Below are 71,310 nucleotides of genomic sequence, written 5' to 3' on the forward strand. Positions count from 1 at the left end.
TTATCTACTGTCATGAAGTTCGCTAAATATTTTCATAAAGAAACTGAGAAAACACACAGGTGCTAAATCAAGGTGACTTACAAAGATGAGGACCAAGAGCAAGAGAGGGAGTGCTGTGATGTAATGTCCACAACTAAAGAATCATTGTGGAATCTGAAGAGACATGTATCCCGAAAGCATGATGATGTACTTACTACGAGCACATGCTAAAAGAAAGGAACGAGGTGGGTAGATAACTAAGTGTGTCATTGTGGCAAAGTATTTATAAACTAAAAATTAGATCTCTTAAACGTTTCGTTCATTTTTGTTCTATTATCTATACAACAGGCCATCATTGATTTTGGTCCAATAGGCCTGGCATATTCCAACATTAAAGGACCTTTCCGTTTTGATTGTGTTATTTTGCCTAAAAACCTTTAGGCCTGCCTATAGAAATATAAAAAAACAACTCTGCATCTCTGCCCAGCCTGGCAAGAGTGGCCAAAAGGGTGTTTAGCATCCCCAGTGGCTCTGCAAACACGGAGAGGATATTCTCGGCTGCTGGCCTGCTCTCCATGCACCATCGCATGAGCCTGAAGCCACAGACTGGCCAAACTCTTGTTTCTAAAAATTCAAAGACAATAAGTCATTTTTTGTTTAATTTGTATTTAATTCTAAGTAAGTCACAACCTACAGTCGTGGTCAAAAGTTTTGAGAATTACACAAATACTAATTTTCACAAAGTCTGCTGCCGCAGTTTTGATGTTGTCAATTTGCATATACTCCAGAATGTCATGAAGAGTGAGCAGATGAATTGCAATTAATTGCAAAGTCCCTCTTTGCCATGAAAATGAACTTAATCCCCAAAAAATGTTTCCACTGCATTTCAGCCCTGCCACAAAAGGACCAGCTGCCATCATGTAAGTGATTCTCTCGTTAACACAGGTGAGAGTGTTGACGAGGACAAGGCTGGAGATCACTCTGTGATGCTGATTGAGTTAGAATAACAGACTGGAAGCTTTAAAAGGAGGGTGGTGCTTGAAATCATTGTTCTTCCTCTGTTAACCATGGTTACCTGCAAGGAAACATGTGCCGTCATCATTGCTTTGCACAAAAAGGGCTTCACAGGCAAGGATATTGCTGCTAGTAAGATTGCACCTAAATCAACCATTTATCGGATCATCAAGAACTTCAAGGAAAGACGTTCAATTGTTGTGAAGAAGGTATCAGGGCGCCCAAGAAAATCCAGCAAGTGCCAGGACCGTCTCCTAAAGTTGATTCAGCTGCGGGATCGGGGCACCACCAGTGCAGAGCTTGCTCAGGAATGGCAGCAGGCAGGTGTGAGTGCATCTGCACGCACAGTGAGGCAAATACTTTTGGAGGATGGCCTGGTGTCAAGAAGGGCAGCAAAGAAGCCACTTCTCTCCAGGAAAAACATCAGGGACAGACTGATATTCTGCAAAAGGTACAGGGATTGGACTGCTGAGGACTGGGGTAAAGTCATTTTCTCTGATGAATCCCCTTTCCGATTGTTTGGGGCATCCGGAAAACACCTTGTCCGGAGAAGACAAGGTGAGCGCTACCATCAGTCCTGTGTCATGCCAACAGTAAAGCATCCTGAGACCATTCATGTGAGGGGTTGCTTCTCAGCCAAGGGAGTGGGCTCACTCACATTTTTGCCTAAGAACACAGCCATGAATAAAGAATGGTACCAACACATCCTCAGAGAGCAACTTCTCCCAACCATCCAAGAACAGTTTGGTGACGACCAATGCCTTTTCCAGCATGATGGAGCACCTTGCCATAAGGCAAAAGTGATAACTAAGTGGCTTGGGGAACAAAACATCAACATTTTGGGTCGATGGCCAGGAAACTCCCCAGACCTTAATCCCATTGAGAACTTGTGGTCGATCCTCAAGAGGCAGGTGGACAAACAAAAACCCACAAATTCTGACAAACTCCAAGCATTGATTATGCAAGAATGGGCTGCCATCAGTCAGGATGTGGCCCAGAAGTTAATTGACAGCATGCCAGGGCGGATTGCAGAGGTCTTGAAAAAGAAGGGACAACACTACAAATATTGATTCTTTGCATAAACTTAATGTAATTGTCAATAAAAGCCTTTGACACTTATGGAGTCCTTGTAATTATACTTCAGTATACCATAGTTACATCTGACAAAAATATCTCATAACACTGAAGCAGCGAACTTTGTGAAGACCAATACTTGTGTCATTCTCAAAACGTTTGATCACAACTGTATATGCGCAATTTATAGAATATAATGATTTAATACAACGAAATGTGGTTTAAATACTGAGCCCTTTATGTCCCTACCAGACTACTGTGTCGCACTGCAAATGCTTCACTATGTATTTCTGTCACGCCCTGGCTCTGGGACTCTGTTATGTTGAGCCAGGGTGTGTGGTTTCTATGTGTTTTGTGTGCTAGGGTGATGATCTAGTTCATTTGTTTCTATGTTGGCCGGTGTGGTTCTCAATCAGAGGCAACGTGTATCAGCTGTTGCTTGTTGTCTCTGATTGGGAACTATACTTAGGCAGCCTGTTTTCCACAGTGTGTTGTTGGATCTTGTTCCGTTTGGTTTGTGTAACCGTAGGACTTCACGTTTCGTATCGTTTGTTGTTTTGTTCGTGTGATCATAAAAAATAAAAAATATGTTCGCATTCCACGCTGCGCCTTGGTCCTCTCAGTTCGACGATCGTGACAATTTCTTTGTAGGCTGTAGCCTTGAAATAATTGAAATAATATAGCCTAAATAATGAATTATCTTTCCTTCCTTCTTAGGCTCCCTGTCTGGCTCCTGACCTATTTAAAGTGTTTATATGCTGTTTAATATGACGTGTAGCCTATTTGAAATGATGTGTGCTTCTTACATTCACATTTTCATGTTTATTCAAATACTTTTCATTTAAATCCATATGGTTTGGTTTCAATACTTCAAAACCAATTGGTAGGTCCAGGTAGTCACAAAAATAGATGGGTGTTGGTTAAATTGTGATTTTAATGAATCAAGCGAATTTGGAGCTGCAGTTCTTTTTTCCTGTGAGTGCAGAGCGGTTGGAAAGGGCATGGAGTGCAGGAGCTTGCGCACCGCTCCATGAGCGATGAGTGGGATTTCCAACCACTCAACGCTCACATGCTCTGTACAGAATGTGGAGGTTATGGTTTAGAGTAGGCCATGTGCCCTAACTGTTATTGAGCTGGGCCATTAACGTCTGTGTTTTTATGGGACAAGTTCAGGTACAGCAGCACCTCCCTGTTCCAGTTTAAAAATGGTTTTCTCCCTACTGAACATGACCCAGGTGTTGGTGTTACTTATGGTGATGGTGTTGATGTATTACGGTACTGATCGAGACGATGGTGTTGATGTATTACGGTACTGACCCAGGCGATGGTGTTACGGTACTGACCGAGGTGATGGTGTTGAGGGCTGTGTCAGCTCCGATGCTGAAGTCTGAACCGGGGACGTTGTTGGAGACAGTGGCGGGGATGACCACCATGGGAATGCACAGCTCTTCATACTTATCTCTGCCCTGCACCAGCTCCAGACCACCCATATACGCCTGGGAGAGGGGAGGGAAGGAAAGGTGAGAGGAGGGGGAGAGCAGCAGGGGTTACACTACTGAGGTACTGGGGTTATGTGTCTTTTGTAGTTACATGTGAGGTTCCACATAGACATTACATTTACACTTTAGTCATTTATCAAATTCTCTTATCCAGGATGACTTACAATCACAAGTCAATGTTCTAAAAGTAGGTAAGACAACCACATATTAAAGAAGACATGCATGTGATGAGATAATCTTCTGACTCTTACCTCAAACCCTCCAATGATCACCAGAGAGTGGATATTGAACTTAGCGATAGTCAAGCTGATTTCCTCAATGTACTTAGAAGGAAGGACTCTTCAAATAATGAAAGATTTAGTTAGTTGAGTGAAACATCAGTGATATACCGTATCACTGCCCCCAAAATAATTTTACATGTCAAAATGAGTTTTGTGTTCCCCCAGTTCCACCCCTGCTGACAATACAAACTATAATCATTCTGAGTAGTAAAATAGGTCTATTGTAGTACCTCTTGGTGCCCAACTCAGAGCCCCCCTTCCCAGTCCAGCCTGAAACTCCAGTCCAGGTGATAGGCTCGATCTGTGGAAGACAACAAAGTCAAGGGGTCAAAGGAGTGAGGTTTCCATGTTCAGACAAGAGTTACTGTACCAGGCAGAGGAGGCTGCTGGGAGGAGCTATAGGAGGACGGGTTCATTGTAATGGCTGGAATGGAACCATTGGAACAGAGTCAAACGTGGTTTCCATATGTTCGATACCGTCCTCCCATAGCTCCTCCTACCAGCCTCTTCTGGTACCAGGCCACACTTGTTCTATATTTAGATTATAGATGACCTGGATCTTTACTCACAAAGTATCCAAGAGTGCTGATCTAGGATCAGTTGAGCCTTTTAGATGTTGCATGGACAAAAGGGACCTGATCCCTAGATCAGCACTCCTACTCTGAGACGCTTTATGAATACTGGCCATGCTAAAAAGAGGAGTTTTGGCTGAGAGGAATGGGCTTTGCCTAGTACGCAATGCATAGTGCGTAGGGTGTATATACCTTTCCTTGAGCGAGACCCTCGAACCCATCATGAACGGCCAACATGTTGTGTCCCTGAATGATGCCGATCCTCACCGCAGAACGCACTGCAGCATTCATACCAGCACATGGAGCACCAATGTTTACTATAGCCACGTTAATGTTGCTCTGGAGAGGACGAGAGGAGGAGAGGTGGAGAGGAGAAGTGAGGAGGAGATGTGGAGAGGAGAGGTGGAGAGAAGAGGAGGAGAGGAGAGGTAGAGAGGAGAGGTGACAAGAAGAGAATGGTGACACATTTCTGTCAGAGCTAGAGTCTTAACTAATTTAACAAAACGTGTGTTCATTGTGTAGCTGTTGTTCCCCACCTTGGTATCTGGAGGGTTGATGTGTGCCAGCATCTTGTATGTGTTCCAGTTGTTTTCAAAGCTCCTGGACAGGGCCGACAAAACAGTGATGTGTTAGTAGACTGTGATAAAGTTAATATGTGACATCCGAGTGAGTAATTTCAGTAATAGTGAAGCCATTGTAAGAGTGGCAAAAGTAGGGTAGTGTTCTTACTTTCCTCTGAGCTTGATAGCGTCCTCCCATCTCTTCTCAGCCATGGCAGTAGTCACATCCTTAGTCTGAGGGGGGAGGGGGGAGGGGGGAGGGGTAGGGGGAGAGAGAGAGCGAGAGCGAGAGCGAGAGATCATTAATGCAAATTTAAATAGAAGTTGAATCATCTGTCATCTCAGTCCATGTCATTGTTTTTCTCTGCCATATAATAATCAAAACCCTTTAGTAGTCAATTAAATTATTGTTGAATTGATAGCACAAGTGCTCAGATCTATGATGAACCCATTTGAATGGCACAAATACAACAGTGACTGATACTGACCACTTGGACACACTCCATGAGGGGCAGCCTGACGGCCTGGTTACCGGACAGACTGACCACACAGGCTGGGGTCTCTGGAGTGGCCTCCAACAGGGCCATCACAGCCTCCACACCCATCCTGCTGCCCTAGAGGATAACACACACCAGGGTTAGATACACACATCACGGTCAAACATAATCACGACACACTGTAGTTAGAGACACACAAAGACACACCAACAGAGCCATGACCACCTCCACACCCATCCTGCTGCCATGGGGAGGGGGGAGAACACACACACACACACACATCACACATTTAGACATGCTCATACGCACAGACAGAGAGAGACCTACTAGGATTCTGTCGAAGGCTGAGGGAGTGCCGCCTCTCTGCACGTGTCCCAGAACAGTGGTACGGGTGTCAAAGCCCAAATTCTTCTCCACCAGCTACAAATGTAAGAAGCACACACAGAGAGCTGTTAGCAACTGACAGTTTAACCGTATTCAACCCTGGTAGACAATGTAGTAGAATGTTAGCCCTTTAACTCTGCGGTAATATTTGGGAAATCGTCCCTATTGTGGGCTAAAAGATGCTGACACATAGTTTGTTTTGAAAGCCATCTTGTTGTGTGTGTGCGTTACCTTTACGGACATATTCAACCTCTCCCTATCCCAGTCTGTTGTCCCCACTTGCTTCAAGATGTCCACCATTGTTCCTGTACCCAAGCAAGCTAAGGTAACTTAACTAAATGACTATCACCCCGTAGCACTCACCTCTCTCATTACGAAGTGCTTTGAGAGTCTAGTCAAGGACCATATCACCTCCACCTTACCCGACAACCTAGACCCACTACAATTTGCATACCGCCCCAAGAGATCCGCGGACGATGCAATCGCCGTTGCACAGCACATGGCCCTATCCCACCTGGACAAGAGGAATACCTATGTGAGAATGCTGTTTGACTACAGCACTGCTTCAACACCATAGTATCCTCCAAGCTCATCACTAAGCTCAGGGCCCTGGGTCTGAATCCCGCCCTGTGCAACAGGGTCCTAGACTTCCTGACGGGCCGACCCCACGTGTTGATGTTATGCAACAACACCTCCGCCACGCTGGTCCTCAACACGGGGGCCCCACAGGGGTGCATGCTTATCCCCCTCCTATACTCCCTGTTCACCCATGACTGCGTGGCTACGCATGACTCCAACTCAATCATCAAGTTTTCTGACGACACAACAGTGGTAGGCCAGATTACCAACAACAACGAGAAAAATAACCTCTCACTCAACATTAAAAAAAAACCGAAGGAGCTGATCGTGGACTACAGGAGACAGAAGAGGCAGCACGCCGCCATCCACATTGACAGGGCCGCAGTGGAGAGGGTCAAAAGCTTCAAGTTCCTTGGCGTGCACATCACTGAGGACCTGAATGCTCTTAGTTGTTGTGGAAATTGACTGACTATGCTGTTTATTTTCTGCATCTACGTAAAACATGTAATAAAAACATTGTTTTACGGTTTGGAATTTTTCTTAACGTTAAGGATCCCAATTTCGTTCAAATGTTTTAACAGTCACACCCCTAGCCCCTCACAAACTTATACATATGCACCATTGAGAGCATTCTGTCGGGCTGAATCACCGCCTGGTACGGCAACTGCACCACCTTCAACCGCATGGCTCTCCAGAGGGTGGTGCGGTCAGCCAAACACATCAACGGGGGCACGCTGCCTGCCCTCCAGGACATTTAAAGGAAGGCCAAGAAGATCATTAAGGACCTCAGCCACCCGAGCCACGGTCTGTTCACTCTGCTACCATCTAGCAGACAGAGACGGTACAGGTGCATCAGAGCCGGGACCGAGAAACAGCTTCTATCACCAGGCCATCACACTGTTGAACAGCCATCACTAGCCGGCTACCTGCCAGATACTCAGCCCTGCACCTTAAGACTAATGCCCCATGTATAGAGTCAGTGAACGCTGGTCACCACATACATAATGTTGTTTAGTCACTGTGTATGTACAGTCCATTCGGAAAGTATTCAGAACCCTTCACTTTTTCCACATTTCGTTACGTTACAGCCTTATTCTAAAATTGATTAAATAAAACATTTTCTTAATTAATCTACACACAATACCCCATAAAGTCAAAGTGAAAACTGATTTTTAGATTTTTTGCAAATGTATTCATTTGCCGTTGCAAACGCCATGCTCTACCAACTGAGCTACATCCCTGCCGGCCATTCCCTCCCCTACCCTGGACGACGCTGGGCCAATTGTGCGCTGCCCCATGGGTCTCCCGGTCACGGCCGGCTACGACAGAGCCTGGATAGGAACCAGGATCTCTAGTGGCACAGCTAGCACTGCCTTAGACCACTGCACCACTCGCCACTCCTTGAGATGTTTCTACAACTTGATTGGAGTCCACCTGTGGTAAATTAAATTGATTGGACATGATTTGGAAAGTCACACACCTGTCTATATAAGGTCCCACAGTTGACAGTGCATGTCACAGCAAAAACCAAGCCATGAGGTCGAAGGAATTGTCCGTAGAGCTCCGAGACAGGTTTGTGTTGAGGCACAGACTGGGGAAGGGTACCAAAAAATGTCTGCAGCATTGAAGGTCCCCAAGAACACAGTGGCCTCCAACATTCTTAAATGGAAGAAGTTTGGAACCATCAAGACTCCTCCTAGAGCTGGCCGCCCGGCCAAACTGAGCAATCGAGGGAGAAGGGCCTTGGTCAGGGAGGTGACCAAGAACCCGATTGTCACTCTGACAGAGCTCCAGAGTTCCTCTGTGGAGATGGGAAAACCTTCCAGAAGGACAACCATCTCTGCAGCACTCCACCAATCAGGCCTTTATGGTAGAGTGGCCAGACGGAAGCAACTCCTCAGTAAAAGGTACATGACAGCCCGCTTGGAGTTTGCCAAAAGGCACCTAAAGGACTCTCAGACCATTAGAAACAAGATTCTCAGGTCTGATGAAACCAAGATTGAACTCTTTGGCCTGAATGCCAAGCGTCACATCTGGAGGAAACCTGGCACAATCCCTACGGTGAAGCATGGTGGTGGCCGCATCATGCTGTGGGGATGTTTTTCAGTTGCAGGGACTGGGAGACTAGTCAAGATCAAGGGAAAGATGAATGGAGCTAAGTACAGAGAGATCCTTGATGAAAACCTGCTCCAGAGCACTTAGGACCTCAGACTGTGGCGAAGGTTCACCTTCCAACAAGACAATGACCCTAAGCACACAGCCAAGACAACGCAGGAGTGGCTTCGGGACAAGTCTCTGAATGTCCTTGAGTGGCCCAGCCAGAGCCCAGGCTTGAACCCGATCTAACATCTCTGGAGAGACCTGAAAATAGCTGTGCAGCGACGCTCCCCATCCAACCTGACAGAGCTTGAGAGGATCTGCAGAGAAGAATGGGAGAAACTCCCCAAATATAGTGCATTGCAAAAGTATTCATCCCCCTTGGCGTTTTTCCTATTTTGTTGCATTACAACCTGTAATTTAAATGGATTTTTATTTGGATTTCATGTAATGGACATACACAAAATAGCCAAATTGGTGAAGTGAAATTAAAAAAATAACTTGTTAAAAAAAAAATCAAAATCAAAATATATAAATAAGATCTGGTGCAACCAATTACCTTCAGAAGTCACATAATTAGTTAAATAAAGTCCACCTGTGTGCAATCTAAGTGTCACATGATCTCAGCATATATACACCTGTTCTGAAAGGCCCCAGAGTCTGCAACACAACTAAGCAAGGGGCACCACCAAGCAAGTGGCACCATGAAGACCAAGGAGCTCTCCAAACAGGTCAGGGACAAAGTTGTGGAGAAGTACAGATCAGGGTTGGGTTATAAAAAAATATCAGAAACTTTGAACATCCCACGAATCCATTATTAAAAAATGGAAAGAATATGGCACCACGACAAACCTGCCAAAAGAGGGCCGCCCACCAAAACTCACAGACCAGGCAAGGAGGGCATTAATCAGAGAGGCAACAAAGAGACCAAAGATAACACTGAAGGAACTACAAAGCTCCACAGCGGAGATTGGTGTATCTGTCCATAGGACCACAGTACACTCCACAGAGCTGGGCTTTATGGAAGAGTGGCCAGAAAAAAGCCATTGCTTAAAGAAAAAAATAAGCAAACACGTTTGGTGTTCGCCAAAAGGCAAGTGGGCGACTCCCCAAACATATGGAAGAAGGTACTCTGGTCAGATGAGACAAAAATTTAGCTTTTTGGCCGTCAAGGAAAACGCTATGTCTGGCGCAAACCCAACACCTCTCATCACCCCGAGAACACTATCCCCACAGTGAAGCATGGTGGTGGCAGCATCATGCTGTGGGGATGTTTTTCATCGGCAGGGACTGGGAAACTGGTCAGAATTAAAGGAATGATGGATGGCGCTAAATACAGGAAAATTCTTGAGGGAAACCTGTTTCAGTCTTCCAGAGATTTGAGACTGGGACGGAGGTTCACCTTCCAGCAGGACAATGGCCCTAAGCATACTGCTAAAGCAACACTCAAGTGGTTCAAGGGGAAACATTTAAATGTCTTGGAATGGTCTAGTCAAAGCCCAGACCTCATTCCAATTGAGAATCTGTGGTATGACTTAAAGATTGCTGCACACCAGTGGAACCCATCCAACTTGAAGGAGCTGGATAAGTTTTGCCTTGAAGAATGGGCAAAACTCCCAGTGGCTAGATGTGCCAAGCTTATAGAGACATACCCCAAGAGACTTGCAGCTATAATTGCTGCAAAAGGTGGCTCTACAAAGTATTGACTTTGGGGGGGGTGAATAGTTATGCATTTTTTTGGTCTTATTTCTTGTTTTTTTTTCACAATAAAAAATATTCTGCATCTTCAAAGTGGTAGGCATGTTGTGTAAATCAAATTATATAAACCCCCCAAAAATCAATTTTAATTCCAGGTTGTAAGGCAACAAAATAGGAAAAATGCCAAGGGGGGTGAATACCTTTGCAAGCCACTGTACAGGTGTGCCAAGCTTGTAGTGTCATACCCAAGAAGTCTCGAGGCTGTAATCGCTGGCAAAGGTGCTTTAACAAAGTACTGAGTAAAGGGTCTGAATACTTATGTAAATGTGACAGTTTTTTATTTTCTAAAAACCCATTTTTGCTTTGTCGTTATGGGGTATTGTGTGTAGATTGATGAGGGGAAAAAAAACAATTCAATCAATTTTAGAATAAGGCTGTAACGTAACAAAATGTGGAAAAAGTGAAGGGGTCTGAATAGTTCCCGAATGCACTGTATATATTGTATTCTCATCCTAATACTATTACTGTACATACCATTTCCTTTTCCAAATTAAATACCGCCTATACACATCACGTATTTATATTCTGGATTCCCACACATGCTCACTCTAATATACAGTTGAAGTCGGAAGTTTACATACACTTAGGTTGGCCCACGGGGGGCCAGTATGAAAAATGTATGCACTCACTAATTGGAAGTCGCTCTGGATAAGAGCGTCTGCTAAATGACTAAAATGTAAATTGGATCACAAAAATATATATTTTTTTATTAAAACTAGTTTTTCAACCACTCCACAAATTTCTTGTTAACAAACTATAGTTTTGGCAAGTCGGTTAGGACATCTACTTTGTGCATAACACAAGTAATTTTTCCAACAATTGTTTACAGACAGAGTATTTCACTTATAATTCACTGTATCACAATTCCAGTGGGTCAGAAGTTTATATACACTAAGTTGACTGTGCCTTTAAACAGCTTGGAAAATTCCAGAAAAGGATGTCATGGCTTTAGAAGCTTCTGATAGGCTAATTGACATAATTTGAGTCAATTGGAGGTGTACCTGTGGATGTTTTTCAAGGCCTACCTTCAAACTAAGTGCCTCTTTGCTTGACATCATGGGAAAATCAAAATAAATAAATAGCAAATGTAGACCTCCACAAGTCTGGTTCATCGTTGGGAGCAATTTCCAAATGCCTGAAGGTACCATGTTCATCTGTACAAACAATAGTACGCTAGTATAAACAACATGGGACCACGCAGCCGTCATACCGCTCAGGAAGGAGACACGTTCTGTCTCCTAGAGATGAACGTACTTTTGTGCGAATAGTGCAAATCAATCCTAGAACAACAGCAAAGGACCTTGTGAAGATGCTGGAGGAAACAGGTACTAAAGTATCTATATCCACAGTAAAACGAGTCCTATATCGACATAACCTGAAAGGCCGCTCAGCAAGGAAGAAGCCACTGCCCCAAAACCGCCATAAAAAAGCCAGACTACGGTTTTCAACTGCACATGGGGACAAGATCGTACTTTTTTGAGAAATGTCCTCTGGTCTGATGAAACAAAAATAGAACTGTTTGGCCATAATGACCATTGTTATGTTTGGAGGAAAAAGGGGGTTGTTTGCAAGCCGAAGAACACCATCCCAACCGTGAAGCACTGGGGTGGCAGCATCATGCTGTGGGGGTGCTTTGCTGCAGGAGGGACTGGTGCACTTCACAAAATAGATGGCATCATGAGGAAGGAAAATTATGTGGATATATTGAAGCAACATCTCAAGACATCAGTCAGGAAGTTAAAGCTTGGTCGCAAATGGGTCTTCCAAATGGACAATGACCCCAAGCATACTTTCAATGTTGTGGCAAAATGGCTTAAGGAAATCAAAGTCAAGGTATTGGAGTGGCCATCACAAAGCCCTGACCTCAATCCTATAGAAGATTTGTGGGCAGAACTGAAAAAGCTTGTGCGAGCAAGGAGGCCTACAATCCTGACTCAGTTACACCAGCTCTGTCAGGAGGAATGGGCCCAAATTCACCCAACTTATTGTGGGAAGCTTGTGGAAGGCTACCCGAAACGTTTGACCCAAGTTAAACAATTTAAAGGCAATGCTACCAAATACTAATTGAGTGTATGTAAACTTCTGACCCACTGGGAATGTTGAAGCTCGCATCTGCTACAAGACCATGGTGCTTGCCTACGGAGCTGTGAGGGGAACGGCACCTCCGTACCTTCAGGCTCTGATCAGTCCCTACACCCAAACGAGGGCATTGCGTTCATCCACCTCTGGCCTGCTGGCCCCCCTACCTCTGCGGAAGCACAGTTCCCGCTCAGCCCAGTCAAAACTGTTTGCTGCTCTGACACCCCAATGGTGGAACAAGCTCCCTCATGACGCCAGGACAGCGGAGTCACTCACCACCTTCCGGAGACACTTGAAACCCCACCTCTTTAAGGAATACCTGGGATAGGATAAAGTAATCCTTCTACCCCCCCTTACCCCACCCCCAAAAATAAATAAAAATAAAAAATACATATTGTAAAGTGGTTATCCCACTGGCTATAAGGTGAATGCACCAATTTGTAAGTCGCTCTGGATAAGAGCGTCTGCTAAATGACGTAAATGTAAAATGTAAATGTGATGAAAGAAATAAAAGCTGAAATAAATAATTCTCTCTACTATTATTCTGACATTTCACATTCTTTAAATAAAGTGGTGATCCTAACTGACCTAAGACAGGGAATTTTTACTAGGATTAAATGTCAGGAATTGTGAAAAACTGAGTTGAAATGTATTTTGGCTAAGGTGTATGTAAACTTACGACTTCAACTGTATCTACTTGGATTGTTATTTCTTGATTTCTTGCTTAGATTTGTTTTGTTTTGGGGGAATTGTATTGTATTTGCAAGACATTCTACTGCACTTTTGGAGCTGGTAACATAAGCATTTCGCTGCAGCTGTTATAACACCTGCAAATCTGTGTACACGACCAATAAACTTTGATTTGAAGTAACCTCGTCCCCAGAGAGTGATCCGGTTGGTGGTCAAGGCAACGCTAAAAGAGGTCCTAAAAAACAAGCAAACAAAGTAATTTGAACTGCGAGGTACAGTAATTTGAGGAGAGCTTGCTGACCTTCTTGATGTCTTCAGAGCCAATGGGGTTTCCATCTCTGCCCATAGCTCCCTCAGCCACAATAATCACATTCAGACGAGATCCTCTGGCTCTTTGCTGTCAGAGACCAAAGACACAAGATGTCAGCTTGATGATTAGGTATCAACAATGGAAACCGATAACTGGGATTAAAGATTATGTTGTAATGTGGTGTGTTTAAAAAGTCATTAATTATGGATAAGAGAAAATAGGAGAGGAAAGGAGAGAAGAGATGAGAATCCTTCAGGTCAGAGGTCAGTCTATCTGTGCATGTAAACCTACATCAGCCAGTCTTCTGCACAGATGCCCCTCCCATCCCTCATCTGGGGGCATCTCTGGGATGAACACCCAGTCAGCACCGCAGGCTAGAGCAGTCACCAGGGCCAGATAGCCACAGTGTCTACCCATCACCTCCAGGATGAAGGTCCTCTGGTGACTGAGGAGAACAACAGAATAACCATCTTTGTTATAAACCAGGTTCAGAAGAGAAAACAGAAACAGGGTGTGTGAGCGATTTAGTACTGAGCGATTAACCAAATGGTATTTATTTTTTGTTAATAAACAACTAACTGATCGACATAGGTTCAAGTACTTGAATTCCATTTAGTTCTGTTTTTTTGTGAGCCCAACAGTGCCATTTGCTCTAAAGATAAATCAAATAATTCACTAGAGAAATTAAGTCAAGAACTATGTGAGACGCTGGGCTGAAGGGAGTTGTAGTTTTCAATAAGCAAATATTCAACCTAGTTCAGTGCACAAACGTGTTAATTAACTACAATGACCATAATCCATTGCGCCTGTTCTTTCCAGCTCGGACAGAGACGGATACACTTTTACGCCTGCTAAGTTAGGTTAGATACAGACATACCGCATGAGAGAGGAATGTACACAACAGAACAATGAGAGGGAAGAACTAGTAAAAGTATGAAAATGTATGCACTCACTAACTGTAAGTCGCTCTGGATAAGAGCGTCTGCCAAATGACTAAAATGTAAATGTAAATGTAAAATGATTTAGTCAGACAGCTCTGCAGCATACATAGGCAGGCTAGCCTAGCTAAATAGAATGACTAAAGACAGTACAGAGATGGTTGTCTGGCTGGCTGGCTGCTACTGCCTGAGCAGAGATGAGATGATGACTTTAAGGAATACAACAAATGAAGTCATCAAATAAAAACGAAGTAATATACACAACTGAAATATTTCATTATTTCATAGTAATTTCCTATTTTTCTATTAATGCATACCCAATGGACCCGACAGAGACAATGGAATATTTCCAATGTTTTGGCAATTGAAAAAGCTTGAAAACCATTTTAATGTAATTATTTCAATGACTTTAGTGTTGAAAAAAATGATCGAAACCGAAATCGGAAACCATGATAATTTTTTTATAATCTAACTGAAACCAAACCAACCTTTAAAAAGCACTAATCGCTCAGCACTAGACGGTGCATGTGTGTGTCAGGCTGCCGTTTATGGAGTGTGTCCAATTAGCTAGTTAAAGTAATTAAGCCCATCAACCGTGTGTGTGTGTGTCTGTTTGTGTTGTGTGCACAGCTGCAAATCAAATTTGCATGTGACAGCGATGACCTCTCCTCACCTCTGTGCGGTAGTGGTGATGGCATCCACCACCTCTATGATGCGGTGCAGAGCAGAGTCAGTCCCGATGGTCATGTCTGTCCCACAGAAGTCATTGTCGATGGAACCCACCATGCCTACGATGTTCAGGTGGGACGATCTCCGGGCCTCGTCATCAGTGATTTTACCTGGAGAGCAACCATGGTAACATAGTAGTCAGTCATACACTGTCAGTCATATTCAGCAGCCATTCCACCAATGTACCAGACCTGGGCTTAAATAGTATATGTTTTCTTTAAAATACTTTCATTGTGCTTGATTGAGTTTTCCTGGCACCATGGAACCAATGGAATAGCCTCAAAAGTGCAAACTTGCCCATCTGGCACTCCAGGCAGACTCAATCAAACGCTCAAATACTATTTGAACCCACGTCTGCAATACACTCAGTTCTTAGGGTTTTCCTATGGTTCCCGGGGTTCGGGGGCTCAGTCTTACCGGCTTTGACCAGGTCAACCAGCAGAGTGGACCACTCCGTCCTGAACTGGTTAGCTCCGGTCAAGCTACCGTCACCCCCAATCACACACAGGTTGGTGATGCCCAGCTTGACCAGGTTCAGGGCAGCCTTCATGCGGCCCTCCCTGGCTCTGAAGTCCATGCAGCGGGCACTGCCGATGACCGTGCCACCCTGGTAGAGAGAGACTCATAGAATTAGAAGAAATAATGGACAAAGTTGTGGACTGCAATTTGGTGGAGCCTGTTAAAAATCATTGAAGGCCTAGATGGCCATTTGTAACTTTTCTAAACGTGAAACATGATCTTTAGTGATGCATGTGAATCTTGCATCTCATCTGCAGCTCAACTCTAGGTCAGTTTGAGTACTGAGAATACGTAATGCTATCAGTACAGAGAGGCAGCTCTGTAGTCACACCCTGCTGGGATCTTTCCATGGTGCCTGGCCACTTCCCAACTCAACTTAAACACCCTGTGTACGTGGAGGTCAGCTTGTACTACTGGATCCCATCCCTGCTCTCTCTTAGTTACAGTAGGCATCATCTATCTATCTATCTATCTATCTATCTATCTATCTATCTATCTATCTATCTATCTATCTATCTATCTATCTATCTATCTATCTATGAACACTTTTGGTTGTGTGTTTGTATCAGTCTCTAATATTAAAATAAACCAGTCCTCTTGGTTTCTTGTCATTCATTTACTGTAATACCCTCTCTAGAAAATGACAACGTATGACAGTTGTGTACTGCATTGGCATCAGTGCTTGTGAGTGTCTGATAACAGGACTCACCAGTTGCAGCATCATGGACACACTCTCCCAGGTGGCCAGTTTGATGTTGTCTCCTCCATCCACCAGACCCTGGTAACCCTGCACACATCATCAACACAAATACAAACTCCATTATCTTCAATGTGGTTTCACTCACATATGAGGAACACTGCCTTCGGGAATGGGAGACAACAGCATGCTACTGCAGCCACACAACTCTTCTCTCAATGTGGGTTGTGATAGAATCCATTTTTGGGGGTATTTCTTAAAACTTCAGTTAGATAAATTACAATGGTAATCAGGATAGAGTGGATAGTAGCGGACTCTATGGGTGATCAGCAATGATAGACAACACATTATCAAGTGAATAAACTTGGATCACAGAACTGTGATTGTGATTCTAGGATTCTACTGTATGACTTTACCTCATGAACAAAGTAGACCTTGGCTCCGGTGTAGATACCAACTCTGACTGTGGCCCTCACGGCCGCGTTCATACCTGATAGTCACAGATAGACAGACAAACATGGGTTTACAGGATTGACTGAAGGCTTATACATGCTTATAACAAGTTATAAAGCCTTATACCTGCAGGCTTTCAGTAAAGTGCATTGCACAATAACGAGCAGCTTGTCAAAGCCAAACCGTGACATACACAGGGCCACAGCTCACAGTGGCAGTGCAGTAGTTATGGTGTAAAACAACCCGTTTCACGAATGCTAACATTAAGACTAAATCAAGTTTACATTTGGGTTTCAGCGTTGTCATCATCAAACACATTAATATGACTTTTATAGCCCCTAAGTGGCTTGATACCCATATATCGATGCTTAATACCCATACATCGATGCTTGATACCTATATATCGATGCTTGATACCCATATATCGATGCTTGATACCCATATATCGATGCTTAATACCCATATATCGATGCTTGATACCCATATATCGATGCTTGATACCCATATATCGATGCTTAATACCCATATATCGATGCTTGATACCCATATATCGATGCTTAATACCCATATATCGATGCTTGATACCCATATATCGATGCTTAATACCCATATATCGATGCTTAATACCCATATATCGATGCTTGATACACAAGCATTGACATATGGGTATCAAGTCACTTGACATTTGTGTTTTGGGCTCAGAGTGTTTTGGCTACAACATCCGGCTGACACATTCAAAATGGCTCCTAAACTTATTTTCAGAGTGGGAATAGAAAGGTGTCATGTCTGTAAACAGATCTGTAGAACACTGTAAAGGCCAAGATGTGTGTGTGTTTGTGTGGGTGCGTGTTGTGGTTGGTACGGGACGGTCTCTTGTTACAGTAGAGCAGCTGAGAGAAGAGCAATAGCATCCATACCATGACGTTCCACAAAAAGGTCAGTGGGTCTAAAATTAACCCAGAATTAGAGGGGGAGAAGGACGGGGAATAGGCGGGAGATAACTGTGGCTTAGATAAAAAGGTTATGGGACACATTTGGAATCATCTATCTAGCAATGATACAATCGCTAGATAAACATCAGTCATAATATATATTGTTTTATAGCCACTACACCCTAGTGGCTATAAAAAGTATTTGATCCCCTGCAGATTTTGTACGTTTGCCCACTGACAAAGAAATTATCAGTCTATAATTTTAATGGTAGGTTTATTTGAACAGTGAGAGACAGAATAACAACAACAAAATCCAGAAAAACGCATGTCAAAAAAGTTATAAATTGATTTGCATTTTAATGAGGGAAATAAGTATTTGACCCCCTCTCAATCAGAAAGATTTCTGGCTCCCAGGTGTCTCTTAAAGGGAGTGCTCCTAATCTCAGCTTGTTACCTGTATAAAAGACACCTGTCCACAGAAGCAATCAATCAATCAGATTCCAAAATCTCCACCATGGCCAAGACCAAAGAGCTCTCCAAGGATGTCAGGGACAAGATTGTAGACCTACACAAGGCTGGAATGGGCTACAAGACCATCGCCAAGCAGCTTGGTGAGAAGGTGACAACAGTTGGTGCGATTATTCACAAATGGAAGAAACACAAAATACCTGTCAATCTCCCTCAGCCTGGGGCTCCATGCAAGATCTCACCTCATGGAGTTGCAATGATCATGAGAACGGTGAGGAATCAGCCCAGAACTACACGGGAGGATCTTGTCAATGATCTCAAGGCAGCTGGGACCATAGTCACCAAGAAAACAATTGGTAACACACTACGCCGTGAAGGACTGAAATCCTGCAGCGGCTGCAAGGTCCCCCTGCTCAAGAAAGCACATATACAGGCCCATTTGAAGTTTGCCAATGAACATCTGAATGATTCAGAGGAGAACTGGGTGAAAGTGTTGTGGTCAGATGAGACCAAAATCGAGCTCGTTGGCATCAACTCGCCGTGTTTGGAGGAGGAGGAATGCTGCCTATGAACCCAAGAACACCATCCCCACCGTCAAACATGGAGGTGGAAACATTATGCTTTGGGGGTGTTTTTCTGCTAAGGGAACAGGACAACTTCACCGCATCAAAGGGACGATGGACGGGGCCATGTACCGTCAAATCTTGGGTGAGAACCTCCTTCCCTCAGCCAGGGCATTGAAAATGGGTCGTGGATGGGTATTCCAGCATGACAATGACCCAAAACACATGGCCATGGCAACAAAGGAGTGGCTCAAGAAGAAGCACATTAAGGTCCTGGAGTGGCCTAGCCAGTCTCCAGACCTTAATCCCATAGAAAATCTGTGGAGGGAGCTGAAGGTTCGAGTTGCCAAACGTCAGCCTCGAAACCTTAATGACTTGGAGAAGATCTGCAAAGAGGAGTGGGACAAAATCCCTCCTGAGATGTGTGCAAACCTGGTGGCCAACTACAAGAAACGTCTGACCACTGTGATTGCCAACAAGGCTTTTGCCACCAAGTACTAAGTCATGTTTTGCAGAGGGGTCAAATACTTATTTCCCTCATTAAAATGCAAATCAATTTATAACTTTTTTGACATGCGTTTTTCTGGATTTTTTTGTTGTTATTCTGTCTCTCACTGTTCAAATAAACCTACCATTAAAATTATAGACTGATCATTTCTTTGTCAGTGGGCAAGCGTACAAAATCAGCAGGGGATCAAATACTTTTTTCCCTCACTGTAGTAGAGATCTGTCCAAATAAATATAATGTAATGGTATTTACTGGTGGGCCAGCTAAGGTATCCAGGTATTCATAGCTTTGTTATAACAAAGATTCTGGGAATTTGAAGTATAAACACAGTCAGCACTACTGAGATGAAGACATATGACATTGCCAATAAACTACAGTCTCATTTTACTCTTCTTATTGGAGTAGTACACAAATCTGAAGCATAAGTTATGCAACTTCAAGATAAGACGTATACTCTGCTAGGGAAAGATGCAGTCAACAATGTTTGTGTAGATATTGCCAACTTGAGATCCTTGTCAAGTTGGGTAGTTAAGTTATCTGTACTTGGGTGTCAGCCTACAAAGTCCCATGGCTCCAAGGATACAGGACAGCTATCACGCTGTACTCATCACGTTGTCCTCACTGCCCTGTCCACCACAGTAAAGTTAAAACCTAAAAGCCAAAGATTTTAATCAACTCCTGACACCTGGCCTCTAGGACTAAGAGACCAAGAAGACACATCACTCCAGCATCTAACTGGCATAACTGATCGCTCAGTTGCCCAACCCTTCTCTGGCTGCCTTTAGCTTGCTTGGAATGTTCTTCAGAGATGATAACTCCAGCCCTAACTCTTAATTCAACTTGGGGTGTTGAGTTAATATAAACTCCTTTTAAACTCTGATGACTTTTAACCTACAGAGCTGGAGGTCCTCACAGTCAAACCCAGACTATTGCAGTACTAACACTGACACACACACAAAAAAAACCACACACAGTTACAGGCACACGCACACAGTTACAGGCACAAACAGTTACAGGCACACACACACACTTCTTACCTTGGGCATCACCACCAGACGTCAGCACGGCGATAGACCGGCCGATGCCCATCTTGGTTGGATCCATGCTTGTATGTGACATGGTGTCTACAGGACTCCACACCAACTAGGTGGTGGCACTAAGGAAGGAAAATAAAATGATAGATTGGCTACTACCCTGCTTCTCAAGAGAGAGAATGGTGAGGTCACTGGCTTTATAAGGACTGCCCCCTAGCTCTGCCCCCACATCTCTCTCACACAGACACACACACACACAGTCTTCTATAACTGACCTTATGGGGACACACAATATAGTCCCATTCAAAATCCTATTTTCCCTAACCCTTAACCTAACCCTAACCCAAAAACCTAGCCTTAACCCTAACCGTAAATCTAACCCTAGTTCCTAACCCTAACCCCCTAGAAATAGCTTTTGAATTTGTGGGGACTAACAATGTCCCCAGTTGGTCCATTTTCTTTTGTTTACTATTCAGGTCCCCACATGTATAGTTAAACACACACACACACACACACCTCATGACTGAACTAAATATACATCACAGTTACTGTCACCTCCTAGAGTACACAGTAACAGTACATATGATAGAATGTAGGCTATATATGTAGGCTATATATGTGGTCCTCTGTAGCTCAGCTGGTAGAGCACGGCGCTTGTAACGCCAAGGTAGTGGGTTCGATCCCCGGGACCACCCATACACAAAAAAAAAAAAGATTTATGCACGCATGACTGTAAGTCGCTTTGGATAAAAGCGTCTGCTAAATGGCATATTATATTATTATTATGATTGAGGGATTAAAATGTGAACAGTATAATCATATAATTTATCTCTGAGATCAGAGACCTTGCAGGGCCCCTGTGTCCACAGAAATAACAAATGCCACTCTACCCACATCAGGATACTGCTAGTAGACTGCATGTCTGTTATGTTTTGGTACACCAAGCACAAATGATATGAGAGAACCATGATAACATAGAAACTGACAGTCACCATTAGGTCAAAATTGACATTGATATGGGTAAGCCTGGTCCCAGCGTGACGACAATGGCCATAGCCAAGGAGTTGGCAAGACACCACAAACAGATCTGGGACCAGGCTAGGCAAGCCCAACTACATGAATGTGGCAATCAAGACACTGACCACAGATAGTGTGCTGGGTCTCTATTCCTGTCTATGTGTCCTTTAAGTAACCTGCTGATTCAGCAACACACAGGGTACATTTCAGATTACCAGCAGTAGAGGAATGCTAACGTGATCATCATATGTGTTCCTCATCCAGTATGTGTTACATACAGTGGGGAAAAAAAGTATTTAGTCAGCCACCAATTGTGCAAGTTCTCCCACTTAAAAAGATGAGAGAGGCCTGTAATTTTCATCATAGGTACACGTCAACTATGACAGACAAAATGAGAAAAATAAATCCAGAAAATCACATTGTACGATTTTTAATGAATTGATTTGCAAATTATGGTGGAAAATAAATATTTGGTCAATAAAAAAAGTTTCTCAATACTTTGTTATATACCCTTTGTTGGCAATGACACAGGTCAAACGTTTTCTGTAAGTCTTCACAAGGTTTTCACACACTGTTGCTGGTATTTGGCCCATTCCTCCATGCAGATCTCCTCTAGAGCAGTGATGTTTTGGGGCTGTCGCTGGGCAACACGGACTTTCAACTCCCTCCAAATATTTTCTATGGGGTTGAGATCTGGAGACTGGCTAGGACACTCCAGGACCTTGAAATGCTTCTTACGAAGCCACTCCTTCGTTGCCCGGGCGGTGTGTTTGGGATCATTGTCATGCTGAAAGACCCAGCCACGTTTCATCTTCAATGCCCTTGCTGATGGAAGGAGGTTTTCACTCAAAATCTCACGATACATGGCCCCATTCATTCTTTCCTTTACACAGATCAGTCGTTCTGGTCCCTTTGCAGAAAAACAGCCCCAAAGCATGATGTTTCCACCCCCATGCTTCACAGTAGGTATGGTGTTCTTTGGATGCAACTCAGCATTCTTTGTCCTCCAAACACGACGAGTTGAGTTTTTACCAAAAAGTTCTATTTTGGTTTCATCTGACCATATGACATTCTCCCAATCCTCTTCTGGATCATCCAAATGCACTCTAGCAAACTTCAGACGGGCCTGGACATGTAGTGGCTTAAGCAGGGGGACACGTCTGGCACTGCAGGATTTGAGTCCCTGGCGGCGTAGTGTGTTACTGATGGTAGGCTTTGTTACTTTGGTCCCAGCTCTCTGCAGGTCATTCACTAGGTCCCCCCGTGTGGTTCTGGGATTTTTGCTCACCGTTCTTGTGATCATTTTGACCCCACAGTGTGAGATCTTGCGTGGAGCCCCAGATCGAGGGAGATTATCAGTGGTCTTGTATGTCTTCCATTTCCTAATAATTGCTCCCACAGTTGATTTCTTCAAACCAAGCTGCTTACCTATTGCAGATTCAGTCTTCCCAGCCTGGTGCAGGTCTACAATTTTGTTTCTGGTGTCCTTTGACAGCTCTTTGGTCTTGGCCATAGCGGAGTTTGGAGTGTGACTGTTTGAGGTTGTGGACAGGGGTCTTTTATACTGATAACAAGTTCAAACAGGTGCCATTAATACAGGTAACGAGTGGAGGACAGAGGAGCCTCTTAAAGAAGAAGTTACAGGTCTGTGAGAGCCAGAAATCTTGCTTGTTTGTAGGTGACCAAATACTTATTTTCCACCATAATTTGCAAATAAATTCATTAAAAATCCTACAATGTGATTTTCTGGATTTTTTTTCCTCAATTTGTCTGTGATAGTTGACGTGTACCTATGATGAAAATTACAGGCCTCTCTCATCTTTTTAAGTCGGAGAACTTGCACAATTGGTGGCTGACTAAATACTTTTTTCCCCCACTGTATACTGTAGTCTTGCCTGTCTCCACCACCCCCAGTGTCAGAGATACAGTGGCTGTGGAAGAGGCTACATGCTTCCTGAGAACACTGTCTTTAAAGTAATTGTCCAGTGTTACCAGATTTCTATTAAATATGACCTATAATGAATTACAATATGCATGAAATTGTTTTCCTTCCCAAAATGTTTTAATTAATTATGTTTAAAAGCAGCTTTCTGTGTTGGAATGGTGTGGGCGTACCCCAACGACAGAATGTGTGGGCGTATACCAGTCATTAAAAATATTAATGCGAGTAGACCTCTAACGATGAACTTAGCCTTAAGATGCTTTTGGGAAACCGGGCAGTTTGAGATACAAGTTGTAAAAAATTGTTTTCACGTTTTTTCTCCAATTTATGCTTTGGACACAAATACAAGTATAGGACGTGTCAACAACATTATTTGAGTATGAGTTAACCTCTATAGGTTGGGCGTCCCTATACAGGGACGGTTGCTGCTCAATATGCGATATGTGACTAGAATGGCGTTGTAAACAACAGCCAACTTTCCAGGACATAGACATGTCTTATATGGGCAGAAAGCTTAAATTATTGTTAATCTAACTGCAGTGTCCAATTTACAGTAGCTATTACAGCCAAAAAATACCATGCTATTGTTTGAAGATTGTGCTCAACAACAAAACACTTTTGTCACGGCAACTGGTACATTCACTTCTGAAGGTAAATAATGTACTTACATTCAGTTACTTGCTCTGATTTGTAATCCTGAGGGTCCCAGAGATAAAATGTAGCATAGCTTTGTTTGATAAAATCAATTTTTATATTCAAATGTAGGAACTGGGTTCTATAGCATTTTTGTATGTTCTCTATAGTTACACACTTGAAAATGTATAAATTGACCAATTCGGAACATTTGGGAAAAACTCCTGGCAGACTTGATACAAAATATTGTGTAGTGATGTAATCCTTCACTGGATCAGTCTGAAACTTTGCACACACATGCTGCCATCTTGTGGACAAAATCTAGATTACACCTTGATTCCAACATCACTGCCTGGCCTTTCTCTTGCATTGCAAAGATTATATAAAAAAAGAAACAAGAAAACACATGTTTTTTTGTTTGTATTATCTTATACCACATCTAATGTGTTATATTCTCCTACATTAATTTCACATTTCCACAAACTTCAAAGTGTTTCCTTTCAAATGATATCAAGAATATGCATATCATTTACATTACATTTACATTACATTTGAGTCATTTAGCAGACGCTCTTATCCAGAGCGACTTACAGGAGCAATTAGGGTTAAGTGCCTTGCTCAAGGGCACATTTACGTCATTTAGCAGACGCTCTTATCCAGAGCGACTACAAATTGGTGCATTCACCCTATAGCCAGTGGGATAACCACTTTACAATGATACTTTTTTTTTTTTTTTTTTTTTTTTTTGGGGGGGGGGGGGGTAGAAGGATTACTTTATCCTATCCCAGGTGTTCCTTAAAGAGGTGGGGTTTCAAATGTCTCCGGAAGGTGGTGAGTGACTCCGCTGTCCTGGCGTCGTGAGGGAGCTTGTTCCACCATTGGGGTGCCAGAGCAGCGAATAGCTTTGACTGGGCTGAGCGGGAACTATGCTTCCGCAGAGGAAGGGGAGCCAGCAGGCCAGAGGTGGATGAACGCAATGCCCTCGCCTGGGTGTAGGGACTGATCAGAGCCTGAAGGTACGGAGGTGCCGTTCCCCTCACTGCTCCATAGGCAAGCACCATGGTCTTGTAACGGATGCGAGCTTCAACTGGAAGCCAGTGGAGTGTGCGGAGGAGGGGGGTGACGTGAGAGAACTTGGGAAGGTTGAACACCAGACGGGCTGCGGCATTCTGGATGAGTTGTAGGGGTTTAATGGCACAGGCAGGGAGCCCAGCCAACAGCGAGTTGCAGTAATCCAGACGGGAGATGACAAGTGCCTGGATTAGGACCTGTGCCGCTTCCTGTGTAAGGCAGGGTCGTACTCTCCGAATGTTGTAGAGCATGAACCTGCAGGATCGGGTCATATCCTTGCTTCAGGTCCTGAGCTACAGGCAGTTAGATTTGGGTATGTCATTTTAGGCGAAAATTGAAAAAAAGGGCACGATCCTTATGAGATTCTCATTGGACAGATACTTTTACTTAATTAGTATGGCCCAGTAGAAACAGTTATTTGTCAATCACCCGTTGACACACATAAATTGTAATCTGTTATGAGATTGTGGGGCAGAAAAGTTCAGATGAAGACACATGAAGTCATTTGACCTGCCAAGAGGTACAGTAGCCATAGCCAACGGTATGAGCTACAGGTCGCGTTCCAGGCCGCCTACATTGCAGTCGCACACTAAATCTCCCAAAGACTTCTGTTGTGCTTTACATGTCAGTAACTGAATTAATATGGGATAACTACATTGTAGACTGCAACGTAGATGACGTTGCATTAAATCATTGGTAAATTTGTGCAGCGTGACTGCTTTGCAGATGTCTGGTGTCTGATATCTGGAACGCGACCATAGTCTTGCTCTTCAGAAGTGGTAGGACAGGCCAGGTTTTTCATCTGTTATGTGGTGTAGCCCAGTTAAAGGGAATGTCTTGAGGAACAACATACTCCTCAGCTACAGGCTTCAGATTCCAGATGTCATTTCATACACAGCGCTATAAAGAGTCAGTTGACACATAGGGCTGGATTCAATTCAGGTTATAGCTTGATTGAAATTGAAAGGCAATGTTCCCACATTCACGGTAAACGCTGCATGTCGGCTCAATTGGAAATTACCTTTACATTTTAACGCAGATCTTCCGCGAAACAGATTGAATCCAGCCCTTAATCTCACGCGCCAGACTTTGAGTAGAATTTTTGGAATATTCAGGGCAATATTTTTCCGGGTCGTCATTGTAAATAAGACTGGTTAAATAAAAATAAAGAGACACTAGTCTGGCTCTGCGAGATTACTGTAGTTGACACTGTGCATCAGAACCTAAAAAGCTCTATTACAGTAAGTATAGGGCTAACTGGCCGTTTCCAACAGGCTTCACTACCATGTCATAATAAAACTCACAAAACATGCATCATACGACAATTATAGAATTTTACACGTCATGAAATCTCGATGATCTGATTTTGGCCTCATTTGTTTAGTGTTTAACATGAAACAATGCTGACAACATCAATACCGTCTCAGTTTTATAAAAAAAGATCTACATATTCAAAACATTCCCCTTATCATTTCCGCAAGATCATTTAATGTAAATATTTGTAACATTGATCAAAGATTCCCAGTAGTGTCCAAATGGGTTCAGTAGTCTAGAAAATATCAATCATTGTTACCTAGCTACCAACATTGATTTTCTGACAACAATTAATTATCTTAGTTTCTGATTCCAATGAAAAACTTCTAATGTCTCATTTTTGGATACTGTAATACTGACAAAAATAAAATGATTTCTTTAACTTATTTCATGAAAAGAGCCAGTGCGTAATAACATCTGCCAATGTGGTATAAAAAAAAAAGTAGCTAGCTTGATACATTATTGAACAGGGTTATGTCACGTTTTGGAAAAGTATCTATTTTCAGCAGTGATACACATTGGCAAGACATACAGATATTTCGTATGTGTGATACCAGTCAATAACATGTAGATCTCTCAAAGCTAAGCTGGCTATAACAGTGTTAAAAACAAACATACCAGGTAACTGCCAAAATAATGAAAACACCTCAGTAAAGGAGGGATACAAAGTTCAAGTCTAGGCTCTGGCTGGGCCACTCAAGGACATTCAGAGACTTGTCCCGAAGCCACTCCTGCATTGTCTTGGCTGTGTGCTTAGGGTCGTTGTCCTGTTGGAAGGTGAACCTTTGTCCCAGTCTGAGGACCTGAGTGCTCTGGAGCAGGTTTTCATCAAGGATCTCTCTGTACTTTGTTCCGTTAATCTTTCCCTTGATCCTGACTAGTCTCCCAGTCCCTGCAACTGAAAAACATCCCCACAGCATGATGCTGCCACCACCATGCTTCACCGTAGGGATTGTGCCAGGTTTCCTCCAGATGTGACGCTTGGCATTCAGGCCAAAGAGTTCAATTTTGGTTTCATCAGACCTGAGAATCTTGTTTCTCATGGTCTGAGAGTCCTTTAGGTGCCTTTTGGCAAACTCGGGCTGTCATGTGCCTTTTACTGAGGAGTGGCTTCCGTCTGGCCACTCTACCATAAAGGCCTGATTGGTGGAGTGCTGCATAGATGGTTGTCCTTCTATAAGGATATCCCATCTCCACAGAGGAACTGAAGCTCTGTCAGAGTGACTATTGTGTTCTTGGTCACATCCCTGACCAAGGCCCTTCTCCCCCTGATTGCTCAGTTTGTCCGGACGGCCAGCTCTAGGAAGAGTCTTGGTGGTTCCAAACTTCTTCCATTTAAGAATGATGGAGGCCACTGTGTTCTTGGGGACCTTCAATGCTGCACATTTTTTTTTTGTACCCTTCCTCAGACCTGTGCCTCGACACAATCCTGTCTCGGAGCTCTACGGAAAATTCCTTCGACATCATGGCTTGGTTGTTGCTCTGACATGCACTGTCAACTGTGGGACCTTATATATAGACAGGGGTGCCTTTCCAAATCATGTTCAATCAATTGAATTTATCACAGGTGGACTCCAGTCAAGTTGTAGAAACATCTCATGAATGATCAATGGAAACAGGATGCACCTGAGCTCAATTGAGTCTCATAGCAAACGCGCTGAATACTTATGTAAATAAGGTATTTCTGTTTTTTATTTGTAATAGATTTGCAAAAATGTCTACAAACCTGTTTTTGCTTTGTCATTATGGGGTATTGTGTGTAGATTGATGAGGGGAAAAAAGGATTTAAATCAATTTTAGAATAAGGCTGTAACGTAACAGAATGTGGAAAAAGTCAAAGGGTCTGAATACTTTCCCAAATGCACTGTAAAAATTCTGGGCAGGTCATTTTGGCTACCATGGCTATGTCCCCATAAGATGACAATGCCCCCATCCACAGGGCACGAGTGGTCACTGAATGGTTTGATGTGCCTGTAAACCATATGCCATGGCCATCTCAGTCACCAGATCTCAACCCAATTGAAAACTTATGGGAGCTTCTGGAGTAGCACCTGAGACAGCGTTTTCCACCACCATCAACAAAACACTAAATTATAGAACTTCTCGTGGAAGAATGGTGTTGCATCCCTCCAATAGAGTTCCAGATACTTGTAGAAGCTACAGTATGCCAAGGTACACATTAGGTTTGTGTTTCCTTTATTTTGGTAGTTACCTATACATACATACATACATACATACATACATACATACATACATACATACACTCCTTCAAGTCTTAGCTTAACAATCCGTTGTGGGTCTGTCTTATCAGTAAACTAGACTAGACAAAAAAAAGAAGAGAAACATTCTCAGTGCAACAGCCATCATCTCTCCTGTAGAGGAGAGGAGCAGGGGGAGGAAGGAGCAGACGAGGGGTCCAAGATGATTGACCGAAAACTCTGAAGGGGAGAAGGGAAGAACAGGAAAAGAGTATCAATTTACTTTGAACAACATGATCAATGATGCTCTTCTGATTATTGGACAATGAACATGAATCTTTCATCAATAGGTAGGATAACCTCACGATGCCATCCTTCCAAAGTCTTGTTCATCACTCTGGAGGAATCCTAGAAACCGAGGCTATAGAGGGGATAAATGCCTATAGGACTAATATGTAAATTAAATGATGATACCCAACTCACAGTGTAGTCCTGCAGATACAGGGCTGCTGCTACAGGGTTTCCACAGCGGGTCTGCAGGGGACAGGAGATGGTGGCGATGGAGGAGCAGGGAGGGGCTGGGGAGGAGGTGTAGGTAGCCACCTCCTCATCCAGACGTAGCTCCTCCAGGGGGGGGAGGCGCCGGCGGAGCAAGGCTGCGGCAGAACTCAGAGCTCCGCTCTTTGGGATGATGATACTACCTGCAATGACACGGGTTACTGGTTAGACATTCAGAGGACCGAGGTCAGTCAATCAAATGTATTTATTAAGCACTTTTTGCGTCAATGGGATAGGAACCATGAAATGTTTATCGATCAATGGATTCAGCCCACTCTACTGAGTCAGCCCTGCTACAAGTAGTATCAAAAGTTAAATTGTCTCAGCAGTCCTACCTCTGGGATGACTCAGGGGGACAAAGGCTGAGGGGTTGGCTGATGCTGTGGCTGCAGTAGCAACCATGGACAGGGTTTCTGGTCCAGACAAGGGTCTGTCTGGATGGAGCAGGAGCTTGAGGACAGTCCCCTGTGCTGAAGCTCTGGGCCCAGGCCAACACTGCTCCAGTGGCCCACCTCGCTCCAGAAATCCAGCCACAGGGCTCTCCTGTTCTTGTGCTACTCTGAGCAGCTTCTTCCCCGTTGAGAAGACAATGACAGATTCCCTGTGTGGGGCTTGGAAGAAGGTCTGGAGTCCTCTTCCCGTGTTATTTTGCTCTTCCTCCTCCTCTTGGTCCTTGTCTGTTCGGGTCTCAGCAGGGTCTTTGTCCAGCGCCCTGTTGTCTATCCACAATTCCTCCTCTTGGTCCGTCTCCTTGAATAATCTCTGAACAACCTCCTGCCACAAACAATGACTTAACTGACTCTACATTATGAAATACACGTTACCAGCCTAATTCAATCATGTGGTGTATGATGTATATTCCATTAGTAAGCTTTCCTCCTCACCTCCTTGTGTGTCTCCAGATCTCGGGTGTGGCCCTGGAGGCCCCAGAGTCTAGGAGAGCATGCGTAGGGGGTCCGGTGGGCAGACAGGTGCCTCCTCTGAAAGAAGGATGGCTCAGTGAGTTAGAGCATCCATGGTGCTGGCAATATCAGGGTTGTGGGTTTGATTCCACCATGGGCAACATATACTGAGAATGTGTCACTTTGGAGTTGACAGTAAATTTTTTTTTACAAAAACGACATACAGACCATGGACATAAGAGTGAGGGTGTACTGTAACGTACTTACCATGGACATGGGCTGATGCCTGGTGTCAGGGACCCGCTGGGGTGTCCACTTCTGGCCGACTGGCATCACTGAGGAGACAGAAAGATCATATCGACAGACCACGTCATAACACAGAGACAGAGCAGAGGGGTATCCTACGAAGCAGGTTTGAGGAGTTAGCGAGGTAACTTTGGTAAACTCAGAGTTCAACTCAGGATAAATCGGTCTTATGATAGCGGCTCACCTTTTAGCCAGGTACAGTTCTATGGAAAAACAAATCCTTCAGAACTAACTTGCTCCGGGGAAGGCTAACTAAAATCTACTTACCCTAATAAAATGCGAGTTGAAGACCAATGAAATCAGATTCCCTCCCTCTTGCAAAGATTGTGTCCATCATCCCCTTCACTTGAGGAAGACACATTTTTCAATATTTTATTACTCAAATATTTTTTTTCTGCTAAAAAAATAAAAGAGTAATGTTAAAATATATCACATTACACATTTAGTAATGACAGAATATATTTTAAACTTCACGCAATGTAACACTTTTGTATGACAATGAAATACAAATATTGATAGGAGTGGGAAAAAAGGTGCTTGTGCATTGATAACCACACCAAAGACGGCATTAACGATAAGTAATAAAATAAAAGATGGCACTTCTAAAAGCTTATTTGACACCATAACCTGCTGGATTTGCAAGATACATTTTCTTTCATTTTGATTTCGGCACAAATTTTCAGCATTGTCTCAATAAAGAGTTTGGTGTTCGACTAGCCATGTGCAACATGCACGCGCAGTTACAAGCCTGCTAGAGTTAGCGACAGGCGGATGAGCAATGTCCACCGTCGTAGTAAGGATGAAGCCTGAGCTGGAATGTGAAACTAACAAGCTGGTTAGCTTTAGAAAACCCTCAGTAGAGCTAGCCTGCTTCGTAGGATACCCCTCAGAGGGCTGCTAACTGTAGCAGGCCTCTAACTTAAGTCATACAAAAGTTTTACTGTCCGTGAAGATTCAAATGCATTCTGTCATTACTAAATGTGATCGGTATTTTAACATTATAATTTTTTAACACACACAAAAAAAATGATTCATAGAATACTCAATCAGTCGTCTTCCTTAAATGAAGGGGATAATGAAGCAATCTTTGCGATAGGGAGGGAATTGGATTTCATTGGTCCTCAACTGGCTGCTCACACTTCATTCAGGATTAATGGAGTTAGCCTGCCCTGGAGCAAGTTAGTTATGAAGGATTTGTTGGCATAGAAATGTACCTGGCTAAAAGGTGAGCCAATTTCGTGGTACCGGTTGACCAAAGTTACCTCGCTAACTCCTCAAACCAGGTATGTAGAAGTTATAAGACAGACATCATACAATTTTTACATTTACATTTTTGTCATTTAGCAGACACTCTTATCCAGAGCGACTTACAATTAGGTGCATTCATCTTAAGATAGCTGGGTAAGACAACCACACATTACAGTCGTAGCAAATAAATGTCTCCCTCAAGGCCCCTGAGTAACACAGACCCAAGATGAGAGGGACAAACAGGTGAATATCTGGTTGAGATTCGGAAAGTATTCAGACCCCTTCACTTTTTCCACATTTTATTATGTTACAACCATATTCTAAAATTGATTAAATAGTATTTTTCCCCTCATCAATCTACTCACAATACCCCATAATGACAAAGCAAAAACAGGTTTGTAGAAATGTTTGCAAATGTATTTTTTAAAAACCCAGACACATACTAAGTATTCAGACACTTTACTCAGTACTTCGTTGAAGCACCTTTGGCAGCAATTACAGCCTTGAGTCTTCTTGTGTATGACACCACAAGCTTTGCACACCTGTTTTTGGGGAGTTTCTCCCTTTCTTCTCTTCAGATCATCTCATGCTCTGTCAGGTTGGATGGGGAGCGTCGCTGCACAGCTATTTTCGGGTCTCTCCATTGATGTTAGATCAGGTTCAAGTCTGGGCTCTGGCTGGGCCACTCAAGGACATTCAGAGACTTGTCCCGAAGCCACTCCTGCGTTGTCTTGGCTATGTGCTAAGGGTTGTTGTCCTGTTGGAAGGTGAACCTTCGACCTAGTCGGAGGTCCTGAGCGATTCTGGAGCAGGTTTTCATCAAGGATCTCTCTGTACTTTGCTCCGTTCATCTTTCCCTCGATCCTGACTAGTCTCCCAGTCCCTGCCGCTGAAAAACATCCCCACAGCATGATGCTGCCACCACCATGCTTCACCGTAGGGATGGTGCCAGGTTTCTTCCAGACTTGATGCTTGGCATTCAGGCCAAAGAGTTCAATCTTGGTTTCATCAGACCAGATAATCTTCTTCCTCATGGTCAGAGTCCTTTAGGAGCCTTTTAGCAAACTCCAAGCGGGCTGTCATGTGCCTTTTACTGAGGAGTGGCATCCGTCTGGCCACTCTACCATAAAGGCCTGATTGGTGGAGTGCTGCAGAGATGGTTGTCCTTCTGGAAGGTTCTCTAATCTCCACAGAGGAACTCTGGAGCTCTGTCAGAGTGACCATACATTTGTCCATTTAAGAATGGAGGCCACTGTGTACTTGGGGACCTTCAATACTGCAGAAATGTTTTGGTACCCTTCCCAGATCTGTGCCTCGACACTGTCTCCGAGCTCTACGGACAATTCCTTCGACCTCATGGCTTGATTTTTGCTCGGACATGCACTGTCAACTGTGGGACCTTATATATAGACAGGGGTGCCTTTCCAAATAATGTCTAATCAATTGAATTTACCACAGGTGGACTCCAATCAAGTTGTAGAAACATCTCAAGAATGATCAATGGAAACAGGATGCACCTGTGCTCAAATTCGAGTCTCAGAGCAAAAGGGTCTGAATACTTATGCAAATAAGATATATATATATTTTTATACATTTGCAAAAATGTCTAGAAAACTGTTTTCGCTTTGTCATTATGGGATATTGTGTGTAGATTCATGAGGAAAAGGTTGTAACGTAGCAAAATGTAGAAAAAGTCTGAATACTTTCCCAACGCACTGTAACTATACTGAACAAAAATATAAACGCAACATGTAAAGTGTTTTTCAATAAAAAGATCCCAGAAAATGTCCATACGCACCAAAAGCGTATTTCTCTCAAAGTTTGTGCACAAAATTATTTACATCCCTGTTAAGGAGCATTTCTCATTTGCCAAGATAATCCATCCACCTGACAGGTGTGGCATATCAAGAAGCTGATTAAACAGCAAGATCATTACACAGGTGCACCTTGTGCTGGGGACAATAAAAGGCCACTCTAAAATGTGCAGTTTTGTCACACAAGATAATGACACAGTGTGCAATTGGCATGCTGACTGCAGCAATGTCCAATAGAGCTGATGCCAGATAATTTAATGTTAATTTCTCAACCATAAGCCGCCTCCAACGTCATTTTAAAGAATTTGGCAGTACATCCAACCGGCCTCACAACCGCAGACCATGTGTAACCACGCCATCTTGCTTCTTCATCTGCGGGATTGTCTGAGGAGGGGGAGGGCGGGTGTTGAGGAGTATTTCTATTTGTAATAAAGCCCTTTTGTGAGGAAAAACTCATTCTGATTGGCTGGGCCTGACTCCCCAGTGGGTGGACTTGGCTCCCAAGTGGGTGGGCCTATGCCCTCCCAGGCCCACCCATGGCTGCACCCCTACCCAGTCATGTGAAATCCATAGATTAGGGCCTAATGAATTTATTGACTGATTTCCTTCTATGAACTGTAACTCAGTAAAATCTTTGAGATTGTTACATTTATATTTTTGTATAACTTACCCATAGGTCCTCCAGGTGCTTCAGTGCAACTCTTTGTGACAGGTACTCTCTGAGCCTGGAAAGGTAAAGCACCACAGTGAATATTCTGTTTATATCCCTAAAGCCTCTCTATACTCATCAGTAAACTGTGGCTGCCTGTTTCATGCAGCACTAAGGAGACATGACATGAGAAATAGGCACGAGGCATTAGTATGGTAATGATTTTTTAAATCTTAATAGAAATGCATATAAAGTTGCTTTCACCCCGGCTGGAGTGGCTTTATACGCATTTTCAAATAATTAATTTTAATAAATACATCTATCGATCAAAATATTAAACTCACAGTGTAGATGGAGGTGCCCCTGCCAGAGGGGCAGACAGAGGTGCGTTGTGGTGTGGCCCCCAGGGGTCCCCCAGTAGTCACCCCTTCATTCTGCAGGATGCTGCTGAGGGCCGTGGGGTCTGGGGAGAACTGGACACTCCGTACTGGACCTGGAACACATACAAGGTTACATACTTGTTAGTTTAACAACTGGTTTTTTGAGCACTGTTTGAAGCTATAAAGCTTACTTACAATGAATGTTTTTGCATTATTATAATGAAGCAGTACTAAGCTATTGCAGGCATTTCTAAGTTTTGTTCTTCAAAACGTGCTCAAAGATGGGATGTGTCCAGTACTAGTACCACTGACCTGCAGAGGCTGCAGTCTTCTGATGACTCTTCATGATGGACACTCTCTGGGGCTGCAGAGGGTAGGTGATCCCTTCATTCTGCAGGATGCTGTTGAGGGCTGAAGGCTCAGGGGAGAACTGAACAGATCTTACGGGACCTACAGTGCATTCGGAAAGTATTCAAACCCATTGACTTTTTCCACATTTTGTTACGTTACAGCCTTATTCTAAAATGGATTCAATTGTTTTTTTTACCTCAATCTCCACACAATACCCCATAATGACAAAGCAAAAACAGGTTTTTAGAAATGTCTGCAAATTTATTTAAAATAAAAAAACAGAAATATCAAATTTACATAAGTATTCAGACCCAGTACTTTGTTGAAGCACCTTTGTTGAAGCACCTGTCATGTGCCTTTTACTGAGGAGTTGCTTCCGTCTGGCCACTCTACCATAGAGGCCTAATTGGTAGAGTGCTGCAGAGATGGTTGTCCTTCTGGAAGGTTCTCCCATTTCCACAGAGGAACTTTAGAGCTCTGTCAGAGCGACCATCGGATTCTTGGTCACCTTCCTGACCAAAGCCCTTCTCCCCAGATTGCTCAGTTTGTCAGGGCGACCAGCTCTTGGTGGTTCCAAACTTCTTCCATTGAAGAATGATGGAGGCCACTGTGTTCTTGGGGACCTTCAATGATGCAGAAATGTTTTGGTACCCTTCCCCAGATCTGTGCCTCGACACAATCCTGTCTCAGAGCTCTACGGACAATACCTTCGACCTCTTGGCTAGGTTTTTGGTCTGACACGAACTGTCAACTGTGGGACCTTATATAGACACGTGTGTGCCTTACCAAATCATGTCCAATCAATTGAATTTACCACAGGTGGACTCCAATCAAGTTGTAGAAACATCTCAAGGATGATCAATGGAAACAGGATGCACCCAAGCTCAATTCTGAGTCTCATAGCAAAGGGTCGGAATACTTCTGTAAATAAGGGATTTCTGTTTTTTGCTTTGTCATTATGGGGTATTCTGTGTAGATTGATGAGGGAAACATTTAATTTAATCAATTTTAGAATAAGGCTGTAATGTAACAAAATGTGGAAAAAGTCAAGGGCCCTGAAATTAGAGTGCACTGTATAAACAATTCAAGCACATACAAGGTTACAGACTTGCTAACCTATCCTAGGCCCTTAGACTGAGCTGGAGTAGGAGTTTGAATAGGCTGGCTAATCAAACAGCTCAGTGCAAACTATATTTTTAAAGGGTGCCACATGCAACATTTCCACCTGGAAATAGCCCTCAATGTCAATCCCATATCAGCAGTACATAGACCTTTATATGCAGTAGTAGGAAAGTCATACAAATCCAGATTGGAAATGTCCAGTACTAGTACCACTGACCTGCAGAGGATGCCGTCTTCTGTTGACTCTTCATGATGGACACTCTCTGGGGCTGCAGAGGAAAGATCACTTCAAGTTAGTTCACAGACTGATATTGGACACACAAACTCAGAAAGATCATCAGTCAGTAAGTACCCTGCAGATCTGGGTTCACTTCAATTGGTATTTGTTTACTTTCAAATACGTTGAGTGTTTGATTACTAGGACTATTCTATTGGTTCCATTGCACCAGGCAACCTCAAACTAATAGAACAAAAATAAGTTGATGCTGGATAGTAAACAACACCGGAACAGCCTTTGTGCAAACAAACTTCCAGAAGTAATAAAGGCACTCACATGTAGTGGAAAAATAAAAGAGGCTTTAATGTATTGTAGCTTATGCATGGCAATATTAAAACCACTGAAGCTTTGCGGCTACAACAGCCTTCATCAGGTTGAGAAAGAATAGGGGTAGACAAACTGGTGTGTATCCCAACTCTCACAGGAAGCGACTCAATTCATTACCATATGGAATTGATCAATCAAAAAAACTTGAGGATAAAAATATTCAAGATACAAAGATAAACATGGCATAACGAGAAAGGAACACCACCAAATAAATGCAATATCATAAAAGGAAAAAAACGGTGTACATGAGCTCGTTACCAAGTAACATTTTTTATAAACCACACACTAGACTCCCTGCGGACCTGTCATCTTTTCACTCCCTCCTCTCTACATTCTCTTCCTCTGTTTCCGCTGCTAAAGCCACTTTCTACCACTCTAAATTTCAAGCATCTGCCTCTAACCCTAGGAAGCTCTTTGCCACCTTCTCCTCCCTGCTGAATCCCCCTCCTCCTCCCCCTCCCTCATCCCTCTTTGTGGAAGAATTCGTCAACCATTTTGAAAAGAAGGTGGACGACATCCAATCCTCATTTATTATGTCAAATGACACCGCTGGTCCTGCTCACACTGCCCTACCCTATTCTTTGACTTCTTTCTCCCATCCCTCTCCAGATGAAATCTTGCGACTTGTGACGGCCGGCCGCCCAACAACCTGCCCGCTTGACCCTATCCCCTCCTCTCTTCTCCAGACCATTTCCGGAGACCTTCTCCCTTACGTCACCTCGTTCATCCACTCATCCTTGACCGCTGGCCATGTCCCTTCCGTCTTCAAGAGAGCGAGAGTTGCACCCCTCCTCAAAAAACCTACACTCGATCCCTCCGATGTCAACAACTACAGACCAGTATCCCTTCTTTCTTTTCTCTCCAAAACTCTTGAGCGTGCCGTCTCTAGCCAACTCTCCTGCTATCCCTCTCAGAATGACCTTCTTGATCCAAACCAGTCAGGTTTCAAGACTGGTCATTCAACTGAGACTGCTCTTCTCTGTGTCACGGAGGCTCTCCGCACTGCTAAAGCTAGCTCTCTCTCCTCTGCTCTTATCCTTCTAGACCTATCCGCTGCCTTTGATACTGTGAACCATCAGATCCTCCTCTCCACCCTCTCCGAGTTGGGCATCTCCGGCGCTGCTCACTCTTGGATTGCGTCCTACCTGACAGGTCGCTCCTACCAGGTGGCGTGGCGAGAATCTGTCTCCGCACCACGTGCTCTCACCACTGGTGTCCCCCAGGGCTCAGTTCTAGGCCCTCTCCTATTCTCTCTATATAACAAGTCACTTGGCTCTGTCATATCCTCACATGGTCTCTCCTATCATTGCTACGCAGACGACACAATTAATTTTCTGATAACCAGGTGGCGAATCGCATCTCTGCATGTCTGGCAGACATATCAGTGTGGATGTCGGATCACCACCTCAAGCTGAACCTCGGCAAGACGGAGCTGCTCTTCCTCCCGGGGAAGGACTGCCCGCTCCATGATCTCGCCATCACGGTTGACAACTCCATTGTGTCCTCCTCCCAGAGTGCAAAGAACCTTGGCGTGACCCTGGACAACACCCTGTCGTTCTCCGCTAACATCAAAGCGGTGACCCGATCCTGCAGGTTCATGCTCTACAACATTCGCAGAGTACGACCCTACCTTACACAGAAAGCGGCACAGGTCCTAATCCAGGCACTTGTCATCTCCCGTCTGGATTACTGCAACTCGCTGTTGTTGGGCTCCCTGCCTGTGCCATTAAACCCCTACAACTTATCCAGAACGCTGCAGCCCGTCTGGTGTTCAACCTTCCCAAGTTCTCTCATGTCACCCCGCTCCTCCGCACACTCCACTGGCTTCCAGTTGAGGCTCGCATCTACTACAAGACCATGGTGCTTGCCTACGGAGCTGTGAGGGGAACGGCACCTCCTTACCTTCAGGCTCTGATCAGACCCTACACCCAAACGAGGGCACTACGTTCATCCACCTCTGGCCTGCTGGTCCCCCTACCTCTGCGGAAGCACAGTTCCCGCTCAGCCCAGTCAAAGCTATTCGCTGCTCTGGCACCCCAATGGTGGAACAAGCTCCCCCACGACGCCAGGCCAGCGGAGTCACTGACCACCTTCCGGAGACACTTGAAACCCTACCTCTTTAAGGAATACCTGGAATAGTATAAAGTAATCCTTCTTCCCCCCACCCCCCATAAAAAAAAGACAAAACTGCACATTTTAGAGTGGCCTTTTATTGTCCCCAGCACAAGGTGCACCTGTGTAATAATCATGCTGTTTATTCAGCTTCTTGATATGCCACACCTGTCAGGTGGATGGACTATCTTGGCAAGGGAGAAATGTTAACTAACAGGGATGTAAAGAAATTTGTGCACAACATTTGAGAGAAATACGTTTTTAGTGATTACGGAAAAATTCTGGGATTTTTTTATTTCAGCTCATGAAACATGGGACCAACACCTTACATGTTGCGTTTATATATATTTTTCAGTATATAAACCAAAGAAGCGCTCCTCTCCTGTGTCTCTCAATCTAATAGAGTTCCAGGTCTGCTGTGTAAAGGAACCATAGGACAACTCACCATGTTGTTATAGGCTTGTGTAGAGGGACGGCTAGACATTGAAGCCCCAGCAGCATTGACTCCGATATTCTGCAGGATACTACGCAGGGCAAAGGGGTCAGAAGAGAAGGCCTCCACATGCCCTGGAACACACACACAATGGACAATGGAACACATCATTTCAAAAACTAAATATAAATCTAAAGATGACGAAAACATATATAATCTAGACATAAAGTAGAGAGCGAGAGAGAGAGAGAACAAACACCATGACACTGCAGCTATATGATGACCTCTGAACTGTTACCATACTTAAAAATACAACTTCACTCACCAGCGGTGCTACTTGGTAACTGTCCTGGCTCGGATAGATCTTTGATGCTAAGTGTGTCCAAATGGCCCCTGCAGGCTTCCGTACTGAGGGCAGTGGGCTTGGCTGAGGTAGTGGAGGAGGCACTGCTAAATGAGAAAGCAATGGACTCCAGACCTGAGCCAGGACCAAATGAACTGGGAGGTCTGGAAAGACCAAGCTGTCCCGATCCAGATCCGTGAAATAGATTGTTTGAAGAAGTAGGTGCCTTTGGTTTCGGATGTTGAGACAAAGACATGGAGGTGGCAGCACTGGTAGCCTGGGGCCAATGAGTCTTCCGTCCTTCTCCATTGGGATGTGACAAGATGCCTGCTAGCCCTGGACCTTCTTTTCTGGCCGCCAAGTGTTGTGCGAGTGTTGGGAGTCGAGCAGCAAGTTCTACTGTTGACTTTGTTTGGGCCTTGTTATGAGTTGCTGGGACGGAACTGGGTAGTTTAGCTGTCGTTGTGAGTCTTGTTTTAGGGCTGGCAGCAGCGCTAAAAGTATTTTCAGGTTGGGTGGGTTGAGCACCACCCTTTGAAGTAGCAGCCAGCGGTCTTCTCTGGTTCTCGGTCCCCATTCGGTTGGCTCTGGGATGGGTGAAGTTGAAAGGTACTGGTTTGGTGCACGGCTTCTTCCTCTTTGCTTTACCCTTTAGGAAAACAGATAAGGACAAAGAATATAAATGACATCCCTTAGCACTGACAGTAATGCTAGGAAGATACTTTCAGGGCCGGTTTCTCAACAAAGATTAGGCCTATTCCTGGATTAAGAAACACTTTCAATATAGACTCCCCATCGCGCATGCCCAGAATCAGTGATACATTTAATTTGAAGCGATGGGATTACCATAGAAATGTAATTGGGTTATCTACTTAGAATCGATCTATAGTTCTTACCGCTAGAGAGTTCTCCTCCCATCTCTTGTGTGACTGGGTGAAGTCAGAAGGCGTCTGAAGGGGCAGGGATTTAGCCAGCACTGGCAGCCTGCTGATGCCCAGTGGTCTTACAGGGGGCTTGGGGTCATTGTCTGAGGCTGCTGCTGGGTCCTTGTTCTCAGTCCCTCGTTTGGAACGGTGGCCGTGGGGTACAGGGGTGTGTTTGGAAGGGTGGGGTACAGACGGGTGTTTAGAACCTGGTTTTGGGTCTGCTGTCATTCTGTTGAGTTCGTTGAGTTTCATTCTGTTTAGACTGGAGAGAGACAGTCAATGTAGACAGACATATACTTTCCAGGCAGTGTATACAGTGTTGTTTTTAATTCAGGTTCACTTATCAACAGTACTTGATAAACAGTGGTCATGCATCATTAGGGAGAAGCGACCTACAACATAAAGCACAATTTACTCTAACGTTAACGTTAGTTTTGTTCATACTCTGTAGGCCTACCTTGAATGGTTGTTCAGGATTTTGTTCTGACTTTGCTGACGCAGAATCGGAGAGGAATCCATCTTCGCTCAGTCAGAGAGGTTCAACAGAATTCTGTAAATAACAAACCTGAACCAAATGTTAGTAAACATCATTCAGCATGTTAGCTAACACAGTTGGCAAGAGCATACGCTTTTTAGAGACAAAAATAGCAACTACATTGTCGCATTGCTTAATTACTTTACTACAGCTAGCTAACTTCTTTAATAGTTTAATGACTAGCTGGATAGCTTAATAGCTCCTGTGTAAAGCAAATAACCCACTGAAATCTTCTGATCCCTTAGAAAACACCACAAAACGTTGAACAATTTAAACAGTACTGTTACTGCTAGCTTCAAGCGTACTACTGAGAGAAACCGCAGCTTGCTCTCTGATCATGACATAACAAGAGAGAAAATCTGACTGTACTCACATGCAAACTTCAAAATAGAGAAATGTTTACTTGCTTCACAAAATGTTTTCGAACAAAATAATTAATATATCCCAGACTTTCCTATGTTTTCAACACAAACGAGCCATGAGAACAAGACAAGCTCAAAACTTCCTGAACATGCTTCAGTTTGTAAAAAGCAAGTACTTTCATTGGTTAAACGAGAAACACCTTAAGGCAATCGTTGCGCTAGTTTATTCAAGAGCCCGTCTTTCCTTTGACCAATCAGCATCAAGCGTGTAAAAACAACTCCATGGAAACGACGCACGATGCTTCATCACGTGATCCAGTGAGTCCCTCCCCCACCCACTCCCTCTGAAATGTCTTTGTCCCTGTGACCCCATCTGAGCTTATAGTAGCACCCTTGGCTGCTCCCAAATATTCTTCTTCTAGATATTTGTATTCTTCTTTTCAATCTGTCATTTGTATTTGTATTTATTATGGATACCCATTGGAATAGAGTTCCATGTAGCCATGGCTCTATGTAGTACTGTGCGCCTCCCATAGTCTGTTCTGGACTTGGGGACTGTGAAGGGACCTCTGGTGGCATGTCGTGTGGGGTATACATGAGTGTCCGAGCTGTGTGCTAGTAGTTTAAACAGACAGCTCAGTACATTCAACATGTCAATACAACATGTCAATACAAAAACAAGTAGTGATTAAGTCAATCTCTCCTCTACTTTGAGCTATGAGAGATGTACATGCATATTATTAATGTTTGCTCTACGTGTACATTTAAGGGCCAGCCGTGCTGCCCTGTTCTGGGCCAGTTGTAATTTTCCCAAGTTGCTCTTTGTGGCACCTGACCACACGACTGGACAGTAGTTCAGGACCTGCCTTGTTGATATTGTTGTTAATAGGCAGAGTAGCACTTTATTATAGACAGACCTCTCCCCCATCTTAGCTACTGTTGCATCAATATGTTTAGACCATAACAGTTTACAATCCAGGGTTACTATTGTGGAATCACTGCAATGTTGTTGATCCATCCTCAGTTTTCTCCCATCACAGCTATTGAACTCTGTAGCTGTTTTAAAATCACCAATGGCCTCATGGTAACATCACTGAGCAGTTACATTCCTATCCTGCAGCTAAGTTCAGAAGGACAACTATATTTGATGTGTCTGGGTGGTTTAATACATCATCCACAGCATAATTATTAACTTGAACATGCTTAAAGAGATATTCAATGTTTGATTTGTTATTGTTACCCATCTACCAATCACTGCCCTTCTTTATGAGGCTTTCGAAAAGCTCCCTGGTCTTTGTAGTTGAATCTGGGCTTGAAATTCAATACTTGACTGAGGGACCTTACAGATGCTGTATGTATGGGGGGCAGAGGAAGGGTTTGTCAATGTACCTTATGTGATTTGTTGAGCCAAATTTTACTCCTGAACTAATTTAGGCTTGCCTAAACAAAGGGGCTGAATACTTATGCAATGATTATATTTTGGTTTTGAATTCTTTATTTATCTTTAAAAATTAATCATTTTTCTTCCACTTTGACAATAGAGTATTGTGTATAGATTGTAGACAAAAACATTACAATTAAATCAAATTGAATCCCACTTTGTAAAAATAAAATGTGAAGAAATTCAAGGGGTTTGAATACTTTAGCAAAGCACTGTATAGTGGACCCCTACCTGCAGTGTCCTGCCCCACCAGCAGGTGGGGCAGCTGAAACTGACTGGATTGTAGTGCTGTCAGCACATGTCCTCACCAAGCCACAGTACAGGGTGTGGGTGACTGCTGGCTGTCACACATAGGGCCACGTATCAAGAGGAGGGGAGAGGAGAGAAAAGAAGCTGTGAAAGAAGGAGTAAAACTGAAAGTTATGCTGCTGCAGACATGGACCTACGCTCAGAGCTCCTCAAGTCCATTTGGTATGGTTTCACAGCCCTGGATCTAGAGAAGAGTGGGAAAGTGTCCAAGTCTCAACTCAAGGTAAGTACCTGGATACATTAGGTAAAGGTAGATTTTATGAGGGTTATTTGGACCAATGCTTTGGGGCTCTTTCTTCTATCCATGCACACTTGCTGTCTCATTTCCGACCTCAGGAACATCATATTAATATTCTATTCTTGGGGTAGCTGGAGTCAGCCAACAATATATAAAGTGATCTGGATCCACAAAAATATACATTTATTGACATTGGATGATGAGCAAAACAGGTCCTGACCCAGCTAGCACATAACGTTCTGAGAACCATATGTTTAACTTCCCACAACTTTCTGGGAATGGTGCAGGATAGTTGCTTTGCTTTGGAACATTCTCAGCACATTTAAAGAACTTGACAAAAAAGCGTTCAGTATGTTTCTACGTTCTAGAATGTTCAATTGAACGGAAACGGTGCTGTATTGAATGACCAGTTGAAAAACGGGGAGGGGTTGGGTTGTGGGTTGGAGAACACTGTCAGCATGGCCATTGCCCTTTAAATATGCCACTCATTGCTTCAAGCCACACCTCACGACACCCACCAAATGGGAGGAAACGTACCTCAAAGTCTGTTCAAAAACATACAATTAAGTTTGGGATTAACGTGTCGTTCAGTACAAACCGTTCCGCAACGTAGCAAACGTTCACGCGAACTGAATGCACCTCTGGTGTGTTGGCCGTGCCCACTAATTGGCCACACCTGACCTTAATGAGTATTTGTTTCCTTTGAAATGGGGTCTGTTTCAACATGGCTTGCTAGCTCTATCCTGGTGGTGCAGTGGACTAATTCCACAGATAGAGAACAGAAGATCATAGGTTTCAATCTCACTGATGCTGTGCCATAAAAAATAAATGTTTGCATGATTAATGCAAAACAGTTAACCCAAACTAAGCTAGCAGTGTTATTAAAAGCCTTATTGAAACATGTTATCAGAACATTATTTAATTACATTCAAATAACCTTAATGAATGTTAATGAAATATCTGATAATAACTTTAAGGGAACAATAGTAAAATGTAAGTCCAGAACAGGTGAAAGTTTCACTTCCGTTATCAGAATGTTTAAAAAAACGTTCCGTTTTCCAGTCAGGAAACTTATGGCTTCGTTCCCAGAACCAATACGAAACCAGAAACGTACGTTCCCACAACTTCCAAGGAACCAAATGTGCTAGCTGGGGAATAACTTGACATAATTCCTTAGGAGTTTGAAAGATATGTGGTAGATTTTGTGCTGATCTTTATCTGATTCATGCCACATGCTCTGTTATGGTGACAAGACATTTGCAGATTTCTTAAGCATATTAGCCGAAATCGTTTGTGCTGTCTTACCAACTCCTATGGTCATTGGCAACAGATCTGTGACCATACTAGTATACACTATATATATATACAAAAGTATGTGGACTCCCCTTCAAATTAGTGGATTCGGTTATTTCAGCCACACCCGTTGCTGACGGATGTATGAAATCGAGCACACAGCTATGCAATCTCCATAGACTAACATTGCCAGTAGAATGGCCTTACTGAAGAGCTCAGTGACTTTCAACGTGGCACTGTCATAGGATGCCACCTTTCCAACAAGTCAGTTCGTCAAATGTCTGCCCTCCTAGAGCTGCCCCGGTCACCTGTAAGTGCTGTTATTGTGAAGTGGAAACATCTAGGAGCAACAACGGCTCAGCCGCGAAGTGGTAGGCCACACAAGCTCACAGAATGGGACTGCCAAATGCTGAAGCGCGTAAAAATCGTCTGTCCTCAGCTGCAACACTCACTACCGGGTTCCAAACCGCCTCTGGAATCAACGTCAGCATAATAACTGTTCGTCAGGAGCTTCATGAAATGGGTTTCCATGGCCGAGCAGCCGTACACAAGCCTAAAATCACAATGCGCAATGCCAAGCATCGGCTCGAGTGGTGTAAAGCTTGCCGCCATTGGACTCTGTAGCAGTGGAAACGCATTCTCTGGAGTGATGAATCACGCTTCACCATCTGGCAGTCCGACGGATGAATCCGGGTTTGGTGGATGCCAGGAGAATGCTACCTGCCCGAATGCATAGTGACAACTGTAAAGTTTGGTGGAGGAGGAATAATGGTCTGGGGATGTTTTTCATGGTTCGGGCTAGGCCCCTTAGTTCCAGTGAAAGGAAAGCTTAACGCTACAGCATACAATGACATTCTAGACGGTTCTGTGCTTCCAACTTTGTGTCAACAGTTTGGGGAAGGCCCTTTCCTGTTTCAGCATGACAATGTCCCCGTGCAGAAGGCGAGGTCCATACAGAAATGGTTTGTCGAGATCGGTGTGGAAGAACTTGACTAGCCTGCAGAGTCCTAACTTCAACCCCATCGAACACCTTTGGGATGAATTGTGACGCGGACTGCGAGCCAGGCCTAATCGCCCAACATCAGTGCCCGACCTCACTAATGCTCGTGGCTGAATGGAAGCAAGACCCCGCAGCAATGTTCCAACATCTAGTGGAAAGCCTTCCCAGAAAAATGGAGGCTGTTATAGCAGCAAAGAGGGGACCAACTTCATATTAATGCCCATGATTTTGGAATGAGATGTTCGACAAGCAGGTGTCCACATACTTCTGGTCATGTAGTGTAGAAGGCTGACTCAATGATGAAGATGTTTCCTATGGGGAGCAAAACAGTAATGATAGTGAAATAGAGTGAACAATGTGTGCTTGTGTTTTAGAGGCACTGTGAGTGTGGAGCTGAAGAGTAACAGTTTGCTCTCAGTAATTCGATGAATAAGAGCCCTTATCACCAAGTTGTACCCAGACTGGTCCATGATGACACCACATGCAGTGCAATTGGTACTGTGGCACTGAATATGACCAGAGAGGTGGTGAATTGAATAGAACATGTCACACATTGTCTTCAATACTATGGTCATGTAAATCTTCAGTGCTTATTGTTATTGACAAAGTAGTGCTGTAGAAAGTTGGATATATAATCATTACATCACCCTCCATCCATCCAGTCAAACCCACCCTCCATCCATCCATCTAGCCCCACGTTCCAGCCATGTGCTACTGGCTTTAACTACTAGAACCTCGTGACTAAGCCTACCCTGTCATACCAGTGGTGGGGCAGGCTCAAGTCTGGAGTATTGTCCAGACCAGATCCATGCAGTCATGTTCATCGAGGCTAAGTACTCTGGTCTGGAGTATGGCCCAGTCAGTCCAGAGACCAGGGAGTCATATATACCCTTTTTGAAATCTATTTAGCCAAGCTGAGCTGAATCATGCTGGTTACAGTACACCCAGGGACGGCCTGTTCAATAGGGCGATATGGGCGACGCACTGCCAAACGGGAAAAGGAAGGGATTTTTTTTCTAATCAATTATATCACGGCAACAGTAGTTATCAGTGTTGTAATCTATACGTCTGATCTGCCACAGTGCCACACTGCCACTAAATGTCGAATCAGGCTAAAGTCGTGCTTCAAATGGCTCCACCCCCTTTTGGGGCGATTTCAGTCAGATTGAAAATCGCCCAGAACTTCTGTCATAGACTCCCATGTAAAATCTATTTTCTTCAAATTTCAGAGCCTTCAATACAATCTCAATGGGTGTCTGTGGGCTTGCACTTACGCGCTTTCGTCATACGTTACGTAACCATGAACGTAACTGAGAAAAGAGTGGATTGTTTGAAAGAAGTTCCTTTTTGTCGGCGAACAAATGAAGATAAATTGGCAACGAAACAATTAGGACCTCCCAGACCAAATTTAATAATTCAACAGGTTTCTACTAAAGGCGGAAAGTCCTACACCCGAGGATTTTCCAAAAATTGGTACGAACGAAAAAAGACATTGCCACTCACTCAACTGGATGACGAGGGATACAGGCTAGCTGTCCGCCGCCACAACGATGAGGTTAGTGTTGATAATCACAAGTTTACTGGATGTGGATATGGTGTAATAAAGGCAGTTTATTCAGAGGTAAATATATCTGGAATCGCGTTCACGGACCCGTTCGTCAAACTCTTAAAAATGAACTTGGGCTGGGAATTGCCAGGAACCTCACGATAAGATATATGCATCAGCATTGCGAGTCTCATGATTCTATACGTATTGCGATTCGATACTGTGATTTTATTGCGCACCATATGTCTGTTGCAGAGGGATCAGAAAGCCATGAGAACGAGTTTTGATCAGTCATGGAAATAAAAGTGCTGAAAACAAATTGGCTCCCAATGTGAAAAGATTGAGAACAAGCTATGAAGGAACAATAATGGTGTTTTGGTGCAGGTACAGCCAACTAGCGCTAAAATATTGCGATATTGTCAATACAGTATATCGTAAAGTATCACTATGTAACTCGATTTCTTTCACCCCAATCCCTCAAATTAACGGTAAATAACTGAATTGTTTGCCCCACATTTAGCTAAGATGATTAGCTAGCCAGCTAAAATGTTTTAGTTAGTTAGCAGTCGCATCTACAATAGTTTACTGTCAATAACATGTCTCCAAAAATGACGTGGTGTCTCCAATTGTGTTGACATTTTACAATTGCAATGCGCATCCATGAGTATCCACTTTCTGTAGCTCAGCTGGTAGAGCATGGTGCTTGTAACGCCAAGGTAGTGGGTTCGATCCCCGGGACCACCCATACACAAAAATGTATGCACGCATGACTGTAAGTCGCTTTGGATAAAAGCGTCTGCTAAATGGCATATTATTATTATTATTATTATTATTATTATTATTATTATTATTATTATTATCTGAAGAGAGCCCCGAAACATTGTGTGCAGACATTTTATGCAATAAATGAAGTAGGTTCAATCTAGTAGTTCTGATCTTCTGATTGGTCCTGATGAGTTGGGCGAGGTCCCCTGCAGGCTACTGTCACTGTTGCATTGGCTCTGAGTCGGGTTCTCTGTCTTCAAATGTTCAGCCTAAGAGAGGGGATTTTTGTGTGTGTGTGTGTGTGTTTAACAGTGATGATGTGTGTGTGTGTGTTTAACAGTGATGATGTGTGTGTGTGTGTGTTTGTGTGTGTGTGTGTCCTCAGAGCAAGAACTCGTGAGTTGGAAGAACTGAGAGGCCTATGGCGTGGGTGTTGTCCTTGGCCACCTGCTGACAAGGCTGACAAGATAGGACCCTTTTGTCCATTGTTATTGGATAGGAACAGAACTTATAACCAGCTCCTGACCTAAATAGATCTTAGCACAACATTTTACTCAACATATCATATTCCATATTCACTATAACAAATATATTTACTACGACATTAGCAAGAACCGCCACATCCTCAGCCGGCTAATCCAGTGTGTGAAGTTTTGCGGAGTGTTTGAGTTAGCTTTGCGAGGCAAAGATGAAACTGAGGGCTCCACCAACCCTGGTAAGCCAACACTTTTGAGATCAGTCAATAAATGCTTCTGGTATTGACTTATATGCTGCCCCTGTCTTCATGTTGTTGCTGGACATATCTTTTTTTAAATGTGTGTAGGTCACCTAAATCATCAGAAAAATTGCCCCTCCTGAGAATTTTTTCAGGAGCCGCCACTGAGTACACCTACCATCCACCATAGGTGATGGAACCGTGCTGGGAAAAATGACTGTGTAAAAAGAGCCAGCAAACACAGTACGGTACAGGTTGGAATGATAGTATGAAAGGGTAATTGAGACTTAGAAGCCAGCAGGTCACACAGGACTCATACTCTTGGTTTCGTAGTGAAAAGAGGAGGGAGGAAGGGAGGGAGAAGGAGAGGAAGACAGGATGTGGTGATGTTTCAGAAGATGGTGGCTGGGTGCACTGACTCATTCCCCCCCCCCCTCTCAAAAAAAGTATGTTATCTCAACTTCTATTTCAGTAAGCCTCCAGTTATTTATTGATGATGCTCTCTTGAAAAACTATTATAAACTTAACAGAAATGGCACTGTATTTTCTCTCTGAGGTTTAAATGGCAGTTGAAACATTGTGTGCATGAGAAGCACTCTTGAATGACACATTTTTCTGGGTAAATCAAAGATATTGTAGCAACCTTAACCCAACACTTAGCGATCTTGTCAAAGGGTTCAGATATCTTGGCGTAACGGCTAAGGTGTTGGCTTGACAGTCACTGGACCAGGGTTTGAGTTCTGGTCGGGGCTACCACCCAAATTCCCTACAATATGTAAACTAACTTATTTGCTTTTCCTAGAAGACTAAAATACTTTCATGATTCAGCTTTTATGTTTCAGTTCCTTCGTAAACCGTTAAAGTATTTCTCTTTTTACTGTACACCACATCTCTGTCTGACAGAGATAAGAAGTCACAGTTTATGAAAGGATCTACCAAAGATTTAAAGTTGATTTAAAACTGTTACTTTCAATATTAATTTTGCTGTATATCATTTACAGTGCTGTGAAAAAGTATTTGCACCCTTTCTGATTTTCTCTATTTTTGCATATTTTTGATACTGAATGTTATGAAATCTTCAACCTAATATTAGATAAAGGGAACCTGAGGTTACAAATAACAAAGAAAGGTCCCATTATGCCTGCCGAAAACCAAACACTGCATTCCACAGTAACAACCTTATACCAACAGTCAAGCATGGTGGTGGTAGTGTGATGGTTTGGGGATGCTTTGCTGCCTCAGGACCTGGACGACTTGCCTTAATAGATGGAACAATTAATTCTGCTTTGTATCAGAGTTGTATGTACAGGATACACATGGTATACAGTACCGTCCAACGAAATGCTTACTTGCAGGTTCCTTCTCGACAATGCAACAACAATAAGAAATAATAAAAGATAAGAATACGAACATAAAGTAAATAGATCAGTAGAATAGAATAAACATTTTAGCATCAGTATAATACAGGAAGGCACAATTTATAGTGCAATATTTACACATGTTTTGGGGAAGGGGGGCAAGTGTTTAAACTTTGCAGTATTTAGCAATCATAATAAGAGTCTGGTAGCAGTAGTTGTGATGTGTATCATGAATGTGTGTGTGTGTGTGTGTGTGTGTGCGCGTGAGTGAGTGAGTGCATGTGTGCAGAGAATCAGAGCAGGGAGTCAGTCCAGTTCAAGTGTTCAGCAGTCTGATGGCTTGTAGATAGAAACTGTCTCTGTGCCTGTTGGTATCAGACCTCATGATCCGATACCGTCTGGCCGACGGAAAGGGAGTGAACAGCCCTCACAACCCTGTCGTTTGTATGTTCTAGGTCCTGTCACATAACTTGTGTACGGTTCTGTCCATCCCTCACGACCCGGTGGCTCTAGAAGAACACTTCAGGGATGATGACGATGGACCAGTCTCCAGCCAGGGGTACATGCCTTACCTCAACAAATACATACTGGACAAGGTAAAGTCATGTACACAAACACACCTTACATTTTTGCCTCAGTCTCTCCTTTTCATTGGATTTATGAGCCCTTTGGGTTTGGGATGGAATTACTTGTGAATGCCCACATACTCATTCCACAAACATACCCTCACAAAACATTGCATGTATCTATAAATGCATATAGAGTCATGGCTATAAAAAGTAATTATTTTGTTTGTGTACCCATATGCCACCACGGTTTATAAAGGAGGAAAAGAGTGCTAGGTACATGTTTTCTTACTCAGTGCTGTTTATTATGCCTCATTCTCACAGGTAGAAGAGGGCTGTTTTGTAAAAGAACAGGTTGATGAACTGTGCTGGACTCTCACTGCTAAGAAGAACTATAAACCGGCGAAGGACAATAAGAATGTGTTGACAGGGAAAGATGCCTTTCGTCTCTGGTGTCTGTTTAACTTTCTGTCAGAGGATAAATACCCTCTCGTTATGGTTCCTGATGAGGTGAGTTATGTGTACAAAGCATGCTGGGTTCTGTAGCAAATTATACTATAAATTCACCTAGAATACAGCGGATGGATGCTAAATAAACCTAATATATTTAGTCACTTAAAAAGGGAAAAGGCCCATCACTAACTTTCAAAACCACTTTAACAAAATCCAAACACTCATTCTAATATGTAGTATTTAATTGTAGAGGCAGCATGTAGCCTAGCGGTTAAGCTTGTTGGGCCAGTAACCGAAAGGTTGCTGGTTCAAATTGCTGACTAACGTTAACCCTAACCCCTAGTCTAGTTAATGTTAGCCAGCTAACTAATGTTAGCCACCTAGCCATCTAGCTAGAATTCGTAACATATCATACGTTTTGAAATTTGTAACATATTATATGAATTGTAATTTGTAACATATGATACGAAATGGGTGATGGACATCCACAAATTAATACCTACCATACAAAACTTAACATACAGTATCACGCTAAATGGACCATCTCGGATTTATGTATAGAATAATAAGAAATGCTCTGAGACCAGTTTGCTAAATATAGCAAACCTGTGAGGAATGTTTTTCTTCCTACTGATTGCTGTGTGTCTTTCATTATCTAAATGTGGGCTTACGTGTCACTTGTAGCATGGCTTTTGGTTTCCTCCTTGTAGTCTGTTTTTCACAACCGCTGTTGGCAGTGTGATTGCGAATAGCCACAGATTTCAGTGCACTACAGCCAGCAGTCGGGGTGGTTTCACTGAAAACAAAAGCGTAGGTTACATTATCATCCAAACATTCTCTTGTGAGTCGTGACAGACTGTTAATATAAACGAGATTGAGATCGAGACTCAGAGATTATGAACCAATTACAAAACAATTGAAAGGCAACCATTCCCCCCATATACCAATTGCATCCCTTTTACAAACAAAATATTTGTGTTTTGTTCGCATTATTCAGGTGGAATACCTCCTGAAGAAGATTTGCATGGCCATGAGTGTTGAGCTCAACTGTGTGGAGCTGGAAGACTTCATCTCCCAGGATGCAGTGCAGCAGAATGGTTTCACTGTCTGGTCTTTCCTGGAGATGATAAACTCTGGGAAGATAACCAGAGGCATGGGCCAGGAAATCACCAGCATGGCCATAGAGGAGGTGTACAGGGAGATAGTTGCTGATGTCCTCAAAGAGGTAGGGTACTTTAAAATAACAGAACAATACAGCATATAGTATCTCTATACTGTCTGCCTGTCTGTCTGCCTGAATTTCTTGCTATCTGCCTATAATGTAATGTGTCAGTAATGTGTCCGTTTTGTGTCAGTGATGTGTGGGTTGACTGTGTTGCCTCCAGGGGTACCTGTGGAAGAAGGGTCAGCTGAGGAGGAACTGGAAGGAGCGCTGGTTCACCCTGAGGCCCAGTACCCTGGCCTACTACACCAGCGAGGACCGCAAGGAGAGCCAGGGAAGCATTGCTCTGGATGGGAACTGCTGTGTGGAGGTAGGCTGGGCTGGAGGTGGGGTGGGACCTGGGGTGGGGCAGTGGGGACAGGCATGGCTGAGATGGGCCTGCTCCTTTTTGAGAATGGGTGACAGATAGGAATTACTGATTCAATCAGAGCTACAGGGTTAACAAATCCCTCCCTCATATGCTCCATTTGAAATAGCTGCAAATAGAAATGAATTTACAACAAATATATATACATTGTGCTAATGTATCACAATGAGTACTTCTCCTGTTGATCAGGTGCTGCCAGACCGGGATGGGAAGAGGTGTATGTTCTGTCTGAAAACTCTGTCCAAGACCTACGAGATGAGTGCCTCGGATACCAAGCAGAGACAGGAATGGGCTGCAGGTACCACGATCAAGAATGTGTCAATTGAGCATTTACACGTTATTGACACAATTATGTAGGGCTATGATGAATTACCAAGCTTGTAAGAACTATCATACTGATGACAAAAGTAGTGAAGGCAGTGATTCCCCCTGCCCTATATGTTGGGTTGATTACTGGGTTGATTATTCAAAGTCAAGCAGTAAGCATATACTACATCCTGTTCCTCCCTTCACCCCCAGCCATTCAGACAGCCATCCGTCTACACGCTGAAGGGAAGACCTCTCTCCACAAGGACCTGAAGCTGAAGAGGAAGGAGCAGAGGGAACAGCGGGAGAGGAGGCGGCTGGCCAAGGAGGAGGAGCTGCAACGTTTTCAGGCCCTGCAGGAGGAGAAGGAGCGTAAGCTGACCGAGCTGGAGCTCCTGAAGGAGGCACAGAGGCAGGCGCAGGCCCTCCTGGAGCAGGACGAGATGAAGTGGCGCCAGCATCATGAGGAGATGCAGCAGGCCCTGGAGGTGCAGCTCCGCGAGGCAAAGGAGGTGAAGACTGGGAGGGGGAGAGGTGTGGGGGAGGGGGGGAGGAAGTGTAGGGGGGAGGAGATGAGGTGAGGAAGAGAGGTGAGGGTGGAGGTGAGGGTGGAGGGAAGAGAGGAGTGTGGTTGCATGGAGGAGAAAGGTGGAGGAGTGCTGATGAATGTTTACCTGTGTCGCGCAGGAGAAGGGTGGAGGTATATGTGGAGGATTGTTGATTCAGACTGGAGGAGTGAGTGTCTAGATGTTCCATGCTGATTTGTGTCTCCTTCTCCAGTCGCGGGCCACCATGCAGGCAGAGATGGTTCTGAAGGAGGAGGAGGCGGAGCGGCAGAGGAAGAGGATCAAGGAGCTGGAGGAGATGCAGACAAGTCTGGAGGAGGCTCTACAGCAGGAGATCAAAGCTCGGCAGGACGAAGAGGTCTTTAGATACGCACAGACTGGGTAAAGGAATACACACACACACAGAGACATGGCGGCACACATGCAGGTAGGCAGTTACCCACGCATGCATGCAAACACACTCCCGCATACACACACACACAGGCTGAGGGCAGGGTGCTGGACACACTCAGACATTGTTTTGTTCACACTCACTCACAAACCTAGTACCCTCACAACTCATTTTCTTACAAGACACAGGGCTAGCTGTCATCATGTGAGAAGGCACCAAATTGGCACGTAAAAGCTGCATGTCTTTTTACCAAGCACAGCACAGATGGTGTTAAGAGAAGCCTATTGCTGTTGAAGGGAGGCTGTTGCATTAGTTAGGTTCCTGAGGAAGTTGTTTTTAACAGAGGAAGTTGTCTAGCTACGATCTGTAGGATCTGTTGAAACTGACAGGGTGTTAATGGTGTGTCTGTCACAATCTTCCACGCATAAATAAACTATTGGATAAGCAGTGTGCTTTAATGCATTCATTCACTGGCTGCTCTATGGGAAACATACAGATCCTAACCTGTTCTATTTAATTCTGTGACTGCAAATACCAAGCGCCAAGCTCTCTGCTTGTCTCAAAGATCCCAGACACTCACAGACATATAGCATACAAATATGAAGTAATAAGACATTACAAAGGCTCATATGCTTTTAAAAATGTACATAACATTGTACAGTATATAGTGAAAAGTAATGGAGATAAGCCACAGACTGGGGGGGCGCCTGTGTTTTACTGTACACTTTTTGAGAGATGATTGCGAGGTCAAGAGTTTGCATGTGTCACGTTTCTAAAAACATAAAATGTGTCTCATCCAACTTCTTACCACATCATGTTATATCGACTGTATGTCTTCCAGTTAAAGATTTTCTATTTGTCATATACGTTTATTGTACAGTTTGCTGTCTGAGGAGGAGGAGAAGATGAAGGCCCTGATGGCGCTGCAGGAGGAGCAGGAGGAGTACATCCTGAAGACCCAGAGGGAGAAGCAGGAGCTAAGGCAAGAGATGGAGAACAAGTCCCGGGCTCTGGAGGAGGCCCAGAGGCAGCTGGAGGAGGTCAGGGCCAACCGCCACCGGGTCGACCAGGACGTTGTGGTGAGTACAGAGACACAGTATATAAATACCTATGCATAATGTTATAATTATAGTTATATAGTGATGAGTAGCCTATCAACACACCGTTAACAGTACTTCAACAGTTATTTGGGTATCACATCCCACTGGGCACAGACGTCAGTTCAATGTCTAGTTTTGATTTACACTTGGTTGATTTGTCAACTAATGTGAATTCAACATTTTAAAAAAATAATCACAATGTAATTGGATTTAGGTTAAAAGTTGGGTGAAACAAATGACAAAATGCCCTTGTTGATGACTTTTTGCAAATCAATTTAGTTTTCCACGTTGATTCAACGTCGTCACATAGATCTTTGGGGTTGAAATGACATGGCAACAACGTTGATTCAACCAGTTCTTTGCCAAGTGGGATGTGATCAGGGATGGGATTGCGGGAGATAGTGTGAGAATTAAGTACGTTTTACTGTGTTCGTGTGGGGTGTTTCAATTTGTCTTGTGTTCTTATAGGCTGCCCAGAGGAAGCTTCGCCAGGCCAGTACCAATGTCAAACACTGGAATGTTCAGATGAACCGACTGATGCGTCCTATTGGACCAGGAGGTAGGCTCTGTCACACCACACCAGTATTTTCATTGACTATAAAAAACATACACAGAAAGCTTAGGTTTGATATATTATCATGTTTGAGGGGCAGATAAAAACAGGGAGGTGTAGTCACGATCTGCAACATAACATCTCCCGAGTGGCGCAGTGGTCTAAGGCACTGAATCGCAGTGCTAGCTGTGCCACTAGAGATCCTGGTTCGAATCCAGTCTCTGTCGTAGCCGGCCGCGACCAGGAGACCCATGGGGCGGCGCACAATTGGCCCAGCGTCGTCCAGGGTAGGGGAGGGAATGACCGGCAGGGATCTGGCTCAGTTGGTAGAGTATGGCGTTTGCAACGCCAGGGTTGTGGGTTCGATTCCCACGGGGGGCCAGTATGAAAAATAATATATATATATAATGTATGCACTAACTGTAAGTCGCTCTGGATAAGAGCATCTGCTAAATGACTCAAATGTAATGTAATGTAACACTGTGTCCCAAATGGCACCCGATTCCATTTATAGAGCACTACTTTTGACCAGTCAAAAGTAGTGCACTATAAATGGAATCGGGTGCCGTTTGGGACGCGTACACTGCCAAGTGCTTGTGGTTTGGGTGGCTTTTAACTATGCCCAAAGAGCAGGTAGCAAATCAGACCTCCAATGTGCAGACCTACTGTACAGCAGTAGGTGTATAGTATGCTAAAGGTCTTCAGAAGCATCCCTCTTTCTCATTGTGGTTGCAGCTGGGTTTTGTCAAGCTCATTTTAGAAGACTACTTCCTCAAATATCGTGCAAACAAGACGTGTTCGTGCATTTCTATTTTATTGATCTGAATCATATTTTGTACTGAAACCCCTGGCTCTACTCATTCCACCCTTACCAGATGACATGCCACCACTCTCCCTGCATTGCTTGTCTTTGCCAAAGTTAGACAGCTACAAGTTAGACAAATGACATTTCAGGGGGTGACTGATATTTATTTTTTAACCTTTATTTAACTAGTCAAGTCAGTTAAGAACAAATTCTTATTTACAATGACGGCCTCCTGCGGGGACGGGGGATTAAAAATAAAGATATAGGACACACATCATGACAAGAGAGACACCACAACACTACATAAAGAGAGACCTAAGACAACAACATAGCATGGCAGCAACACATTACAACACAGCATGGTAGCAACACCACATGACAACAACATCGTAGCAACACAACATGGCAGCAGCACAACATGGTAGCAGCACAAAACATGGTACAAACATTTTTAGCTGCAGACAACCCTGGTTCTCTTTGATGACATTGTTTCTTCAGCACCATATAGGCTAAAATAAATGTTTGTGTCTCCTGTTCTCCCTCCCATGGTTCCAGAGAAGAGACCATCAGGAGGGGGCTCTTTCTCCAGCTTCCAGATCCCATCCCAGAGAGATCCAGGTCTGCGTCTGAGACAGAAGTCTGAGGAGCAGGACGAGGAGAGCAAGGAAAACGTGGACAACAGCAGCAGTGCAGGGTCAGGGTGTGAAGGAGGGAGAGGAGAGATAATTGAGAGGCGTCTCTCTCAGGCGTCTAACGGAGACATGGACATTCCCTGATTATCATATGGTGCTTCTCCTCAAAGCCAAACTCATCAACTGTGTATTTTGTTTGTGTTTTTTCTAATGGAAAAACAAGATGGAGAGCCTTTTAGTATGAATTCATCTTTTTAGGTGAACTTTCTGTCAAAGGGATTGCTGGGTAGGATAAAGGGTAAGTAAACACGACATCTGTTTACAGCTGTTCAAATATTCTCCCACAAAGTTTGTTTTGTTATTGTATTATAACTTTTTAATAGTTTGTATTATTCTCTCACCAGTATGTTATAACAGATCTCCATGTTTTAATGAAGAATGAAAGAACCATGACACACTAGTATGAATTTTGTAGATATATTTACTAAATAGTTTGTAACCTCGTCCCCAGGCTCAATTGAGCTGGCTGGTGCACCAGATTAAATGGTTTGGAATCTAGTTTTTGCTCACCTCTTTGTGTGTCTCCACTAAAAGCATGATCAAATGGTAAAGGGTTGGGCTCGATATGCAAACAGAGAAGACTGATTTGTAGAGGGAAAATAATGCAAACTGCTTCTGTGGTCTCTCTATTTCCTGTTTCCGTTGAAAGTCAACAGATATGTACAGATGAAGGCTCTTTCTAGGGTGCCTGCCTTACCTACATATTATGCAACGTGTGTAAAGTGAATTGTTGACGTGGCAGTTTCTCAATGTTCATGTCTAATTCAGGGTATTCTCTTGCTTTTTATTTGAGTGCTTCCATTGCATTATTTACACTGAATGTACAAAACATTAGGAACACCTTCCTAATATTGAGTTGCACCCTTTTGCCCCTCAGAACAGCTTCAATTCGTCGGGGCATGAACTCTACAAGGTGTCGAAAGCATTCCACAGGGATGCTGGGTCATGTTGACTCCAATGCTTCCCACAGTTGTGTCAAGTTGGCTGGATGTCCTTTGGGTGGTGGACCATTCTTGATACACACGGGAAACTGTTGAGCGTGAAAAACCCAGCGGTGTTGCAGTTCTTAACACAAACCGGTGTGCCTGGCACCTAGTACCATACCCCGTTCAAAGGCACTTAAATTTGTCTTGCCAATCACCCTCTGAATGACACATATACACAATCCATGTCTCAACTATCTCAAGGCTTAAAAATAATTATTTGTGCACACATTTGTTTACATCCCTATGAGTGAGCATTTCTCCTTTGTCAATATAATCCATCCACCTGACAGGTGTGGCACATCAAGAAGCTGATTAAACAGCATGATTATTACACAGGTGCACCTTGTGCTGGGGACAATAAAAGGCCACTTTAAAATGTGTAGTTTTGTCACACAACACAATGCCACAGATGTCTCAAGTTTTGAGGGAGCATGCAATTGGCATGCTGACTGCAAGAATGTCCACCAGAGCTGCTGCCAGAGAATTTAATGTTCATTTCTCTACCATAAGCTGCCTTCAACGTCGTTTTAGAGAATTTGGCAGTACGTCCAACCAGCCTCACAACCGCAGACCACATGTAACCAAGCCAGCCCAGGACCTCCACATCCAGCTTCTTCACCTGCGGTTTTGTCTGAGGCGGGCTGAGGAGTATTTCTGTCTGTAATAAAGCCCTTTTGTGGAGAAAAACTCCTTCTGATTGGCTGGGCCTGGCTCCCCAGTGGGTGGGCCTATGGATGCGCCCGTGCCCAGTCGTGAAATCCATAGATTTTATTTAAGATTTTCTTATATGAACTGTAACTGTAAAATATTTGAAACTTTTGCTTTTATATTTTTGTTCAGTATAAGAAGTCCTACAAAATCCTATCATTGCTATGCCGATGACACTCAACTACTCTTCTCCTTCCCCCCTTCTGACACCTAGGAGGCGACACGCATCTCTGTGTGCCTGGCAGACATCTCAGCTTGGATGTCAGCCCACCACCTCAATCAATCAATCAATGAATTTTATTTTATATAGCCCTTCATACATCAGCTAATATCTCGAAGTGCTGTACAGAAACCCAGCCTAAAACCCCAAACAGCTAGTAATGCAGGTGTAGAAGCACCTCCAGCTCAACCTCAACAAAACAGAGCTGCTCTTCCTCCCGCGGAAGGCCTGCCCGCTCCAAGACCTCTCCATCACGGTTGACAACTCCACGGTGTCCCCCTCCCAGAGAGCAAAGAACCTTGGCGTGACCCTGGACAACACCCTCTCGTTCTCTGCAAACATCAGTGACTAGCTCCTGCAGGTTCATGCTCTGCAACATCCGTAGAGTATGACCTTTCCTCACACAGGAAGCGGCGCAAGACCTAATCCAGGCACTTGTCATCTCCCGTCTAGCCTACTGGAACTCTCTGTTGGCTGGGCTCCCCGCTTTTGCCATCAAACCCCTGCAACTTATCCAGAATGCCGCAGCCCTCCTGGTGTTCAACCTTCTTCTTCTTCGGTATCATGACATTCACACATTTTGTTTGTGCATGCCGCCACCTACTGTGCAGTAGTGTGTGTTCAATCACCTTACGTTTTGTGATACAAAAATAAAAAAGGGAAAAAAATTATCACCACCCCATTCCACTACTTTGACCCTATCTGCTCCTGTACCATGCCACTGGCCTGGGAGGATGGGACACCACCACTCTTCACCACTTTTCTGAAGTCAAATCTTGTATACCCGAATACTTCTCTGCAGCTGACACCACAACATGTATTTTCAATTTCTGCGGTACAATTGATAACCATTGCTATGAACGCTAAGAAGCAAACCTTACTGAAGCATACTCACAGGGATCCTCTCAGGATCCCTCACCCTTGACCCATCCTCCTCTACCTCAGAATACAACATATTCTGCACTACTCTGACTCTGGCCAGCTCCACCGGCCTCTCTCGCACCGTCACTTCCGATCCCCAGAAACATGGGCACCCCTAAAGTTGACACACAACTTTATTCACCGAAACTACACAATCCTCTATCTCATGCCCTCCTGCACACTTCCCACATCTTGGAATCTCCCTCCTACACACTGCTGTGACATGACCATAAACGTTGCACCTGAAACACCGCAATGGATTCGGCACAAAAGCTCTAACAGGATAACTGATATATCCTAACATGACTTTGTCAGGTAAAAAGACTCAAAACTCAAAAGGACTGACAGTGCCTCCTCTGTTTCACTACCGGGTCTGCGTCGCACCAAACGGCAGGTATCACAAACACCAGGAATCTTCAACTTCAATTGCTCCACTTGCACACTTAACACTTCCCCAGAAATCACTCCATTCAATGGTGCCCTATTCCTAAGCGCAAAGCAAGAAACCGATCTTGACCCAAGTTGCGTGACATGGAGCGCCCGCTCCCTCTGGTGCGAAGAAACACAAACAAATATCACAAGTCCACTACAGGTTACCTTCACTGATTCAACTGCTCCCAACTTCTTTCCCACCCTCCCTGAAACCACAAATGGATCCGACAAAAGGAAAGGATCCACTTTCTCCAAAAATGTTACTCCTACTGGACCAGATTCTTCTTTATCATGTCCATTGATGCCAGGCTCGGGTTCCGAGCTCTTCCCCACACCTTCCACCTTACTTAATTCACCCTCATTCACTTCCATTTCACCTCCATAACTCGGTCTGGCACATGGCTCACTCTGTTTGCACTTGACACCAATCTTCTTCGACACCCCATCTAAAAAAAAATCACCATTCTTCCACAAATTCAAATCTAACCTCTGCTTTCGTTCTTCTTCTTCTTCTTCTGTGGGATTTATCGGCGGTTGGCATCCAACGTTATGGTGCATTACCGCCACCTACTGTACTGGAGTGTGGGCCAGAGACAGGGAGAAACTAAATCGTACCTGCAAGCCCCGATGCTCTTAAAAAAGATAACAAAATATTTCAGACTATATCCAATGACGTTCTACTCAATATACTCTTTCAACTAATTTCCTGTATCCCCTTCTCCCTCATACTAGAGCTCAGCCTCTCTCTTTCCCTCTGATACTGCCCACACTGTAGCAATGCATGCTCCACGGTCTCTTTTTCCTGGCAATAATCACACTTTCCTGTTGGATGCTTTCCTATCACATTTAAAGTCTTATTCAACTGGCTGTGTCCCACCCTTAATCTTGTAAAAATAGCCTCCTCTCTTCTGTCCGTTCATGCCGTCCTCCCCTCCCCGACTTTCCTCTGTACTTGAAATAAATGCCTGCCCTTAGTATCTCTATTCCACTGCTCCTGCCATCTCTGCACCATCACTGTCCATATCAGGCTTTTTGCCTTGCTCATTGAAACTACAACATCAACATCCCCACTACTAAGTGCTTGTTTAGCCAGTACATCAACTGCCTCGTTCCCCTCCACCCCCACATGGGCTGGGACCCAAGTAAATCTTATCTGTATACCCATCTGTTTAATTCTGCCATGGGTTTGTAGCACCTCATAAAGCAGGTCTTGTCTGCTACGTGAGCTAAAGGACAGGAGACTCATTAACACTGCACATGAATCAGAGCAAATAACTACTCTGGCTTGAATTCCTCCACCCACTGCAAGGCCAACATTATGGCCATCAGCTCCGCCGTATATACAGCCAGATGATCTGTAATACGTTTCCTGACTGCCACCCCACATTCCTGCACTACAAATGCTGACCCAGTACGTCCTGTCCTTGGATCTTTTGAGCCATCTGTGTAAATGGCCACACAATCCTGATACACAGTATCCAGACATCTCTTAAACAAATCAGATGGATCAACACCCTCCCTATCTTTCTGTAGTCTCTCCAACAGTTCTTGATCAACTACTGGTGGCGGGAGTAGCCATTGTGGATTTACAGGAATAGCTACCGTTGGACTAAACTCCATTCCATACAGTCCCATCTCCTTTGCTGGGTATTACCCACCCAAAGCTCATGTTCTGTCTTAGCTCATGTTCCCAGCATGCCTGTAAAATCCCTTTCACAGGATGAGACACCCCATGTCCCTGTAGGTTGACCCAATAATTCATTGCCAGCTGCTGTCTCCTAATCTGCAATGGCATATCCCCCATCTCCACCTGTAGTGCAGCCACTGGGGACGTCCGAAACGCCCCACTACATATTCTGAGTCCTTGCCCCTGTATGACATCTAGCCTTTCCAATGATGTCTGGGCTGCCGAACCATACACTATACTGCCATAGTCTATTACAGTTCGGATCAATGCAACATACATGGTCCTCAATGAGGAACGCCCAGCCCCCCACTCCTTCCCCGTCAGACAGCGCATCACATTTAGCCCCTTCTTACACTTTCCCACCATTCTCTCAATGTGTTCTGCCCAGGTCAGTCTAGTGTCAAAGTATACCCCAAGGAATTGTGGACTACAGGAGAAAAAAAAAGAGGACTGAGCACGCCCCCATTCTCATCGACGGGGCTGTAGTGGAACAGGTTGAGAGCTTCAAGTTCCTTGGTGTCCATATCACCAACGAACTATCATGGTCCAAACACACCAAGACAGTCATGAAGAGGGCAAGACAAAGCCTATTCCCCCTCAGGAGACTGAAAAGATTTGGCATGGGTCCTCAGATTCTCAAAAAATTATACAGCTGCACCATCGAGAGCATCCTGACTGGTTGCATCACTGCCTGGTATGGCAACTGCTCGGCCTCCGACCGCAAGGCACTAGAGAGGGTAGTGCGTACGGCCCAGTACGTGTCAGAGGAAGGCCCTCAAAATTGTCAAAGACTCCAGCCACCCTAGTCATATACTGTTCTCTCTGCTACCGCACGGCAAGCGGTACCGGAGCGCCAAGTCTAGGTCCAAAAGGCTTCTCAACAGCTTCTACCCCCAAGCCATAAGACTCCTGAACTGCTAATCATGGCTACCCAGACTATTTGCACTGCCCCCCCACCCCATCTTTTTACGCTGCTGCTGCTCTGTTAATTATTTATGCATATTCACTTTAACTCTACCCACATGTACATATTACCTCAACTACCTCAACTAGCCGGTGCCCCCGCACATTGACTCTGCACCGGTACCCCTATATATAGCCTCCCTACTGTTATTTTATTTTACTTCTGCTCTTTTTTTCTCAACACTTTTTTGTTGTTGTTGTTTTATTTTACTTTTTTATTAAAAAATAAAAGCATTGTTGGTTAAGGGCTGTAAGTAAGCATTTCACAGTAATGTCTACACCTGTTGTATTCGGCGCAATTTGATTTGATTTTAACCTGAAGGCCCCCACCCTCTCCAAGTTTCTCCCATAGAACCTCAAGCATACCTCATCTCCCACCTTCCTCCTGGTAAAGAACACTGTCTGAGTTCTCTCTACAGAGAACCTGAATCCCCACATTAATGCCCACCGCTCTACCTCAACAATTGCTTCCTGTACCTTCCTGACTATGTATGGCACATTTCTTCCCCTCTCCATAAGGCCCCATCATCTGCAAATACGACCTCCCAATATCCGGCTGTACCTGAGAGTAAACATAATTGATAATGATTGAGAACAACAGAGGACTAATCACGCTCCCCTGTGGTGTACTGTTATCCACCAAGTAGCTGCCTGATAGAGACTTCCCCACCCTCACCTGGATAGACCTTCCAAACAGGAAATCCTTTATCCAGTTGTACGTTCTTCCTCCTACCCCCATAATATCAAGCTTGATTAACAACCCCTCCTTCCACATCACATCACATGCCTTCTCCACATCAAAAAAGACAGCTACAACAGGCTCCTTGTTCACCTTCCTGACCTCTACTTCTAAGCAGAGCACTGGGTCCATAGTTCCCCTACCCTTCATGAACCCACTCTTGATGTGGCAATACTAGCCCCCTGCTCTCCAGGAAGTAAGTTAGCCTCTCTGTAATCATACGTTCCATAATCTTACATACATGTGATGTTAAAGCTATTGGCCGATAGCTTGTTGGCCTCGTTGGGTCCTTCCCTGGCTTCCGGATTGGTACCACTACTGCCTCCTTCCAACTGCCTGGTAGTTTCCCCTCCTCCCACACTCTGTTGTACAACACCAATACCTTATCCAATGCCTCATCACTAAGATGGGCCAACATAACATAGCACACCTCATCTTTCCCAGGTGAAGTTAACCCATCCTTACCTATTGCCCTTTTCACCTCTGCCCTGGTCAATGGTGCATTCAACGCATCATTTACATCCTCCCTCCTATCCAGCAGTCCAGGATGCTCCTCTCTTATTCTCTCTCTCCCCCACTGCCCCTCCTCTGACAAATTTGCCGAGCTATGCGCTTGGACAAACGCTATGGCCATCATCTCTGCCTTCTCCTCATCTGTTACTGCCACATCCTCAACACTGGATAATCCCACTCCCTTCTGACCCCACTCATCCTCTTAATCATCCCCCACACTTCTCCCACAGGTGTTGCCCTTCCAATGGTGTCACAGAACCGTCGCCAACATGGCCTCTTTGCCTGACGGATAGTTCTCCTCACCATGGCCTGGGCCTGCTTATACTGAATCAGATGTTGGAAGTTATACGTCCTTTTCAGTACTCTAAATGCCCTGTTTCTACTCCTCACCATTGCCCCACACTCCTCCGTCCACCATGGGACTGCTTTCCTCCTCCTCCCTGAACTCTTAGGTATAGCCTCAGTAGCTGCCCCCACTAACGCCGTTCTCACCCAGTTATTCATACTATCCACATCCCCTCTCATATCCACCCGAGCCATCACCTGCTCACTCAGCTCCTGAAACTGATCCCACTTTGCCCTTCCAAACACCCACCTGCCCCCCCCCCCATCTCTCCCTTGAACCTGTATCTCCCTGGACCTGGACCACCCTCACTGCCTCAGCATATGACACCCTTCTCTCCACTCTCACTTGTTGCACCTCCACTGCCTGCTTCATAGCCTCACACCCACTATTTGCAACACTATGAGCACCCCCACAGCTGCAGCACTTTGGTTGTACACCATTCCCACACTTCCCATACTCATGCTCCACTCCACACTTTGCACTCCTCTTTCTCTCTTTACAGGCTGCTGCCACATGCCCAAACCTCTGGCAGTTATAACATCTTAAAGGCTTTGGGACATAAGCCCTCACATAACTTTATTTGGCAGTACCCGGTCCTTGAAGTGCAACAGTATAGACGGGCTATCTACCCTAACTCCACCCCTTGTTGCTTGCAATCTTTGAACATTCAATAGAACGCCTCCTCTCAAATTGTCGCTTATCTCTTTCGTGCGAACACTCACAGGCACTCCTGTTATCACCCCTTTAATCCACTGCTTCATCAATCCAGCTGCTTGACACCACCTTACACTTCCCTATTTGCTTCACTCTGAGAGATGTTTCCCTCTGCGCCATGTCCTTACAGAACACCAACAAGCTCCCATCTCTTAACACTTTAGCATTGACAACTTCCCCAATCAACTATTTTATCACAGCCGTCAACCTTAATCGGACTCATCGCCCCAACTTCCCCTTCCTCCCTAAACTTCAGAATCACTTTATGCTCCTCCTCACCTCCATGTTCCCCTCGCGTCTTATCTTGCCCTTCCTCTGCACTTTCTACCTCTGAACTGCCACTAGCGTTGGAAACTATGTTGCTCTCCTCAAACGTCCTTTTCTGCCTCCATAGACCTCTCGCTCCCCTTCAAACCCCTCCTCTCTTTCTTTCTCTTTCTTACTCCCTCCTTTATTTGTACCACTATGCTCCATACTTGCTTCACTTTCTTCTCCATCACTATCTCCTACCATCTCTGACCCAGTCACAGCACAGCCGTGCCGAACCGCCGCCACACAGAGTAAAGTTTGATTGTTTGTTTATTAAAGATTGATCGCTAGCCACAGCTTTCAGCTTCTCCCTCACTTCTCTCCGAGCTCCAAATCTCTACCACATACACGTCGACTTTTGCATACTTCCGTTTCGTTCTTCTTCCCAGATAACACTTTTTAAAGATGTTCGGCCGTGTTGGTCTTTCACCTGATACTAACATAAACAACTTGGCTTCCTTTAGAAACAGGTGAGAATTGTTTAATACGAAAGCATTCAGTCAGTAGTTGGGCCTTGTCTTATGAAACGCAACCCTCATCGTTTGCAGACCTCTGCTTTCCTTATTCTCTTCCACCTCTTATTCCTTTTCTCCCAACATTGCTTGTGGCCTGCCCTCCACCGTGACCACCGGTGTACAACCTTCCAAAGTTCTTCCATGTCACCCCTCTATTTTCTCAATAGCAGTGACTTTATTGGTAAATATTTTGTTGAGGTAAAATGTACATTTACATTTTAGTCATTTAGCAGACGCTCTTAACCAGAGCGACTTACAGGAGCAATTAGGGTTAAGTGCCTTGCTCAAGGGCACATTAACGTCATTTAGCAGACGCTCTTAGCCAGAGCGACTCACAAATTGGTGCGTTCACCCTATAGCCAGTGGGATAACCACTTTACAATTTGGGGGGGGGGGGGGTTAGAAGGAATACTTTAGCCTATCCCAGGTATTCCTTAAAGAGGTGGGGTTTCAAATGTCTCCGGAAGGTGGTGAGTGACTCCGCTGTCCTGGCGTCGTGAGGGAGCTTGTTCCACCATTGGGGTGCCAGAGCAGCGAACAGTTTTGACTGGGCTGAGGGGGAGCTGTGCTTCCGCAGAGGAAGGGGAGCCAGCAGGCCAGAGGTGGATGAACGCAATGTCCTCGTTTGGGTGTAGGGACTGATCAGAGCCTGAAGGTACAGGGGTGCCGTTCCCCTCACTGCTCCAAAGGCAAGCACCATGGTCTTGTAGCGGATGCGAGCTTCAATTGGAAGCCAGTGGAGTGTGCGGAGGAGGGGGGTGACGTGAGAGAACTTGGGAAGGTTGAACACCAGACGGGCTGCGGCATTCTGGATGAGTTGTAGGGGTTTAATGGCACAGGCAGGGAGCCCAGCCAACAGCGAGTTGCAGTAGTCCAGACGGGAGATGACAAGTGCCTGGACCAGGACCTGCGCCGCTTCCTGTGTAAGGCAGGGTCGCACTCTCCGAATGTTGTAGAGCATGAACCTGCAGGAGCGGGTCACCGCCTTGATGTTGGCGGAGAACGACAGGGTGTTGTCCAGGGTCACGCCTAGGCTCTTCGCACTCTGGGAGGAGGACACAGCGGAGTTGTCTACCGTGATGGCGAGATCATGGAACGGGCAGTCCTTCCCGGGGAGGAAGAGCAGCTCCGTCTTGCCAGGGTTCAGCTTGAGGTGGTGATCCGTCATCCATACTGATATGTCTGCCAGACATGCAGAGATGCGATTCGCCACCTGGTGATCAGAAGGGGGAAAGGAGAAGATTAGTTGTGTATCGTCAGCGTAGCAATGATAGGAAAGGCCATGTGAGGATATGACAGAGCCAAGTGACTTGGTGTATAGGGAGAAAAGGAGAGGGCCCAAAACCGATCCCTGGGGGACACCAGTGGTGAGAGCACGTGGTGCGGAGACAGCTTCCCGCCACGCCACTTGGTAGGAGCGACCGGTCAGGTAGGACGCAATCCAGGAGTGAGCCGCGCCGGAGATGCCCATTTCGGAGAGGGTGGAGAGGAGGATCTGATGGTTCACAGTATCAAAGGCAGCAGACAGATCTAGAAGGACAAGAGCAGAGGAGAGAGAGTTAGCTTTAGCAGTGCGGAGAGTCTCTGTGACACAGAGAAGAGCAGTCTCAGTTGAATGACCAGTCCTGAAACCTGATTGGTTTGGATCAAGAAGGTCATTCTGAGAGAGATAGCAAGAGAGTTGGCTAAAGACGGCACGCTCAATAGTTTTGGAAAGAAAAGAAAGAAGGGATACTGGTCTGTAGTTGTTGACATCAGTGGGGTCGAGTGTTGGTTTTTTGAGAAGGGGAGTAACTCTCGCTCTCTTGAAGACGGAAGGGACATGGCCAGCGGTCAAGGATGAGTTGATCAGCGAGGTGAGGTAGGGGAGAAGGTCACCGGAGATGGTCTGGAGAAGGGAGGAGGGGATGGGGTCAAGCGGGCAGGTTGTTGGGCGGCCTGCAGTCACAAGTCGCAGGATCTTATCTGGAGAGAGAGGGGAGAAAGAAGTCAAAGCATAGGGTAGGGCAGTGTGAGCAGGACCAGCAGTGTCATTAGGCTTAACAAACAAGGATCGGATGTCGTCAACCTTCTTTTCAAAGTGGTTGACGAAGTCATCCACAGAGAGAGAGGAGGGGGGGAGGGGGGGGGGAGGATTCAGGAGGGAGGAAAATGTGGCAAAGAGCTTCCTAGGGTTAGAGGCAGATGCTTGGAATTTAGAGTGGTAGAAGGTGGCCTTAGCAGCAGAAACAGATGAAGAAAATGTAGAGAGGAGGGAGTGAAAAGATGCCAGGTCGGCAGGGAATTTAGTTTTCTTCCATTTCCGCTCCGCTGCCCGGAGCTCTGTTCTGTGAGCTCGCAATGAGTCATCAAGCCACGGAGCTGGAGGGGAGGACCGAGCCGGCCGTGAGGATAGGGGACACAGAGAGTCAAAGGATGCAGAAAGGGAGGAGAGGAGGGTTGAGGAGGCAGAATCAGGAGATTGGAGGGAGAAGGATTGAGCAGAGGGAAGAGATGATAGGATGGATGTACTTGATATGATTGTGATGTGTTGTTGTCTCACCTCTGTCTGTCTCTTAAGATGAATGCACTAATTGTAAGTCGCTCTGGATAAGAGCGTCTGCAAAATGACTAAAATGTCAAATGAGTGGCACTCAGCGTAGTCACAAGTTCTCCTCCTCCTCCTCCTCCTCCTCCTCCTCCTCCTTCTCCTCCTCCTCCTCCTTCTCCTTCTCCTTCTCCTTCTTCTTCTTCTTCTTCTTCTTCTTCTTCTTCTTCTTCTTCTTCTTCTTCTTCTTCTTCTTCTTCTTCTGCTTCTTCTTCTCATTCTGTGGATTTTATATGGCGGTTGGCAACCAACTTTAAGGTGCATTACCGCCACCAACTGGACTGGAGAGTGGACCAGCGACAGTGAAAGTCAAAAGTAGACACTAGTTACCACTGCCACAAAGTCATAAACCCCGCCCATTTCTACAATTTATATTCTTACAATTTGATTTTAAACCTAACCAGAACCTTAACAACACTGATAACCTTATGCCTAACCCTAACCTTAAATGAATACCAAAAAGCTTATTTCTGTTTTCATGAATTTTTACGATATAGCCAAATGTGCCTTTGTGGCTGTGGTAACTAATGGAAACTGGCACTGAGGGCAACAGCGCAGCGCAGAGCAGAGAAGGTTGACTGAGGTATATGGTTCACACTGGGCTAACAGTAGTTAGCAAGACCTCACTGAAAAGTTTGATACAAAATGTACTTTAGCTAGCCAGCCAGCTACCAGAAGAGGGAGACTGTACTGCAAGAATACAATACAGACTATTCGACAGATGAATTGGGAAATCTTAAACAAGTTCAGATAGCTAGCTAATGTAAGTTACCTAACGTTAGCTAGCTGCTAGCAAACAACACGGCACAGCCAGCGAACCGAATCAAGACAAGGGCTTATGGACACGACGTGGTAACTTCACCGGTACACCTCCCTCACCCACACATTCTTTGGAAAAGTAAGCAACACCATTGAGAAAGGTAAGAATGGATTTACCGTTAGCTGCCATGTTAGGCTAGCTAGTTAGCTAGCTATGCTCACCAAGACAAAAACAACAACAGTTCAACTTATTCTCTAGTTTGTCTTGCCTCTGGTCTGTACTCAAAATTATCAGACATTGTTTATTTAGGATGATTGCTTTCACGTAACTATAGTTAAGTCTATAGATTTCTTTCAATGAATGTTTACATATTCAATGTGCTTTTTGAATGCATGTTTTGGGATATGGAATTTCATGTAATTTGGATTCAATCAAATCTACCAGTCATGAATTTAACAAAAGTCTCATGATTAGCCTATATTGCTGACCTACTGGTGGTCAGACCTGCTGACCATGCCATAGTTACTGTATGTTGTGCTATGGCCGACCCTGTCTGTGCCAAGCCCTTTAGAATGACTCACTCAAAGCACAGCAGCAGATATTCGGAGAACCAGCATGACAGGTTATTAGCTAGATGACAAGTCTGAACCAGTAATTTCCTACAGTTTTTTTTCTGTACTAGACTTGTTCTATTGAGTAAAAGCCTAGAATTGGCATTAAAGGAAACATTTGTTTTCTGTTCACAGAGTTGAAGAAAAGGGAATGTTTTGACAAGTGTGGCACTCAGGTTGGGTTTGCCGAAACGTCAGACTGTTACCATGTTTACCCCATGGCTATTCAGTCTGAAAGAAGTTTGCCTGAAAAAGTCTCTACAAGCCAGAATGTTGAATAAAATGATATTTACACTTACTTTACTGGTTGTACATGCTGTTGGTCCTAATGGCGGTAGGAAGTGGATATAGGGTATCCACAGGAAAGTGTTGTTTACTCTGCTTTTTGCGGCTCCAGTAGGTTCTGTTGCTGGTATTTTAAATCTCCTGACACATACATGTGATGCACAATATGTGAACGATAGCCGAATGTTACCAAAAGTAGTGGACCTAAGCACATTTCCTCGCAATCAGCTGTGAAATTTGGCACCTGATTGCATTGGACAACATTTGGTCTGTGGTTCGGTTTGGCCCGGCCATATCGTGCAAGTGTTTGTCATGTGCGAATTGCTTCAGAATTGAAAATAAAAACCGAAAATACAAAAGATATACAGACCATAGGGACAATATCGGGTAAAGTAAGTTAAAATTAAGTTTGTTCAACATTCTGACTTGTAATGGGACTGTTCGGGAATGCTGAGCCTACATGTTAGAGACGAGAGTGTAAGTATTTCACTCTCGGATTCTAAAAGAGGCTAAGGTTGGTTATGAGACGAGTGTTTGATTGCTGCACTAGCAGAGACAGTTGAGCTCACTCTCTCTCTCACTCTCTCACCCTCACCCTCTCTCTAATCCTACAACAAAGAACCCCAATAACTAGGTCATGTTCATTAGGCACCAAAACAGAAGAAAACAGTCTGAAAAAGGGAGGGACTACCAGGACTTGTCCAATAAGAATAGCATTTTTTTTTGTTTCAAATGTTTTCCTACAGTTTGCCCTAATAACTCTACCTGGGTTTCCTTTTGATATGACCTAGTGATCCATTCAGTCATATATAGAGACATAGATAGGTCTTTAAATATTGTTGCATAATTACCCTGTTCCTCACAGCAACAGGAGAGACCATGTCAGCGACATCATGACAGACAGGGAAGAGGCGCTTTAGCACCCTGACCACAAGGCAAGGAGCCATGGATGGGTTACTGCAGCTACCTTCCCCTGAGCACCTTGAACAGGTGAATGGGGAGACTAGGACAGGCCCCCTGCCCCTATGTAGCCCAAACTCTCCACAGCCCCTGGACACAGTAGCTGATGATATATGGACTGCAAGGGAGGTGGAGGCAGTGGCCTCTGACTTTGGAGGGTTGACGGACCTGCAGGAGCTGGGGGTTGAGGAGGGTGAGGGCAGTGGGGCGGAGAGGCCGAGGTCCCCCATCTCGAGGGTATCATGGAATGGGACTGGCAGCCAACAGAATGGAGAGAATGGAGAAGGAGGGGAAGAGGAGAGACTAGAGAAGGACAAGACCAGCTACAGCAGAC

The 71,310-nt window shown here is 44.4% G+C and overlaps 4 protein-coding genes across 5 annotated transcripts in view; 2 read left to right on the top strand and 2 right to left on the bottom strand.

Annotated features, from left to right (window-relative positions):
* Window positions 1-20,299, bottom strand: part of LOC311149739 (ATP-dependent 6-phosphofructokinase, muscle type-like) — a gene marked incomplete at both ends in the record, with an annotated part of 24,140 nt that extends 3,841 nt beyond the window's left edge. Inside the window, 15 exons of the mRNA XM_084186948.1 lie at window positions 3,411-3,563; window positions 3,818-3,905; window positions 4,078-4,148; window positions 4,612-4,758; window positions 4,956-5,019; window positions 5,149-5,213; window positions 5,468-5,593; window positions 5,804-5,896; window positions 13,365-13,460; window positions 13,665-13,818; window positions 14,985-15,150; window positions 15,458-15,647; window positions 16,269-16,346; window positions 16,673-16,746; window positions 20,218-20,299. Coding sequence (XP_084043074.1) covers window positions 3,411-3,563; window positions 3,818-3,905; window positions 4,078-4,148; window positions 4,612-4,758; window positions 4,956-5,019; window positions 5,149-5,213; window positions 5,468-5,593; window positions 5,804-5,896; window positions 13,365-13,460; window positions 13,665-13,818; window positions 14,985-15,150; window positions 15,458-15,647; window positions 16,269-16,346; window positions 16,673-16,746; window positions 20,218-20,299 — 1,647 coding nt within the window. The remainder of the gene's footprint in view (window positions 1-3,410; window positions 3,564-3,817; window positions 3,906-4,077; window positions 4,149-4,611; window positions 4,759-4,955; window positions 5,020-5,148; window positions 5,214-5,467; window positions 5,594-5,803; window positions 5,897-13,364; window positions 13,461-13,664; window positions 13,819-14,984; window positions 15,151-15,457; window positions 15,648-16,268; window positions 16,347-16,672; window positions 16,747-20,217) is intronic.
* Window positions 20,300-28,372: 8,073 nt separating this feature from the next.
* LOC311150088 (uncharacterized protein) lies at window positions 28,373-41,190 on the bottom strand. The gene is made up of 14 exons (XM_084187359.1): window positions 41,046-41,190; window positions 40,595-40,702; window positions 40,108-40,399; window positions 39,194-39,860; window positions 38,881-39,002; window positions 35,937-35,988; window positions 34,559-34,696; window positions 34,211-34,359; window positions 33,888-33,942; window positions 30,117-30,184; window positions 29,832-29,927; window positions 29,283-29,721; window positions 28,873-29,090; window positions 28,373-28,629 (listed from the first exon to the last, which is right to left on the bottom strand). The coding sequence occupies exons 2-14, from the start codon at window positions 40,654-40,656 to the stop codon at window positions 28,555-28,557; spliced, it is 2,433 nt and encodes an 810-aa protein (XP_084043485.1). The 5' UTR covers window positions 40,657-40,702; window positions 41,046-41,190; the 3' UTR covers window positions 28,373-28,554.
* Window positions 41,191-42,858: 1,668 nt separating this feature from the next.
* On the top strand, window positions 42,859-57,217 carry LOC311149570 (differentially expressed in FDCP 6 homolog). Its single transcript, XM_084186746.1, has 11 exons — window positions 42,859-43,007; window positions 50,155-50,295; window positions 50,590-50,775; window positions 51,716-51,943; window positions 52,104-52,250; window positions 52,497-52,605; window positions 52,827-53,125; window positions 53,394-53,560; window positions 54,451-54,649; window positions 55,139-55,229; window positions 56,584-57,217. Exons 1-11 carry the CDS (start codon window positions 42,912-42,914, stop codon window positions 56,802-56,804), a joined length of 1,884 nt encoding a protein of 627 aa, XP_084042872.1. The 5' UTR covers window positions 42,859-42,911; the 3' UTR covers window positions 56,805-57,217.
* Window positions 57,218-68,921: 11,704 nt separating this feature from the next.
* ppardb (peroxisome proliferator-activated receptor delta b) overlaps window positions 68,922-71,310 on the top strand; it is a 10,267-nt gene continuing 7,878 nt past the window's right edge. Inside the window, exons 1-2 of one of the 2 annotated variants that reach the window (XM_084187614.1) lie at window positions 68,922-69,280; window positions 70,882-71,310. The exon at window positions 70,882-71,310 is cut by the window's right edge and continues 33 nt beyond it. In XM_084187614.1, the coding sequence (XP_084043740.1) occupies window positions 70,962-71,310 (349 nt within the window). In that variant the 5' untranslated portion in view covers window positions 68,922-69,280; window positions 70,882-70,961. The remainder of the gene's footprint in view (window positions 69,281-70,881) is intronic. The other variant, XM_084187615.1, reaches the window with a different exon arrangement.

This window comes from Coregonus lavaretus (assembly GCF_964263955.1).
Source record: "Coregonus lavaretus genome assembly, chromosome: 22".
In the NCBI taxonomy this organism is placed as follows: Eukaryota; Metazoa; Chordata; class Actinopteri; order Salmoniformes; family Salmonidae; genus Coregonus; species Coregonus lavaretus.

Bases quoted from the DNA above. Each gene is read 5' to 3' on its own strand.
- LOC311150088 (XM_084187359.1), bottom strand. From the start codon at position 40,656: ATGGATTCCTCTCCGATTCTGCGTCAGCAAAGTCAGAACAAAATCCTG. The intron at 35,989-38,880 runs GTGAGTTGTCCT...TTTCCTCTGCAG, and splicing joins CACAAGCCTATAACAACATG to CCCCAGAGAGTGTCCATCAT. The intron at 30,185-33,887 runs GTAAGTTATACA...CTGTCTCCTCAG, and splicing joins AGCACCTGGAGGACCTATGG to TGATGCCAGTCGGCCAGAAG.
- LOC311149570 (XM_084186746.1), top strand. From the start codon at position 42,912: ATGGACCTACGCTCAGAGCTCCTCAAGTCCATTTGGTATGGTTTCACA. The intron at 51,944-52,103 runs GTAGGGTACTTT...TGTTGCCTCCAG, and splicing joins TTGCTGATGTCCTCAAAGAG to GGGTACCTGTGGAAGAAGGG. The intron at 53,561-54,450 runs GTAAAGGAATAC...TTTATTGTACAG, and splicing joins TTTAGATACGCACAGACTGG to TTTGCTGTCTGAGGAGGAGG.